This window comes from Lissotriton vulgaris, chromosome 3_2 (assembly GCF_964263255.1).
Source record: "Lissotriton vulgaris chromosome 3_2, aLisVul1.2, whole genome shotgun sequence".
In the NCBI taxonomy this organism is placed as follows: Eukaryota; Metazoa; Chordata; class Amphibia; order Caudata; family Salamandridae; genus Lissotriton; species Lissotriton vulgaris.
This window is the reverse complement of record NC_141690.1, coordinates 299,455,883-299,527,971: the sequence shown is the minus strand read 5'-3', so window position 1 is coordinate 299,527,971 and position 72,089 is coordinate 299,455,883.

Below are 72,089 nucleotides of genomic sequence, written 5' to 3'. Positions count from 1 at the left end.
GCTTGGTGGCAGTGCGCTCTACAAATACCTTGACATTTACATTTATTTACATTTACCTCATTGGGTAAATGTATAGTGCTTTTCCTACACTGCAGCTGCGTAAAGGGCCAGAAGATGTGTCTCCACTGACCATGTGTGCCTGTAACTTTGCCACAGCACCAAAAGGCGCTGAGGACCCTTGAGGGAGCTGCCCATCATAGTTGGGAAAGGGCGGGAAGGCGTTTGATAGTGCTAGTGAGTGGTGTGGGGCTTCTATGCATGTTCACATGCTTCTTGTGTACAAAGGGTCAGAGAGCGAGCAGGGCAGCAGGTGAGGAGAAAGCAGCCTCCTGGTCACAGGAACAGGGATTGCACTTGAGAAACTCAGGGATGCAAAGACCACCCTCAGGTATTACAGCTAATTTTCGACGGCAGATATGGGGTTAAAGCACACTTGCCCAGCCTCAACCGTGCTCACTAATGCTTTTGGGTTGATTAAAATGTTACTGAATTTGAGCTTCAACTCGGGCACCTGCTTTATTTATATCTGTAAGTGCTTCCTGTTTAGGTTTAATTTTTGTGACAGGAGCCTCGTGCCAGAATGAATCCTGTCCTCCATAGTTATCCACGAACATTCCACCATTTTGTGCAATACCTCTACTCAACTGCAGTACTTTCTACTGGCTAAACCAGTAAGTGCTACCTCGTTGGGTAAATGATAGTGCTTTTCCTACACTGCAGCTGCGTAAAGGGCCAGAAGATTTGTCTCCACTGACCATGTGTGCCTGTAACTTTGCCACCGTGCCAAAAGGCGCCGAGGTCCCTTAAGAGAGCTGTCCATCATAGTTGTGAAAGGGCGGGAAGAAGTTTGATACCGCTAGTGTGTGGTGCGGGGCTTCTATGCGTGTTCACATGCCTCTTGTGTATGAGGGTCAGAGAGCGAGCAGGGCAGCAGGTGAGGAGAAAGCAGCCTCCTGGTCCCAGGAACGGGGATTGCGCTCGAGAAACTCAGGGTTGCAAAGACCTCCCTCGGTTATTACAGCTAATTTTCGACGCAGATATGGGGTTAAAGCACACTTGCCCAGCCTCGACCGTGCTCAGTAATGTTTTGGGCGGATTAAAACGTTACTGAATTTGAGCTTCAACTAGGGCACCTGCTTTATTTATATCTGTAAGTGCTTCCTGTTGAGGTTTAATTTTTGTGACAGGAGCCTTGTGCCAGAATGAATCCTGCCCTCCATAGTTATCCACGAATATGCCACGTTTTGTGCAATACCTCTACTCAACTGGAGTACTTTCTAGTGGCTAATCCAGTAAGTGCTACCTCGTTGGGTAAATGATAGTGCTTTTCCTACACTGCAGCTGCGTAAAGGGCCAGAAGATTTGTCTCCACTGACTATGTGTGCCTGTAACTTTGCCACAGCGCCAAAAGGCTCTGAGGTCCCTTGAGTGAGCTGTCCATCATAGTTGTGAAAGGGCGGGAAGAAGTTTGATACCGCTAGTGTGTGGTGCGGGGCTTCTATGCGTGTTCACATGCCTCTTGTGTATGAGGGTCAGAGAGCGAGCAGGGCAGAAGGTGAGGAGAAAGCAGCCTCCTGGTCACAGGAACGGGGATTGCACTCGAGAAACTCAGGGATGCAAAGACCTCCCTCCGGTATTACAGCTAATTTTTGACGGCAGACATGGGGTTAAAGCACACTTGCCCAGCCTCGACAGTGCTCACTAATGTTTTGGGCTGATTAAAACGTTACTGAATTTGAGCTTCAACTCGGGCACCTGCTTTATTTATATCTGTAAGTGCTTCCTGTTGAGGTTTAATTTTTGTGAAAGGAGCCTTGTGCCAGAATGAATCCTGCCCTCCATAGTTATCCACGAATATGCCACCGTTTTGTGCAATACCTCTACTCGACTGGAGTACTTTCTAGTGGCTAATCCAGTAAGTGCTACCTCGTTGGATAAATGATAGTGCTTTTCCTACACTGCAGCTGCGTAGGGCCAGAAGATTTGTCTCCACTGACCATGTGTGCTTGTAACTTTGCCACAGCGCAAAAAGGCGGCAAGGTCCCTTGAGTGAGCTGTCCATCATAGTTGGGAAAGGGCGGGAAGACGTTTGATACCGCTAGTGTGTGGTGCGAAGCTTCTATGCGTTTCAACATGCCTCTTGTGTATAAAGGGTCAGAGAGCAAGCAGGGCAGCAGGTGAGGAGAAAGCAGCTTCCTGGTCACAGGAACTACATGGGGATTGCGCTCGAGAAACTCAGGGATGCAAAGACCACCCTCGGGCAGTACAGATATTTTTTGACTGCAGATATGGGGTTAAAGCAAACTTGCCCAGCCTCAACCGTGCTCACTAATGCTTTTGGGCTGATTAAAACGTTACTGAATTTGAGCTTCAACTCGGGCACCTGCTTTATTTATGTCTGTAAGTGCTTCCTGTTGTTTAATTTTTGTGACAGGAGCCTCGTGCTAAAATGAATCCTGCCCTGCATAGTTATCCACGAAGATGCCACCGTTTTGTGCAATACCTCTACTCAACTGGAGTACTTTCTACTGGCTGATCCAGTAAGTGCTACCTTGTTGGGTAAATGATAGTGCTTTTCCTATACTGCAGCTGAGTAGGGCCAGAAGATTTGTCTCCACTGACCATGTGTGCTTGTAACTTTGCCACAGCGCCAAAAGGCGCTGAGGTCCCTTGAGTGAGCTGCCCATCATAGTTGGGAAAGGGCGGGAAGACGTTTGATGCCGCTAGTGTGTGGTGCAGGACTTCTATGCGTGTCAACATGCCTCTTGTGTATAAAGGGTCAGAGAGTGAGCAGGGCAGCAGGTGAGGAGAAAGCAGCCACCTGGTCACAGGAACGGGAATTGCGCTCGAGAAACTCAGGGATGCAAAGACCTCCCTTGGGTATTACAGCTAATTTTCGATGCAGATATGGGGTTAAAGCACACTTGCCCAGCCTCGACCGTGCTCACTAATGTTTTGGGCTGATTAAAACGTTACTGAATTTGAGCTTCAACTCGGCACCTGCTTTATTTATATCTGTAAGTGCTTCCTGTTGAGGTTTAATTTTTGTGACAGGAGCCTCGTGCCAGAATGAATCCTGCCCTGCATAGTTATCCACGAAGTTGCCACCGTTTTGTGCAATACCTCTACTCAACTGGAGTACTTTCTACTGGCTAATCCAGTAAGTGCTACCTCGTTGGGTAAATGATAGTGCTTTTCCTACACTGCAGCTGCGTAGGGCCAGAAGATTTGTCTCCACTGACCATGTGTGCTTGTAACTTTGCCACAGCGCCAAAAGGCGCTGAGGTCCCTTGAGTGAGCTGCCCATCATAGTTGGGAAAGGGCGGGAAGACGTTTGATACCGCTAGTGTGTGGTGAGGGGCTTCTATGCATGTCAACATGCCTCTTGTGTATAAAGGGTCAGAGAGCGAGCAGGGCAGCAGGTGAGGAGAAAGCAGCCACCTGGTCACAGGAACGGGGATTGCGCTTGAGAACCTCAGGGATGCAAAGACCTCCCTCGGGTATTAAAGCTAATTTTTGACGCAGATATGGGGTTAAAGCACACTTGCCCAGCCTCGACCTTGCTCACTAATGTTTTGGGCTGATTAAAACGTTACTGAATTTGAGCTTCAACTCGGGCATATGCTTTATTTATATCGTAAGTGCTTCCTGTTGAGGTTTAATTTTTGTGACAGGAGCCTCGTGCCAGAATGAATCCTGCCCTGCATAGTTATCCACGAATTTGCCACCGTTTTGTGCAATACCTCTACTCAACTGGAGTACTTTCTACTGTCTAATCCAGTAAGTGCTACCTCGTTGGGTAAATGATAGTGCTTTTCCTACACTGCAGCTGCGTAGGGCCAGAAGATTTGTCTCCACTGACCATGTGTGCTTGTAACTTTGCCACAGCGCCAAAAGGCGCTGAGGTCCCTTGAGAGAGCTGCCCATCATAGTTGGGAAAGGGCGGGAAGACGTTTGATACCGCTAGTGTGTGGTGCAGGGCTTCTATACGTGTCAGCATGCCTCTTGTGTATAAAGGGTCAGAGAGCGAGCAGGGCAGCAGGTGAGGAGAAAGCAGCCACCTGGTCACAGGAACGGGAATTGCGCTTGAGAACCTCAGGGATGCAAAGACCTCCCTCGTATATTACAGATAATTTTCGACTGCAGATATGGGGTTAAAGCACACTTGTCCAGCCTCAACCGTGCTCACTAATGCTTTTGGGCTGATTAAAACGTTACTGAATTTGAGCTTCAACTCGGGCACCTGATTTATTTATATCTGTATGTGCTTCCTGTTGATGTTTAATTTTTGTGACAGGAGCCTCGTGCCAGAATGAATCCTGCCCTGCATAGTTATCCACGAAGATGCCACCGCTTTGTGCAATACCTATACTCAACTGGAGTACTTTCTACTGGCTAATCCAGTAAGTGCTACCTCGTTTGGTAAATGATAGTGCTTTTCCTACACTGCAGCTGCGTAGGGCCAGAATATTTGTCTCCACTGACCATGTGTGCTTGTAACTTTGCCACAGCGCCAAAAGGCGCAGAGGTCCCTTGAGTGAGCTGTCCATCATAGTTGGGAAAGGGCGGGAAGACGTTTGATACCGCTAGTGTGTGGTGCGGGGCTTCTATGCGTGTCAACATGCCTCTTTTGTATAAAGGGTCAGAGAGCAAGCAGGGCAGCAGGTGAGGAGAAAGCAGCTTCATGGTCATAGAAACTACACGGGGATTGCGCTTGAGAACCTCAGGGATGCAAAGACCTCCCTCCGGTATTACAGATAATTTTCGACGGTAGGTATGGGGTTAAAGCACACTTGTCCAAACTCAACCGTGCTCACTAATGCTTTTGGGCTGATTAAAACGTTACTGAATTTGAGCTTCAACTCGGGCACCTGCTTTATTTATATCTGTAAGTGCTTCCTGTTGAGGTTTAATTTTTGTGACGGGAGCCTTGTGTCAGAATGAATCCTGCACTGCATAGTTATCCACGAAGATGCCGCCATTTTGTGCAATACCTCCACTCAACTGGAGTACTTTCTACTGGCTAATCCAGTAAGTGCTACCTCGTTGGGTAAATTATAGTGCTTTTCCTACACTGCAGCTGCGTAAAGGGCCAGAAGATTTGTCTCCATTGACCATGTGTGCCTGTAACTTTGCCACAGTGCCAAAAGGCGGCAAGGTCCCTTGAGTGAGCTGTCCATCATAGTTGGGAAAGGGCGGGAAGACTTTTGATACCGCTAGTGTGTGGTGCGGGGCTTCTATGCATGTCAACATGCCTCTTGTGTATAAAGGGTCAGAGAGCGAGCAGGGCAGGAGGTGAGGAGAAAGCGGCCTCCTGGTCACAGGAATGGGGATTGCGCTAGAGAAACTCAGGGATGCAAAGACCTCCCTCGGGTATTATAGATAATTTCCGAAGGCAGATATGGGGTTAAAGCACACTTGCCCAGCCTCCATCGTGCTCACTAATGTTACAGTTAGATCTATTCGCAGACACAGTTAGATCTATTCGCAGAAGCAACAGCAAAAAATAGTCTGTTAAATAAAAGATCCTGGTATAACGCCGCATGCCGGGATTCAAAATGAGAACTCCTATCTGCAATTAAGGCCCATAGATGCCGCAAGATAATACAAGAGAAAAGACGGGTCTATAGGATAATGCTGGCAAATGCCAAGGCCGAATGGGACCAAAAGCACTGGGAAGATCTGTCTGAGGCACTAGCCAATAAAGACTCTGGCAAATTCTGGCGAGTGGTTAACCATGGGTCAGAGGACCTCCCCTCTGCTATTGAGCCCAACATTGCTCCTGCCCTATGGCAGGAACACTATCAATCCCTATACTCAATGGAGGGCACGCCGAAGACTAATCCTAATGGTATTGCTATGACTGGTCGGGCGGGTGACCAGTTCGTGTTAAAAGAGGTCCGTGCCGCAATTGAGGGGCTGGCAGGAGGAAAAGCACCGGGGTTGGATGGGGTCCCTGGAGACCTCTTTAAACAGGAAACAGAGATATGGGCACCGTATCTACTGCTGATATTTAATGCGGTGCTTGGGGGCATGGAGGTTCCAGATACTTTGCTGGGCGCAGAGGTGGTCCCTATATTTAAAAAGGGATCCCCTCTGCTCCCAGCCAACTATCGCCCAATAAGCCTCATTGACGTCTCGCAGAAGCTTTTTGGTGGATTATTACTGAATCGCTTGCAGAATTGGCTGGAAGAAACAGACACTCTCAGCCCGTACCAGGCTGGATTTAGGAGGGGTGTTTCCACAATCGACCAAGTATTTAGGTTAAATCTTATATACTGGAGGAGGGCACTTATCGAGGGCGGCACCCTAAACACAGTCTTTGTGGACCTACGTGCTGCCTTCGATCTAGTGCCAAGAGCAAAATTGTGGGAGGTAATGACAGAATTAGGCGTCCCAAAAGATATCCTTGCGATTTTAATTAAACTACACCACAACAATTTTGCAAGGGTCAGATGTGGGAGAAGTGGAAAACTGACTGAAAGATTCCCCGTTCGCAAAGGGGTGAGGCAGGGTTGTGTGCTTGCACCTACCCTGTTCTGCCTCTTTGTGAACGGGGTAATCTCACACCTGACCGGGATTGCCAACACCGACGCCCCAAAATTGACTGGCAGCAGGGTGCCCGCCATTATGTTTGCGGACGACACCCTGCTGCTATCTAAAACCCCGATGGGCATACAGAGGGTGCTCGATGGCTTCCAGGACTTTTGCACAGAAAGGGGCCTCGAAATCAACCCCCAAAAAACCAAATTCATGATTTTAAATCCCAAGTCCTCAAAGCGCCCAAATCCCCTACTCGGCTCTGTGCATCTAGAAAAGGTACACACTATAGAATATTTGGGGTTAACGCTAAATCAAAACTTGACGTGGGGGGCCCACCAGACAAAAGCCAATATGAGGTTTGCCCAGAAGGCGGGGGCATCATGAGAATTGCGTCAAAGTCAACTTTTCACCCTCTGTCCCCCGCTATCCAAATTTATAAAATGCAGGCTCGGGGTGGTGTTATCTATGGGGGGGAGTAGCGGGGCCACACGTCATCTTCTAACTTACAGGTGATGGAAAATAAATTCATAAGACAGCTTACTGCCCTACCATCAAGTACTCCACTCCTGCCCCTGAGACTGGACTTGGCACTGAGGCCCATTGGAGAGGAACTGGGGCTAAAGCCCATAACATTCTGGCGCCGCAAATGGAGCTGCCAGGACCTCACTTCCTATCGATCTGAGCTGCTGGAATTTTTAACTTTACCTAACGCTTCCAAGATACCTTGGCTAAATTACATTAAATCAACTTGTGAGACCCTCGGACTACCAGAACTGTGGTCACACCCAGAAAGCACAAGCACCAGGATTTCAAGGAAAGCACTCTCCGGAGTATATTATGAAAAAAGGCTTACCCAAGTCCTGGCCAGTGCTCGAGTGGGTTCTCTGACATATGCCTTTATTGTAACTAAAGACTTATACAATCTCGAAAGCGTTTTGGATGCAATGGCTCCCGTTCTAACAAGGAAACTCTTCTTACAATGGAGGTATGGGACTCTTCCCCTAAAGACTTTCACCAAAGCATGGGCGGGTCAGCCGTCTACTGAGTTATGCCCTGCTTGTGCTCATACCAAAGAGAGTGAAGTCCATGTTATTTTTTTTTGCCCAGCCTACCTCAAAAGCAGACGATACTGGCTGCTCCCACTTCTGAGAAACTTGGGATTCAGAACTTTCCTCCCAGCATTTAGAGTTTTAAAAACAGACTTATCCCCGTCAACGGTGTTTGCCCTGGCCAAATTTTTAACAGCAATGTGGCACGCCAGAACCCGACATGTAAAGATGGCAGGGGACCGTTGAAAATCTCTCGCTTTTTGGCATACTGTTACTCATGTTTTAACATTTTTTTAACAAATTTTTTAATGATGATTAACTGTTGTATATCTTTTATGATCAATCGATCGAAATAAAGATTTGAAATGGTAAGTGCTTCCTGTTGAGGTTTAATATTTGTGACAGGAGCCTTTTGTCAGAATGAATCCTGCCCTGCTAGTTATCCATGAAGATGCCGCCATTCTGTGCAATACCTCCACTCAACTGGAGTACTTTCTACTGGCTAATCCAATAAGTGCTACCTCGTTGGGTAAATGTATCGTGCTTTTCCTACACTGCAGCTGCGTAAAGGGCCAGAAGATTTGTCTCCACTGACCATGTGTGCCTGTAACTTTGCCACCGCGCCAAAAGGCGCTGAGGTCCCTTGTGTGAGCTGTCCATCATAGTTGGGAAAGGGAGGGAAGATGTTTGATACCGCTAGTGTGTCGTGCAGGGCTTCTATGCGCGTCAACATGCCTCTTGTGTATAAAGGGTCAGAGAGCGAGCAGGGCAGCAGGTGAGGAGAAAGCAGCCTCCTGGTCACAGCAACGGGGATTGCGCTCAAGAAACTCAAGGATGCAAAGACCTCCCTCGGGTATTACAGATAATTTTCGATGGCAGATATGGGGTTAAAGCACACTTGCCCATTCCCGACTGTGCTCACTAATGTTTTGGGCTGATTAAAACGTTACTGAATTTGAGCTTCAACTCGGGCACCTGCTTTATTTATGTCTGTGAGTACTTCCTGTTGAGGTTTAATTTTTGGCCCACAGGAAGCACTTACAGAGTTAAGGCAGGTGCCCGAGTTGAAGCTAACTTTGTAACCATTTTAGAATGACGCCAGCAAGCACGCTGGCAGCTTGCCGGCGCCATTCTAAAATGGTACAAAGTCAGCTTCAACTCGAGCACCTGCCTTAACTGTGCTTCTTGTGAGTAAAAAAAAAAACTTGCCCGCTTGTGAATTTGCGCATTTTTCAGCAATTTCGCGGATCGAGAAAATTGCTGAAAATTCGCAAATTTCGCGAGCGGAGCCGATTTTGCGTCCATACTTAATTGAGAGGGAGGCCTTTGCTGTGGTTTGGGCTCTGAAGAAGCTGAGGCCATACTTCTTGGGCACTCACTTCACTGTTCAGACTGACCATAAGCCCCTCATGTGGCTAAAACAGATGAAGGGTGAAAACCTGAAACTTTTGAGGTGGTCCATTTCCCTACAGGGCATGGACTACACAGCGGAACATATACCTGGGAGTAACCATGCCAATGCAAATGGACTCTCCTGATATTTCCACTTAGAACATGAAGGCTCACCTGGTCAAGGTTAGTTTAATGCCCCTGCATTCGGGGCGGTTTGTATAGTAGAGAAGGATCTGCTTACTGTGGTTACCCCCACTTTTTGCTGATGTTTCACTGTTTTTTTACTTATTTTAGTCTGGCTGGGGCCCTGCCATCCATGACCCCAGACTAGCTGCTTCCTCTCTAAACTGATTGCATGTACTATAGGTACAGTCCAGTTTGGTTACTGGGGTATGAAGTGAGTCCCTAGTATATGGTTGACTAGGTACTAAGGGCATAGGTACCCCAGAGGCCTTCCACAGGCTGCAGCATGTATTATGCCACCCCTGGGAAGCCTTCCAAAATGACACCACAGGCCTGCTGCTGCAGCCTGGGTAAGCTGGTGCATGCACCCCTTGCTAAGATATAGGTTACCGATATCTATCTTTAATCACAGACACATATATACCTATCAGTCACTCCTATGGCAGGCCTTAACAATCCTGAAGGCAGCGTGCTTGGTTTTGTGTGAGAGGGTGCCCATGCATGAGCAGAACCCCTCAGCAGCTTTCAGACCCTATTCTCTGAGTCTGTTCTGTGATGCAGCCAGACCGTATACTCTTAAGGGCATTATAACCTCGAGGTAAATGCTAACTTTGGAATGGCTGCATGGAAACCTGTCATGTTTGGTGTCAAACACTTTGGAATCCTACCTCCCCACCAGTCCTGGTGGCGGGGTAGAATTCCACCCTTCTAAAGGGAGAGACATGTACACACTGGTCTACCCAGTAATAGTTTAAAAGAGCCCTGGCATCACAAAATAGATGCTGCAGCCACTGACACGAGTCTAGCCTCCTGCTGCTGACCGAAACTCCGGCAGGGGAGACCTGGACAATAGGTTTTATGTCACAGGGAGGTGTAACCACCTCCCAGACAGACTTTAGTGTACTTTGGCTGGGTGGGGGCACTCTGAGAGTACCAGAAATTCTGCACTAGGGGCACACTTGGTGTCCCTGTGCATAATCCAGTTCAAACCGGTTGCAGGGGCGCTCACCTTCTGCTCAGGTGTGAAACTGGACAAAGGAGATGGGTGTAGCCACCCCTCTTTCCAGACCCTCCCATAGGTGGGTCCCCAGAGTATGCCCAACCCCTTTTCTTAGAATAAGTAAGGGAACCCTAGCAACAGGACTTTAGATTACACCTGGATGAAACTCTGAAACTGAATCCTGGAACTTCGATGCTCTACTAAAGATTAGAGGATGGAAGAGTCTCCCTTGGGGTCAAGTAGTGACTCCCCTGTTCAAACAGGCACCAACAAAGCATTTGCTGGTCTTCATCTCCGAATCTCCCGCCGGACTCTGTAGTAATTGCTGCCCAGGACGAGGATTTCCAGTCTTCTCGAAGGCCGCCACAAGTCCCCAGCAGAGCAGAGACCTGCAGCTTTCAAGAGTGACGTGGAACCAGGAACCCTGGACACCGTGCACATTTGCTAGTGCATTGACTTCCCGAGCTTTCCTGAAGTTGTGCTTTGAGTTACTTGTAACCCCATCCCGAGCACCCTCTGCACTGAAGGTTGTGGGCCTACACTCCAATAATGTTCTGTGAGCCCGCTTCTTGCATTTCCGCTCGAGGCTCCTTCGTGATCCCTCGTCTGTTGACTGGTGGGTCCACATTAAGGCCATTCTGATTGTACTTGGGCTTCCCTGATTGCTCCAGATGTTCCCTGACTCCCTGCCAAGTGGTGAGTCCCTCAGACCTTGCTGGTCTGCACCGAACCCTATCTCTGCTTTCTGCATGGGTTGCTGTTGACAATGCTTGTTGGGTCCAATCCAGGCAACGTCACCCCAGCACTCAACATCTTTCATGGGACAGCTCGAATCCAGCTTCTGGTTGTCATCGATCTCTCTAGGGCTTCCCTGGGTGAGGTAACTCGAGTACCGTGGGTGTTGGCTCTAGAAACCCTTAAGTCTCAAAGGGTTTGCTCCGAGTCCTCCGTGAAGTGTCCCTTTTCTGTAAATTTTCAACTGCGACTTCCACCTTAGAAGTTAATTGTAAACTGGGGCTGTGTTTAGACACTGCACGCGCTCCCTGTGGGTCCCCTGCGTCACTACCTCGGGTGGTTTCTTGTGGCCCAGTACTTCTACAGGCTCTAGGCCTTGTGTCTACTGAAGTTGTGGTTCTTATACCACTTTATTGATATATTGTTTGGTATGCCCCCAGGGCTCAACATATATTGTGCTAATTTACTATGTGCTATTGAGTTTACAGTATGTACTTTTGCCTCTAGCCTCTTAAAGAGACTAGTGGGATGTGTTTAGAATAAGTACATATATTTTATATATATACCTGGTGTGGTTCTCCTTTCATTTGGTCATTCACAAGATTATAGACTGGTAAAACAAGCTGCTTTACATTCCTTCAAGACTTAGCCTGAAGGCTGCTCTCCACAGCTACCACTAGTATAGCTTTCTATAAAGGTTGTCTTTAACCTACCATCAATAAGGGTCATTTGAACTGGTGCAAGGCGCCCACTAGAATAGTGGACAGCACAGTGAGCCATAAAATTAAGTCGGGTTCCCCTGCGGATCCACTTAAACCTGTTCAGCTTAGGAACATGCTGCCGTTGTGTCGTACCCCAGTGCTATCTCTTATTAACCTGTCTCTGGCCTCAGGTATTGTGCCCACTAGGTGGAAACAGGCTGTAGTCACACCCATCTTAAAGAAGGCTACCCTGGATCCTCTAAAACCTGAGAACTACCGCCCCATTTCTCTGTTGCCTTGGGCCACTAAAGTTGCTGAGGCCCATGTGAATGGTATCCTGGCAGACCATCTCGCCAGAGCGAACATCTTAGACCCCACCCAAAATGGGTTTCGTGCGGGCCACAGCACGGAGACTGCCCTACTTTCCATGGTCGAACACCTGCGCTCCGTGCTGGACACTGGTCGGACTGCGGCACTCCTGCTATTAGATCTGAGTGCCGCGTTCGACACGGTTTTGCACGGGATTCTTCTGCAGCGACTCGAGGAAGTGGGAGTCAGGGGGTCTGCTCTGTGCTGGTTTCGGTCTTTCCTCACAGATAGATCATTCCAGGTTGCTATTCCACCCGGCAAATCTAAATCATACCCGTTGACACTAGGGGTCCCACAGGGGTCATCTCTGAGTCCCACTTTATTCAATCTGTACGTAAGACCACTGGCTGCGGTCGTCAAGCGTTGGGGCCTGACAATGGTCTCGTATGCGGATGACACGCAGCTGGCGGTCACGTTGAGTGGGGACTCTGATGTGGAGGCCCTCAGGTTTCGCGACGGTGTAAGGGCTGTGGCTAATTGGATGAATCTGAACTGTCTCCAATTGAATACTAAGAAGACAGAGGTTATGGTGGTGGGAAAGCAGGTGGGGCTGTGGAATAAAACCTGGTGGCCTCCGGAACTGGGGCTGACCCCCTCTCCTGTAATGGAGATAAAAAACCTTGGGGTCTGGCTTGACCCGGCACTCAGTTTCACTTGCCATACCAAGAGGGTGGCAGCTTCTTGCTATGGCATAATTGGAGGACTTAGGCCAATACTTAAATTTTTTGATGCTCCCACCAGACAGCTAGTGGTTCAGGCATCAGTGTTATCCCGGCTGGATTATGCCAGTTCGCTTCTGGCGGGGATTAATCAGGCTGAACTCACTCGACTGCAGCGAGTGCAAAATGCTGCAGCCAGAGTGGTGGTAGGTTTGCCCAGGCGATGCCCGGTTTCCAAAACACTGCACTCGCTTCATTGGCTCCCTGTAAGCCAGAGGATTAAATTCAAGGTGCTCTGCCTGGCATTTAAAATCCTCAAAGGTACGTCTCCACAAATTCTGGCGAACCTTTTAACTCCTTATGTCCCCTCGCGATCCTTGAGATCCTTGGGCCAGAACCTGACGGTGGTTCCACGCTTCAGGTTGAGTAGAACTGGCGGTCGCTCTTTTCGAGTGTTGGCCGCGAAGTGGTGGAACTCCCTTCCTGCTGAGATCCGGGCAATAGATGATCTACTTCAGTTTAGGCGGGCCATTAAAACTTTTCTGTTTGTTTAACTCCCAATTGTTTCTTTTCTGTTATTGATGTTGTGTTGTGTTTACCTTCTCAGAGCGCCAGGACTCCCCTTCGCTGGGGCAGCTGTGCGCGGTACAAAAACAAATAACATAACATAACATAACATTACATATGCCAGGCCAACTTCACACATCCCACCCCCAAACAGCACAGGCCTGTTAAGATGGCTACCTACCTGTGAGTTTGGTTGTTGTACTACAATGACTGCCACATGCTTCTGGGTGGGTGGGGAATGCTCCATCTTGTTCAGGTGGGGTCAGGGGGCATGGTGGGAGTTGTAATGCAGATCTCCCACCCCCAAACAGCCCTCCCATGGAAGATGGCTACCTATCTGTAAGTTTGGTTGTTTTACTGCAATGTCTGCCACATGCTTCTGGGTGTGTGGGGCTTGCTTCATCCTGCTCAGGTGTGGGACAAGGGCATGGCGAGAGTTGTAGTGCAGGCCTCCCACCCCCAAACCCATCTCCCTATGAAGATGGCTACCTGTGTGTTAGGCAAGGGTGTACAATAAAATGGCTACAAACTGCTTCTGGATGGGTAGAGCGTGCTCTATCCTGCTCAGGGCTGGGACAGGGGGCATGGTGGGAGTTGTATTGCAGGCCTGCACCCCCAAACATCACAAGCCTGTGTGGGGGTGAGGGGCCTGCAATACAACTCTCAACATGCCCTGTGCCTCTCCCTCGCTTACACCACCCATATCCACCGAAGCAACAGCAGAGGACTTTCTTTCTCCCACCTCACTGTGATGTCCTGGAACAATCTCCACCTTCATCTCCGGGCCTCATCCACTCTGGTGGAATTCAGGCCAGGACTTAAGATCTGGCTGTTCAACTGAACCCTCCCAAGCAGAAGTGCTCTCAGCGCCTGGAGACACTCACGGGTGATTAACTATGCTTTATGAGTGCTGTTTTGATTTATTTGATCTGTTGTTGTTGTTTGCAGCCTTATCTTTAAATCTCTTCTTACTTAGTGGGCTCTTTTGATACATCTCGTTCACTTTAATAATTTTCTGAATCTAGTATTTTTGAGGGTCCCTCAGGATTTAGCCTGTGGCCCTTCTTTGTTTATTTTATTTCTTACTCCTCTTGCCTCACTGATCAGCTCTTTTGGTTTTTATAATTGACATGTGCATAAGATACTCTAATCATCTCTTTTAGAAATACCCTACGGACATTCTAGACACTTTTTAAATTCTTGTTTGGCAGTAGCATCCACCTGGATTGAGAACAAGTATATGAAGCAAAACAATGATAAGACTGAGGGGCTGATTTTAGGCCCCTGTGTCCATCTGGTCACAGGCGTTCATGCTAAGTGAGCAGGTGCATTAACACACAGAACCACAATTAGGATCTAACTTCTACGGCTACCAATGTTTCAGATTCACAAACTGCTTCGCCACTCGTGGTGGAGGCCCGCAGTCATGGGTGAGTCTCCGTTCTCTGGGCAAAATCTCTGTATTTAGAATCCTCATTGCAGGGATCCCGCCTTGAGTGCGGAGACTCTCCCAGGAGTGCAGAGTCTTCACCACGAGTGCGGAGACTCCCCCACGAGTGCGGAGACTCCCCCACGAGTGCAGGGTCTTCACCATGAGTGCGAGGCCCTGTGTGAGTCAGGCCCTCTCTGTTTTAATGTTTGAGTCTTAAAGGGTGGGCGGTAGTGGGGCATGCTGGGAAGGGTAGTTCAGGGGAACTTCAACTGTCACTGATTCTAACAAGTAACATATTGGACATCAATAGTTCTGATATTTCTCCTCACGTTGGTAGCGATGGATTATATTTATTCATGTCTCTGCTAATTTTTTATCCTTTCCATAATCAAAAAGGCTCTGTATGCCTATGATGCTTACTTTTACATACTACTGTACTGAGGAATTTACAAAAAAGACAAAATCTCAAGTGTTGCAAAAATCCTTCATCAGCATCACCATAAATGCCATTATGGCAATCACACAGGAACCTTCTAGCGGCATCAGCATATATTTCACCAAGTACAATCTCAGAATCTCTGCTTGTGGTCTTAGCTTGGAAGGAGCAGAACATCAGATAAGAACATCATATGCACGCAGGCGAGTCACACCAGCTGAAGAGGGACAAGAACCCAGTGTATCAATCATCTCAATAACAGCCAACGGTGCCCTATCCGATATAAAATACTACATGTTTTACAAATCATGTGTTATTCTGCAATATTATTAGTTATACAAATACCATGTTCTTCTGCATTGGTCTACTGGGAATGAATGTAACTCCTAATCCGTCTGTCCCTTTGCAAATATTCTGGAACACAGAGAGGCACACACACACACACACACACAACACACACACACATGTACATTCATGTATGTTACACACTGGAGATCTATATAAACAACTAGATTCTATCAATGTGTATAGGTAAATAATTTTAATTCTAGTGAAGACTGTTTAAATGTGAGACGAGGCCCTCTCTTGAGATGACATGATGAGGACACTATGTGCTTTTAAAATACCCCCCACACACTAAGAACCCCTTAGTGTCATGCTTCATCATGGGGGTCTTCCCGTCCCTCTACGGGGCGGGTGTGCTGCGACCTACAAACTACGTGGGAGCACTAGTTAGTGTGACGATAGGCTATGTGTGGTGCAGTGTAGGTGATATCAGTGAAGTGTAGGGACCTATATATGTGAAATGCAAAGTTAAAAAATCCCTGGCTAGTAGAAAAAATACACTTTATTAACTTCTCTGGCTGGGAACGTTAAAAAGGGGTTGTGTAGGTAGAGCAAATTGCTTGCTACCTGGTCGACATGTTTCGTAAGCAGTCCCCTGCTACTTACTCATCAGGACCTCTGATGGTCCCTACAGAAAAAAGGTACTCAATTTTGAATTTCTAAAGAATATATGCCTAAAGTCCTATAACTAAGTAGCAAAAATCGGCTACCTCGTTATGCTTCCGGGCTTGAGTGGGCCCAAGGGGAAGCGTGGAAAAATCTGAACTAATAGGTCTCTGTAAAGAGAAAGGAAAAAAGAAACAAACAAGAAACATGTAAAACAGTGCTACACGAGTCTTATCACATAGTTCTCAACGTCTATTTTTTCAAGCATCACACTATCATTGTGTCTCTTTACTTTTGGGAGCATCACACTAATATTGCGTGTCCTTATTAGGCATAAGCGTTTATGGTTTGCTTAATGCGTGAAGAAAAAATGGCGTATTGCACTTTTCTAGGTGATTATCTTACTCGTATAGGCACAATTTGTCATACGGTTTGTTTTTGAACCGCATTATATGTGGACGGGCTCATCTCAAAACGCACACACACATGTCTCAATGCACCCGAATCACACTCCCAAAGAAGGGGTACAGAAAACGGTTGCACTGATGGTTGTAATGCAATGGCTCAGGATTTTAAAAGGGATGGTATAGGGAAAATCATTCTTTGTCTTTCACTGGTTGGCTAAAAAAACAAGTTCATTTAAAAACGTGGTTATCACGTGTGACTGAATAACACAAGTATACATACTGATAAGACACATCTAGCGTGCCTCATGAGCTGGCAAACGAAGGGTGTTCCACGCGGTATACTGAAAAGAAAAACCGCATCCTTCAGTCATTCTACGATATTCGTAAGTTTCTTTACCTTAGTAGTGTACGCAACCAAAGTTTAAAGACTCGTGGTCAGAGTCTATTACTTACGTAACCGCTTCATAGAGCAATGCCTTAGTCCTACCCTTGTGCCGCTCCGAGGAATAAGGTGGCCGCATCGCTGCCATCTTTATGACCGAGTTACAAAACTGTTTAGTCATCCATAACTCGTGTAAGCTGCGTAGACTAGAACGCTCACCTAAGATGGCCGCCGTTTGTGGCATTACAGTGTGAAAAGAGACATATTTGTAGAGTCTTTCTACTATTATTGCGACAAATTCAAAATTTTAAGATTAATTGGTTTACTTTTTTTACAATGATGAGGGGGACCAATATTAATCGTTTTTAATGGTTCTCTTCCGTCTGTTGACTGAGTAAAACAAACTATTTCGTCATCCATAACTCGTTCAGGCGGTATAGACTAGAATGCTCATCCAGGATGGCCACCGTTAGTGGCATTACAGTGTGCAAAAAAGACGTATTTGTGGAGTCTTTCTACTAGTTTTGCGACAAAATTAAAAAAAATTGAAAATAAATGATTTATATATTTACAGTGATGAGAAAGACCAATATTAAGCATTTGCAATGGTAGGGTGGATCAAAGTTGAGAAAGACAAGTTGGTGCAGTCTTTCTACTATTATTGCGAAGACATTCTGAGAATAATTGGTTTACTTATTTACAGTGATGAGAGAGACCAATATTAGTAAAGTATACCAAAGTTGTTCACTGCGCTGCGTCCAAGTTTGAAAAGATTCATTGGCATATCCAATAGTGGGATAGAGCCGTTCTTACACACTCTGTGTAGTCTACCACAAGTTATTCATTTTTATAGTTGGTGAACCAAGGTTATTCACTGCGCCTAAGTTCTGGACAACTAGCGGGAAGGGCAGTTCCTATATGCACTATATCGTCTATGTGGGTCAAGACGAAGGCAAAGGTTACTTCGTGGTACATATATTCAGAGGCACAATGTCAGTGTGTTGGTGGTGATCAAAGGCAGGATCTTATACATTTGGTTGTTATTGATCTGGTAGGCAGTGCTCTGGGGGTGATATGCTTGTGGAATGCTTCTCATGGCGAGTGTATTGTACGTAACCCCAAGGTTTGTATAATAGCGGGCACACACTATAGTTGTCCCCATGGGATTTCGTCGTTCAGGCCAGTTTTGTTTGAGTTAATGCAGAACACCCATCTCTGTTCCTTCTCTAAGAGGCGTTCCTCATTGTCCACCGGTTCAATTATTGCCCAAGTAATGTCCTCAGGTTTATGACCGCTTTCTAAGAAGTGGGTGGTCAACTTGGTTTTGGCTTTTTTGCATTTTATCGTGCTCTTGTGTTCTCCTATTCTGGTCTTAATGGCCCTGCTGGTCATACCAACGTATTTACTATTATTGGGTGTCCTTATTAGGCATAAGCGTTCATGGTTTACTTAATGCGGGAAGAGAAAATAGGGTATTGCACTTTTCTAGGTGATTATCTTGCTTGTATAGGCACAATTTGTCATACGGTTTGTTTTTGAACCACATTAAATGTGGACGGGCTCATCTCAAAACGCACACACACATGTCTCAATGCCAGAAACCGGTCCTCGGAAGCTTGTTTCCGGTCCAGGGAAGGCATGGCTTAGCAGTTCGGGCTGGACTGTTCCCATGAGGCACAGGGTCAGACTGATTTGCATATAGCCATGTCTGATCTGGGGTGGCAGAGTGGGCTAAAGAACGGTGATGGATTAAACCCAGATCTTTTGACTGGGTGTGAGTGTTTGATTGGTTCAGATGCTCCGTCCATTACCACCCCCTTTTGTACCATTTTTGGCCGCCATAAGTGTGGCAGGGTATGCTCAGACGTGAGTCCCTTGCTCACTTTGCCACTGGATTCAAGCAAGCTGGGCTGAAGACGGCTGGAATGCCAGAAACCGGTCCTAGGAAGCTTGTTTCCGGTCCAGGGAAGGCATGGCTTAGCAGTTCGGGTTGGACTGTTCCCATGAGGCACAGGGTCGGACTGATTTGCATATAGCCATGTCTGAACTGGGGTTGCAGAGTGGGCTAAAGAACGGTGATAGATTGAACCCAGATATTTTGACTGGGTGTGAGTGTTTGATTGGTTCAGATGCTCCTTCCATTACCACCCCCTTTTGTACCGCTTTTGGCCGCCATAAGTGTGGCAGGGTATGCTCAGACGTGAGTCCCTTGCTCACTTTGCCACCGGATTCAAGCAAGCCGGGCTGAAGACGGCTGGAATGCCAGAAAACGGTCCTCAGAAGCTTGTTTCAGGTCCAGGGAAGGCATGGCTTAGCAGTTCGGGCTGGACTGTTCCCATGAGGCACAGGGTCAGACTGATTTGCATATAGCCATGTCTGAACTGGGGTGGCAGAGTGGGCTAAAGAAGGGTGATGGATTAAACCCAGATATTTTTACTGGGTGTGAGTGTTTGATTGGTTCAGATGCTCCGTCCATTACCACCCCCTTGTGTACCACTTTTGGCCGCCATAAGTGTGGCAGGGTATGCTCAGACGTGAGTCCCTTGCTCACTTTGCTACTGGATTCAAGCAAGCCGGGCTGAAGACGGCTTTAATGCCAGAAACCAGTCCTCGGAAGCTTGTTTCCGGTCCAGGGAAGGCATGGCTTAGCAGTTCAGGCTGGACTGTTCCCATGAGGCACAGGGTCAGACTGATTTGCATATAGCCATGTCTGAACTGGGGTGGCAGAGTGGGCTAAAGAACGGTGATGGATTATACCCAGATCTTTTGACTGGGTGTGAGTGTTTTATTGGTTCAGATGCTCCATCCATTACCACCCCCTTTTGTACCGCTTTTGGCCGCCATAAGTGTGGCAGGGTATGCTCAGACGTGAGTCCCTTGCTCACTTTGCCACTGGATTCAAGCAAGCCGGGCTGAAGACAGCTGGAATGCCAGAAACCGGTCCTCGGAAGCTTGTTTCCGGTCCAGGGAAGGCATGGCTTAGCAGTTCGGGCTGGACTGTTCCCATGAGGCACAGGGTCAGACTGATTTGCATATAGCCATGTCTGAACTGGGGTGGCAGAGTGTGCTAAAGAACGGTGATGGATTAAACCCAGATCTTTTGACTGGGTGTGAGTGTTTGATTGGTTCAGATGCTCCGTCCATTACCACCCCCTTTTGTACCGCTCGCAAAAGTAAAGACACGCAATGATAGTGTGATGATTGAAAAAATAGACGTTGAGAACTTTGTGATAAGACTCGTGTAGCACTGTTTTACATGTTTCTTGTTTGTTTCTTTTTTCCTTTCTCTTTACAGAGACATATTAGTTCAGATTTTTCCACGCTTCCCCTTGGGCCCACTCAAGCCCGGAAGCTTAACGAGGTAGCCGATTTTTGCTACTTAGTTATGACTTTAGGCATATATTCTTTAGAAATTCAAAGTTGAGTACTTTTTTTCTGTAGGGACCATCAGAGGTCCTGATGAGTAAGTAGCAGGGGACTGCTTACGAAACATGTCGACGAGGTAGCAAGCAATTGGCTCTACCCACACAACCCCTTTTTAACAATCCCAGCCAGAGAAGTTAATAAAGTGTATTTTTTCTACTAGCCAGGGATTTTTTAACTTTGCATTTCACATATATAGGTCCCTACACTTCACTGATATCACCTACACTGCACCACACATAGCCTATCGTCATACTAACTAGTGCTCCCACGTAGTTCGTAGGTCGCAGCACGCCCGCCCCGTAGAGGGACGGAAAGACCCCAATGATGAAGCATGACACTAAGGGGTTCTTAGTGTGTGGGGGGTATTTTAAAAGCACATAGTGCCCTCATCATGTCATCTCAAGAGAGAGCCTCATCTCACATTTAAACAGTCATCACTAGAATTAAAATTATTTACCTATACACATTGATAGAATCCAGTTGTTTATGTAGATCTGTAAGGAGGGTGATTCTATCATAACCTCTACACTTCCTCAACTGTTGTTTTGGACACACTGGAGATCTCCAGTCTATAGTCATGGTTCAGATGGTATTTTAAATGAAAAAGCATTTTTTGATTTGACTTTATTTTTTGGCTGAGTGTGTAGATTTATTTATATTAGACTTGGCAATCTACTTATTTGTCAACTAAGTATTGGCATGCCGGGTTTTGTGAATGTCTGTCAACAGGAATAATAAAGTTGCAAGGTGGGAGTGTAAACAACAAGCATTGGCCAAGCCAATAGAATTCACCTTTGTATCCTAATGGATTTGCTCATGTTTGTTACAATGCTATACAGCAGCAGTAGATGTTTTTGCCCATGCTGTGCAGGATAGTGGTACAAAACACATCATAGGAAAATGATGCAGTTTCTATTAATATATTGTGCTCTGATAGGGGCCTATTTTCAACAACTAGCGATATTTATCGCTAAATGAGCTTAGCAGTATTATTTTTATCGCCACACAGCGACGGATTTTATCGCAGATATAACGTGCTATTAGCAATGTTTATCTCAAATGTGATAAAATATCCAGCGATAGCGGCTCAATGCGCGAATATCGCTGGAAATCCAGCGATATTCAGGCATTAACGCCAATAGGGTCTTAACCTGAATATCGAACCCCAATTGGATATACAGGTTAAGAAGTGGTCTGAGCAGGCGTTAGTTTTTGGCGATATTCGCGCTTAGCTAACAGGTTGGGTACGCCCACTTTGCATGTCATTAGCGATAAATATCGCTGACATGCAAAGTGGGCCCCAAACCGCTCGCTATCACCTCAAAGCTGTCGCTAACTGATGTTAGCGACAGCTTGCTAATAGGGCGATAAAAATATTCGCGGGAAAAAGTCTTGCTAAAGCGGTGATAAGGCCCTTGATAATATGCCCCATAGTTCTTCTTGCTTGGCCACATTTTATCACTGTTTCGGGAACTTCTACTACAGATCCCAAAAGGATTCCAGAAGCTCACTTAGCACTCAAGTGATACTAACTACATAACCTAATCTAAGGTATGTTTGCATTGAATAAACTAAACAATGAAAGTGCTCCACAGTATGTAGCAATTGTCAAGGGAAGGATTCCCAAGATGTTTGCAGGGTAGGACAAGCAAAGTTGTGTGAAGATCCCATTATTAGCCCTCCACAAGTTTTTCAATATTCATCACATAGCCACATAGTTGTTCCACATTGATTTTCACCAATTGTGAAATTGGGGAATATGAAGATTACCTATTGAGATCTAAGGTAGACAAACTTCAAAAAGATCTGAAGACGTTTTCACGAGAAAAGGTTAACCCCTATATCACGGATGAGTACAACCAGAAGAAAGAAGAAGACATGAAGAAAGACACATTCAGGGAGAGCAAAAACGTATATACTACCAGTACTAGCAGTGATTACAGTGATTACGTGAGAAAACCACAGAGAAGTGGCAGAGGTAGAGGTTTCTGCAGTGGGCCCCTTCCCCCTTCAGCCCTATCTACCCTCACTTCCATAACCAGAACTTTGGGTGGCCAGCTATGTACCTCCAACAATTCCCTAGGATGGAAGAAGGTCAGATGACACAGTACCTGCAGATGCCAAATCCTTTTTAAGGAGAGGCCGAGGGAGAGGTAGGAGCAAGCAGAAGGGGTCCACAGGGGTGCAATGGGAAGACCAGATCAGAGGGTAACCAGGACCATGATGAGAGATCCCTCCCTGGGGACAAGCAGGGAGTGAGATCCCTTGTGATGAACTTGACTGACACTCCCCTTATGGGTCCCCAGGAAGCAACCCTTAAAAAGGGGTTGGGTTGTGTGCCCACCAACACCTTAGATATCTTTAAGATCCATCAAGATTTGTCTGTTTTTTCCGCAACATTAGACTCAATGAATTTTTGGAGACAGACTGGACAACACAGAACGCGGAGGGGATACCACCTTCCGCCCCAAGTCCAAATTTGTACCAGCTGCAGGGGCCCTCCCCTTGAAGTGTTGAAGCATATGAACATGCGGTCATCCATGACGTGGAAGCGCTGGTAGGAAAACAACACCACTTATAGGAACCTGTCCAAGGTGGTAAAGTAAGCCCTGAAAGAACTGAGCAACAATCCAGATATTGTCATCAAACCGGCGGACAAGGGAGGAGCCACTGTTGTCTGTTGTTTGGGTTAGTCGGAATCTATCCGTGTTTCCTGGGGTCCCAGATTTGGCAGATATGGGAACATGCAAGCACAGCTGAGCCTTCTCTGGACATCTCCTCTCAATAATGTTTGTATTCTTTCACGTCATGCCACAGCTGCAGCACTCCCAAGCACCTCTTACGAGGGCCAGGGAGAACATCTCCGTGCAGCGGCGTTAGACAGGGGTTCATTTTAGATAATGTCCCTTAAGTCTGAGTGAAACAAAAATAGTAGCGCTGTGTGGTTTAGTGTCTCTTCTACACTAAAATCCCAAAGGGAGGGGTCAAGCAGGTTCATAAACTGCCCGTGCAAAACATATACACTTAGGTGCCCAAACTGAGTGATTTACCATTATAAATCCACATTTCTGAATACAGCAGGTAGCTCGGGTACTATAGAGCACACAGTTTTGGCATGGGATATCGCACCCAACACGTTGGGCATCATTGATTTTTAAGTATCCCCTGCAGCAGTAACCAGCTATATGAGTAAACCGAGTAAAGGATCATTTAGGCATATTGTATGTCGTTTTTCCCCTTTAAAATACCTTTTATTCTGGCTTACATATTTGTCACCTTTCTTGCTGCAGAAAAAAAACATTCTCTAGTAAGTCATTTTCTTTTATCACCAGGGGAGAGGATCTGTTATTATGGCCAGAGCTGCCGACTTTGAACCTGGTACCGGCATCGGCTCAACATCTTGTGATTGTGGGCAAATTATTAAGGGGCTGATTTAGATCTCGGCAGACGGGTTACTCCTTCACAACGGTGATGGATATCCTGTCCAAAAAATATTGGGGCATATTAGCAAGGGCGATATCGCCACTTTAGCGGGACTTTTTCCCGCTAAAGCGGCAATATTTTTATCGCCCTATTAGCAAGCTGTCGCTAACAGCAGTTAGCGACAGCTTATAGGCTATAGCTATAGGTTTGGGGCCCGCTTTGCATGTCAGCAATATTTATCGCTATTGACATGCAAAGTGGGCATACCCAATCTGTTAGCGACTGAAAGCAGTGGCTAAAAAAACTATCGCCTATTAGCAAGGCAGGCGAAGCAATTTAAAAACTCGCGCTAAGCGTGAATCTCGCCAGAACCTAACACCTGCTCAGACCATGACTTAACCTGTATATCCAATGGGAGGTGGATATTCAGGTCAAGTCCCCATTAGCGATAATGCCTGAATATTGCCGGATTTTCATCAATATTCACGCATTGAGCCGCTATCGCCCGATATTTTATTGCTTCAGAGATCGATGTTGCTAATAGCACGTTATCTCTGCCATAATATCCGACGATAGGCGGCGATAAAAAAAAAATGCGTTAAGCACATTTAGCGATAATTATCACTATTTGTTGCTAATATGCCCCATAAATCCTACAGGATATAATGGGATCTATATTTCGGCGGACGGGATATCTGTAACCGTTGTGACAGAATAACCGGTCCACCAAGATCTAAAACAGGACCTAAATCTCCCGGTCCAAAAAAATAATAATGATGTGACTTTGTTGAATATGACGAGTGCTCAAGTAAAGCACCAATACCTGTGGGTCCAGTTTGCGCATTAAAAATAAAACAGAAGAACAAAAATGCAGTGTAAGCCGCATCCCAGATTGTCTACTAACATATGAGGTCCCTCAGAGAACATATATCAGGGGTATTCAAGGTTGCATAAGGGTTTTTTTTGCAACCATTGTGCAGGTATGTGTACAAAATGGCAAAACTCTGTGAAGGGTGTTGATTTTTACGCTTTGCCATATTTGTGTAAAAATCAATGTTCAACAACTAAGGGGCTATGTGGTGAATATTAGGAAACTTGTGGAGGGCTAATTATGGGCTCTTCACACAACTTTGCTTGTCCTACCCTGCAAATATCTTGGGAATCCTGTGATTGACAATTGCTACATACTATGGGCACTTTCATTGTTTAGTTTATTCAATGCAAACATACCTTAGATTAGGTTATGTAGTTAGTATCACTTGGGTGCTATGTGAGATGTTGGAATCCTATTGGGATCTGTAGTAGCAGTTCCCGAAACAGTGATGAAATGTGGGCCAAGCAAGAAGAAATATAAGAGCACAATATATTAATAGAAACTGCATCATTTTCCCATCATCTTGTTTGTATCACTATGCTGCACAGCATGGGCAAAACATATTTCTGCTGCTGTATAGCATTGTCACAAACATTAGCAAATCCAATCGGTTACAAAGACGAAACCTATTGACTTTGCCAATACTTGTTTTTTACACTCCTACCTTTCAACTTTTTTATTCCTGTGGACAGAACTTCACAAAACCCAGCATGCCAAAACCTAGTTGACAAATAAGTAGATTGCCAAGTCTCATATAAATAAATCTACACACTGAGCCAAAAAATAAAGACAAATCAAAAAATGCTTTTTCAATTAAAATACCATCTGAACCATGACTATAGAGTGGAGAGCTCCATTGTGTAACATACATGAATGTACATGTGTCTGTGTGTGTGTTGTGTGTGTGTGTGTGTGTGCCTCTCTGTGTTCCAGAATATTTGCAAAGGGACAGAAGGAATAGGAGTGAAAGTATTTCCCAGTAGACCGATGCAGAAGAACATGGTATTTGTATAACTAATAATATTGCAGAATAACACATGATTTGTACAACACGTAGTATGTTACATCAGATAGGGCAGCTTTGGCCATTATTGAGATGACGGATACACTGAGGGGCAGATTTATAATAACTGGCACATCCCTGCATATCAGCAGGGATGCACCAGTTATTGTGCGTCACGGCTCTGTCACCATGGATGCCCCGCATTTACAAAGCATTGCACCATGGGGCACAAATGGACAGATGCGTGTAGCATCTGCTGCCGTAAAGGCGGTGCATTGCAGGAGTTGTGTCGCAAGCGCGACGCAGCTCCAGCAAGGCTCGGGGGTGCCCTTTCTTTAAAATGCTGCGTCAATCCTTACGTCTGCTTCAAGAAGGCGCAGGATTTTGGCGCAGCATGGCCTTAAAAGTGGCTGAGTGAAATCTTGTAGATTTCACTAAGTCACTTTTAGGAGGCGTTCCTGCACCGGAACGTCCCCCTCCTGTGCGCAGGAACGCCTACATGTGGCGCAGGGCTTTACAACGTGACGCATCTCCCTGATGCGTCACGTTGTAAATACCACGCAGCATGGCGCTGGCTTTGCGCATCCGCTGCATCAGAAAAGTGACGCAACGGCGGCGTAAAAGAGGCGCAAGGGGCTTGTAAATCTGCCCCTGAGTTCTTGGCCCTCTTCGGCTGGTGTGACTCGCCTGCGTGCACATGATGTTCGTGTCTGATTTTCTGCTCCTTCCAAGCTAAGGCCACAAGCAGAGATTCTGAGATTGTAAATGGTGAAATGTATGCTGATGCCGCTAGTAGGTTCCTGTGTGATTGCCATCAGGGCATTTATGGTGATGCTGATGAAGGATTTTTGCAACACTTGAGATTTTGTCTTTTTTGTAAATTCCTCAGTACAGTAGTATGTACAAGTAAGCATCATAGGCATACAGCGCCTTTTTGATTATGGAGCAGAGACATCAATAAATATAACCCATCTCTACCAACGTGAGGAGAAATATCAGAACTATTCATGTCCAATATGCTACTTGTTAGAATCAGTGACAGTTGAAGTTCCCCTGAACTACCCTTTCCAGCATGCCCCACTGCCGCCCACCCTTTAAGACTCACAGGTGAAAACAGGGAGGGCCTGACTCACAAAGGGCCTCCATACCCATGGTGAAGACCCTGCACTCGTGGGGGAGTCTCCGCACTCATGGTGAAGACCCTGCACTTCTGGGGGAGTCTCTGCACTCGTGCGGGAGTCTCCCCACTCATTGGGGAGTCTCCACACTTGTAGGGGAGTCTCCGCACTCAAGGCGGGATCCCTGCAATGAGGATTCTCATTACAGAGATATCGCCCGGAGAACGGAGACACGCGCTCGACTGCGGGCCTCCACCACGACTGCGGAGGCCCTTTGTGAATCAGGCCCACAGTGTCTAAAACTGCATGTAAACAACACAGGTAGCCGTATAAGCTAGATCCTAACTGTAGTTCTGTGGGTTAATGCACCTGCTCACTTAGCATGAACGCATATGACCAGATGGACTCAGGGGCCTAAAATCAGCCCCTCAGTCTTATCGTTGTTTTGCTTCATGTACTTGTTCTCCATCCAGATGGAGGCTACTGCCAAACAAGAATTAAAAAAGTGTCTAGAATGTCCATAGGGTATTTATAAAAGAGATGATTAGAGTATCTTATGCACATGTCAATTATAAAAACCAAAAGAGCTGATCAGTGAGGCAAGAGGAGTAAAATATAAATTAAACAAAGTAGGGCCACAGGCTAAACCCTGAGGGACCCTCAAAAATACTAGAATCAGAAAATTATTAAAGTGGAGGAGATCTATCACAAGAGCCCACTAAGTAAGAAGAGATTTAAAGATAAGGCTGCAAACGACAACAGCACTTCAAATCAAATCAATCAAAACAGAACTTAAAGAGCATAGTTAATCACCCGTGAGGGTCTCCAGGCGCTGAGACCACTTATGCTTGGGAGCGTTCAGTTGAACAGCCAGGTCGTAAGTCCTGGCCTGAATTCCACCAGAGTGGATGAGGCCCTGAGGTGAAGGCGGTGATTGTTCCAGGACATCACAGCGAGGTGGGAGAAAGAAAGTCCTCTGCTGTTGCTTCTGGGGATCCGGGTGGTGTGAGCGAGGGAGGGGCAGGCGGATTGCAGGTGCCTGGAGGGTTGGTGGAAGCTGATCCTTGGTTGTGTAGGATGTGTAGGTGTGGATCAGCCTCTTGCATCTCTTCTGAGTGGGGAGCCAGCGGGGCTCCTGGAGGTGGGAGATGATGTACTTTAACTTTTGGCGGCCGAGGGCCAGTCTGGCCGCTGAGTCCTGTTTGGTCTGCAGTCTCTTCACGTGGTGCAAGGTGATTCCCATGTACAGTGCGTTGCCATATTCCAGCCGGCTGGTGGCCAGGGCTTGAGTGAGTGTCCTAGTATGGAAAAGCCACCAGGCGTCGTTTCACATAGAGGTCTTGTGCCTGAAGATCAGCACTTCCATTTTGGTGATGACAGAGGCGATCCATTTGAACAGTCTATGTGTACTGATACCTATTCCGATCCCCTTCAATTTATGAGGGGACAATTCACTGCACTGCGCCCAAGTTCACGTTAAAAAAGGCCCATCTTCCTTGACAGATACACAGAACAACAAGTATTAGTTGTCTGACCCATCTAGGTCAATAACAAGGATCCACACCCTCAGTGTTGGACCAAATTCTACTTAGAAAAAATGTGCGAGAAACAAGTGACACCTCACGGAAACACCACCAACGGGGTAACTGGTATGTAATTTCCAGACAAGCCCCTGTCTCATCATCGGTAGTCACTTGATTGTCAAAGAAAGAAAAAGGAAAGTGTCCAAAACAAACAACCAAAAACATGTAACGAACAGTGGAAAGCAGAAAACATCTGCTAGTGACAAACACACAACATAAATAAGCGCATAAAACACAGCATCCAGTTCCCTTAACCAACTTTATTCGTAGGGAAATGAGTGTATGCTGTACATATAAAAAGGCTGGTAGCTATTGTAAATGTAAATGTAAATGTAAGGGACATTTCTACCGCGCAACTTTTACTCCAGGGAGTATCTTGGCGCTCACACAACTCAGATGGAGGAGTTGGGGGGAAAAAAAGAGTGTCCTAAGTTCTACACACACATTACACTAAGGTCCTACAAGTGGCATCAGGCAAAGAGAAAATCCAGGTTTTTAGTGCCTTCCTAAAAGGGGCTTCCTGTGAGAATGACCGCAAAAAGAGAGGGAGTTTGTTCCAGGCTTTAGTTCCCAATACAAAAAGGGATTTGCCACCCTTTGTGGCCAGCTTGAAATGGGGGGGAGTAAGTAGGTTCTGGTATGCATATCTCAAACAGCGCGTTGGATGATTTCTTTTGAACCCGTTGCGTAAATAGGTTGGGCCACGTTGGTAAAAAGCCCTAAAAGTAATTAAGAGAAGTTTAAACAAAATTCTTTTACCTATTGGCAGCCAATGAAGGGTGTTTAGTGCTGCTGAGGCTGATGACTTACGGGGCAGACGCAGTACAAGGCGGGCTGCCACATTTTGGACCATTTGTAATTTGTGGAGAACAGTTTTGTTTGCTCCAACATATAGTCCATTACAGTAGTCCAGCCTAGAACTTATTAAGGCAACTGCGACTGTTTTCCTCGCCGGTAGCGGAAGAAGATCAAAGAACTTCCTTAGTGCTTTGATGATCTGAAAGCACATGCCTGCTACTGCCACGGCCTGGGGTTTAAAAGATAGTTGGTTGTCGAATTTGATGCCCAAATTACGGGCAGATGCAATTGTATTGGGGGGCACTTCAGCATCTGCTGGCCAGCATACTGTTGGGGAGAAAAGGTTGTTATTCCCTATAGGTAGAATTTCAGTTTTTCCGGCGTTGCATTTTAAATGGTTGTTCGTCATCCATTTAAAAGTTGCTGCAAGACAGTCCTTAAGATCTTCCTCGGCGCCTGGCCGCTCCCTGTCCAACACCAATATCAGTTGGGTGTCGTCAGTGTATGAGATAGAACTGATCTTGAATGACGCGATCAGTTTAATCAAGGGCACCATATATAGATTAAAAAGAACAGCGCTCAAACTAGAGCCCTGAGGAACCCCTGAGCTGACGTCTTTAGCCTCAGACTGATATGGGCCTAGCACTGTTATTTGGCGTCTGTTGGTAAGGAAGTCCCTACACCATGCCAAAACCTGTCCTCCTACCCCTGCGGCAGCCAATCGGTCCATTAAGATGTTATGTGAAACCGTATCGAAGGCTGCCGACAGATCAAGTAGGATAAGGACAGCCTTCTTTCCCTGATCCATTGCTGCCCTTAATGTTTCAGCAGTAAAGAGTAGGGCTGATTCGGTAGAATGTTCTGACCGAAATCCTGACTGATTAGGATGGAGAACGTTATTCTTCTCCATAAAGTTGGTTAGTTGGCTATTAACAAACTTTTCAGTCAGTTTGAATAGAATGGGTAACAGGGAAATCGGGCGCAGGTTGGAGAGGGTAGTAGGATCGGCAAGGGCCTTTTTTGGAGAGGCTTAACAGCGGCAAGTTTCCAATCGTTAGGGATACTTGCCGTAGATAGAGAGGAATTAATAATCCTGTTGATCATTGGATTAACCATCTCTATTAAAAGATGCAACACCGGAGGGGGACAGGAATCGAAAGGGGATCCCGATTTGCTGGCTAAAATCGCTTTAGCAGTTTCCTCCAAGGATACTGGGGCGAAGTCATCAAAGCAGGGGGAAGATATCGTCTCCACTAACGCTTCAACATCCATCGTTGCAGTAGCTACTGATTGGAAGGTCTTTGTAATGGCCAGGATTTTGTTATCAAAATAATCAGATATCGCGTTACATAGATCCTGTGATGGAGGAATCTCTTGCGATAGAGCTGAAGGATTCATGAAATCCTTGACAATCTTAAAGATTGCTTTTTGTTCATGTCCTGCCGTGGATATGGCCTGTAGATAGTGAATTTTTTTTGCGGATTAACAGCCTGATTCATGTAGGCAATAGCGCTCGCAAAAGGGCCAGATTCTGAGAATCTGGCCCTTTGCGAGTGCGATTTTTGCATTTGGTATTCATGATACCAAATGCAAAAATCGCTATTTAAGAAGTCGCAAATATGCGAGGAATAGCATTTAAGGAATCTCTATTAGAGATTCCTCAAATGCTATTCATGACACATCCTGAAATTGCGATTTAGCACTTTTGGAGCCGCTATTTACCGAGAGGTCAGACCTGTCGGTAAATAGCAGAAACTCAGAAAAATGCTTTTAAACGCATTTTTCTAAGTTGCATGTTGCACACACACATGTCCTTTGGACATGTGTGTGCGTAACACCTGTCCAAATGTGCATTTTAGGGGTGCTACAGGGCGTCCTTTGGACACCCCTGGCACCCTTTCAGTCGCTATCTCATTTGCGAGTAGCAAATTGCTACTCGCAAATAAGGGATACTCCCCATTCATTCCTATGGGCCTCTTGGCCCATAGGAATGAATGGGGAGTATTTGCGAGTAGCAAATTGCTACTCGCAAATAAAGAACATGTAGGAATCGCTATTTTATTAGCAATTCCTACATGAATGCCGTTTTGCGTGTCCTCAATAGCGAGTCGCTATGATTCGCTATTAGGGACACGCAAAACGGATTGTACATGAATCAGGCTGTTTATTCCTGCATGATACTTCCGACTTGCTGCTATGTAGATGTTACGTGCAGCGGTGTCGTAATTTCGACGCCACCTCCGTTCCAGAGTTTTAACTTCACCTAGTTCAAGCTTTAAGGTTGTTGAAAACCATGGGGCGTTCTTTTTAGTCTTCCTGGGTTTAAGATTCTCATTTCTGGATGCTTTTAGCAGAGTTCCCGCTCCAGCAATCCAGTCGCAAAAGGTCTGATTGTCTGTCGAAGTAAGATCGACCAGGACTGGTATGCTATCTTTAAGTTTCTCAATAACATCAGGTCTGCTGGCTAATGACTTCCAGTCTGGGATAATTTTAGTGTTAATATTATTATTACCCTTTGAAGGATTTATAGCTATTCATGCATACCATTACCTATTGCCAATGCTGACATGTTTCACTGCCACATCAATTTAGACAGTTTCATCAGGGCTGCACTATATGCTGCCACTCCACTCTTGGACACTTGTTCTGTGCTAACTGCCAAGGAACCAGGCGCATAAAAACAGTTAAAAGCATGTAAACACACCTATGGGTAGCCGTATATCTGGTGCCATATGTAAACATTGTTACTCAGTGCCAGCCTTGTTGCTCATACCGGCCGCCCAGGGGTTGAAAGGGATGCAGGAGTAGTCCAAACGTGAGTTCTCGCCTTCACTTAGCATTTAGCATTCTGTGCTGCCATGGTGCCTGGTGTATGAAGTGTTTGTGGGTGCAGGGCTGGGTGTGGTGTTGAGGTGTTAGGTGTGTTGTGTGGTGGGGTATTGTTGGTGCTGGTCTAATGGTGGTTGTGATGCTGGTAGTGGTGGTGGTGGTGTGTGTGCTGTGTTCTTTTGCCTCTCCTGTCAAATGTGGTGTTTGTCCTTCTCTTCTGGAGTGTTGCAAAGGATTGTGGTCAGTGAAGGGGCTGATTTTATGCTCAACTGTGTGGGAGTGTTTAAATGGTATTTTGATGTCAGGTGTGTTGTGGGTGTAGGCCAATGGATTTGTATTATTTTTTGGGGATCTGTTTTTTAATTGTTATGTGTTTTGTGTATTTGTGGGGCATGGCTACTTTACTTTGTGCCAGTTTTGGCATCTGTGCGGTGTTTTGGCACCGACCGCCATGTTTTTCATGTTTGATCCGCTGCGGTAGCTGTGCTGCAGCTTTTCCGCTGTCTCTCCCATTCACTCCTGTTTGCGACCACGGCAGTCGGAAACACTGGATCGTTCCACGGGACCATCGGGAATATACTAATTTCCCGTGCGGTGCCTTCGCTTTGCTTGCGGCGGGTTGTGAATTTTCCACTGCGTTTCCGACCACCACGGTCGTTTTTGGGATGTCTCCGCCCGCGTCGAGCGGTTTTTGTTAGCCCGCTACCGCCGCGGTCGGTCTTTTTTGCAGGATAATCCTAATTTGACCGCCGGTTCATCAGCGGTACTGGCGGGCGGTTATTTCCCGCCTCCATGGCAGTCGGGGTGGTTTACCACCCGCTATCCTAATGGGGCCCCTAGTCTCCACTCTCTTCTACCATTGGTCTGTCTGAGTATCATTACACTCTGCGTCCATCGATGACAGAGACCTGCATGGGATAAGTGTTCAGTTTTCATCTCCTCCCTCTCTTCCCCCCTCCCTGCCTCACTGCTGCTTCTGAGAGCAGCCGCCACTGGTGCTCCACTTTGTTCTACCATTGGTCTATCAGAGTATCACTACACTCTGCGTCCATCGATGACAGGGACCGGCATGGGATGATGGTTCAGTCTGAATCTGATCGTTTCTTTACCAATTCTGATTGGGTCTTTTTCATACTGTGATTGGTGACTCACCACTTGTGAGTTTCGCCGACCCACGCATTGAGAACCAAACTATTAATGGGATGAGGTGGGATGGATGGATTTAATGTGAATCTTCTTTGAATACTGGAATACCAAATGTTCTCTTCTGTGAGGGTGGTCTGAACCATGGCCAGGTGTCTAGTGTTTGGAAAGCTTCAGTGCTCTCAGCTTTGATAAGTAACAGGAGGCTATCCTAGATACATCTGACTCACTTGATGGCTTCAGCTGCATGATTTTGGCTCCAGTAAGTGCACAAGGTATGGCCATATGACTGTGTTCAGATCAGTGGAATTATTGTTGTCTTCCATATGCGATGGAAGACATTGCCCATTATCTATTACTTTAGTAGGAGGGATGTCACAATGAAGTTAAAATACTTATTCTCACACACATTTAATTATTCAGATAATGTAGGCCATGTCACAAGAGATTAGTACAGGCTTCTATCACACTTTCCAGATGACACTAAAGGTAGGTCCATGAATGGAGGAGTATCCCTTAATTCTGTTATTCAGGACATACTCTCAGGTCAAGCACATCCCACCACCCACCCCGAGACATCACACTCAGAAGGGAGCAGGGAGATGAAGCATGTCACACATTGTGGGTGAAAGGTCAATGTCCTTTGAACAGCTGATTCATCATAGAACTGTGTATACTTGTCGTTTGTGTCTTGCATGGTGGTGAAGTTGTAATGTTTCTTAGTGTGACTCTGCGGATTAGTAAATATAGCTGATATCATTATGCTGCTACTATGAAAGATGTACTTTGGTATTGTACATGTTGATGAAAGAATGGTGGTGGTGGGGGTAGCAGATCACATACCACATAAACACTCTTATTTCCTCTGTATTGTATTGTATAGTAGACTTGTATAGCGCTCCGTCACCTAACGGGTATACTGGCGCTAAGCTTACCCTGCAGACGCAATGCTTGGCTGCAGCCATACGAGCTGAAGAAGACTGAGGCTACGACTGGACTATACTAGTTCCTGGGAAAAAGCCACGTTTTTAGCTTCTTTCTAAAGTGTTGGAAATCCTCAGTTTGTCTGAGGTCCATTGGTAATTTATTACACAGATGGGAGGCTACAGAGCTGAATGATCTGCCCCCAATCGGTGTATTTTTAAATCTGGCTGTACACACCGGTTTTGCAGATGATGAGCACAGATTTCTAGCTGGAAAATACCAATTGAATTTGCTCTGCAGTGGACTAGGTCCCACTATATGTATTGCCCTGTGAACAATAGAGAGTGCTTTAAATTGTACTCTTTGCCAAATTGGTAATCAATAGAGGTCCTTCAGCGATAAAGACGCAGAGGACCTACACTGTCTTTTTAATGCTAGCTTGGCTGCTATTGTTTGAATCCTCTGCAGTTTATTAATCAGAGACATTGGTGCTCCAAGTAGTAGGGAATTGCAGTAATCCAACCTGTTCATAATGACACTCCTCACCACCTGTGACCTAGCGGAGGATGGTAATAGCAGAAGTATCTTACGTAAGGCTCTGATCGTGGTGGATACAAACAGAGATCAATACGATCGATTATCGAGGAGCTAAACTAGATTGAGTGTGATCTCTACAAGCATATACCTCCCGAACTACCTGTATAACACAGCAAAGTGAAATAGTTTAACAGGCATAACCTCGTACATCTGAAATTGTTGTAATCCATCCTGCTAATCCCGCATTAAGTACCCTGTATTTTTAATTCTATTCTGGAAGATTCACTTTTCGACTCCTTGACTGCATCCTGAAAATTTCCGCTCCAATACTAACAAGGTCGATATACAAAAGAACATAGAGAGATTTACCAACTCCTGTGAGGAAACGAAAATATGAAAGCATACATACGGTAGTAGCAGAAATCTCACCTGCCATAGACTGCTTGGGTTGTTTCATATTGTAAACACTTAGTAGCAACCACTGTGCCGGAGTCCTGACGAAGGCCTATGCTAAAATGCACGTAGTTTGTAAACAAGCAGCCAGTCTCTGAATATCCGTACTTACATTTATGGTTTTAAATACTGACTAATTGATACTAGACATTGTTGAGATGTTTTCAACTGCAATAATGAATGATTACAGGTATTGTTGAGGTGTTTATGACTGTAAACAATGAATTGAGATATATGACCACTGTTGTTTTTTGATAACATAATTGAGAATACAAAAAAGTATCTTTTAGAGAAAAAAACTTTTTATATTGGAACATATATTTTTGTAATTAAAAAAAAGACAATATAAAAAATATTGAAAAAATAAATCAGGTAAATATATCACGTTGTTACAAGTTGTTTTTACAGTAATGCTATGAATGTGAATGTCTGGAATTGATGTGCCTGCTCTATTAGAAATCTACCGTGCCCATGTGTTTCATTTCCCATAGTAGTGATTTACCTGTCAGGGTACGTTCATCCTAGATTCAGGGGCCCCGTTCTTTTCCCAAAATATCTGATCAGAGATACGCATGTGCCAACTATTCTATTTACGTTTGAGTCTAACTGTAGGCTACTATCGAATAATACCCCCAGATTATGCACCGTCTTAGATGGAGTCAGTGGGTTGTCTGTTGGAGTAGGCCAGAAGTCTGCTGGGAGTGGGCGAGAAACTTTATTTGCCGTCCAACGTACAATGTCAGTTTTATCTCCATTAAATTGTAGTGAATTGTCCTTGAGCCAGTTTGTCGTTCTTAACATGCACTCATGGAATCTTTCCAAAGATACTGCTTGAGACCCTCCTAATGAGAAGACAAGCTGCGTATCGTCCACATAGTTCACCTCTTCAATTCCATAGGATTTGATAATAGAGATAAGTGGACGCAGTTAGATGTTAAATAAAATAGGGCTTATTGATGATCGCTGTGGGACTCCGTGCTGTATGAAATGATTTCTGGATACAAAGGGTGGAATAGCCACTGCCTGCTGGCTATCTGACAGGTATGACTGAAACCAGTTGAGCACCATGCCCTCGATTATTAATTCCCTAAGCCTTTTAAGTAGAATGTTATGATAAATTGTATCAAATGTGGCCGACATATCAAGTAGTACTAATATGACCGCGTGGCCGGTCGCAGCACGCATTCTTAACTCATCTTGGACTGTCACTCAGTGGCGTGTACAGGCTGAAACCCAAACTGAACCACATCTAATCGATGATTTTCTTCCAAAAATTGTGAGAGAGCTCAGCTGACTAACCACTCTATAATCTTTACTGGCTAAGGCAGCACAGAGATAGGTCTATAAATTAATGGACAAAGAGGATCAAGTGTTTCTTTTTTCAATAAGGGAGTCACCACAGCCTTCTTTCAGCAACCAGAGACCATACCGCTACTCAGTGACTGACAGCACATTTGGTGAAGCTGGGGACATAGCTCTATGTTAAATTCTTTCCACAGCCTATACGGAAGTGGGTCCAGTGGAGATCCATAGAAGACGCTTAATGCTATTTTACCAAACTTCTCCTTTGTAGGGATCAGAAACTGATCCAACGTCGCCTGCTTAGCTTTATATACTTCCTGCTTCCTTATGGTCGCTGATTCAGATGAGCCATTTCCATTGTTCATCCCTGTTTCCCTGTTAGGTTCCAGGACATCAATAATTTTGTTAATTTCCTCCTCAAAGAACACTGCAAGGCCATCACACAACTCTTGTGTAGCTACAATCTTGTTTTTCACACATTCAGGTTTGGATAATTCCTTCACTATATTAAATATGGTTCTAACCTATTAGGTGCCTGTCAGATAATTCTCTCATAGTACTCGGCTTTAGCCTTAGCAATTGTTCCTTTATACGTATTCATCGTTAATTTGAAGGTTATTTTGTGCTTTTCCTCATGGAGTTTCCTCCATTTCCTCTCTGCCTGCTTGCATTCTTTCCTTTGTGCCTTTAGTTCCTCATTATACCATGGGGCTGATGGTTTCTCCCTGTTTTTTAAACATTTTTCACTGGTACTTGTTGGTCAAATGTATGAATAATCTAGTTTCAGAATTTAAAGTTTACTAGTGTCAAAAGGGCTCTTTGCAGTGCAATACCGGGAATTGTTTAATTTTCAACAACACAGCCCATTCCCCTCCTTGTCGTGTGTTATCCACATTAGAGATTCTTTTACTCATTTTAGGAGGTGTTAACAGGAATTGCACAAAAAAATGATCAGTCCAACACAGCAGCAATATTTCCCCCACCTCTACCTCCGTGTGCTTTGCAAAAATTAGGTCTAAGACGTGGCCTCCCTGATGTGTTGGTTGTTGCACCAGTTGTTGCATGTTTATATTCCCATATGCTTGTAGTAGTTCTCTCTGGGCCGGGCCAAGATTCCTGTTTTCCCAGAGATTAAAATCACCCAAAATAATCCTTCTGGAAAGGGTAAGTGCCATATTATATACGGTGTCAATTAGAGCTTAGTAGTGAGGGCTCAATCCTCCAGGGGGTCTATAACACACTATGCCAGAAAAAAGTTGACCTTTGGCATCTTTGAGGCGAATCAAAACATTTCAATGCCCTCCACTTCATCAACAATTATAGGGGCAAAGTTCCATTTCTCCTTATATACCACTCCCACCCCTCCTCCTCTCACGCTTAGCCTGGGTTTATGGAATGCTTAACTCGGGGACGGGCTAGCCCCAACTCGACTTCCGAGTCAGATCGTGTCCATGATTCAGTTACAAACACTGCATCCAGATCATGGCCTTCCAGCAGCGTTTATATTTGATGTTTTATTAGGGATTTGGGATTAATTAGGCCACATTTCAGACTGTCTGATGTCACATTCAGCAGAGGGTCCCTGCCTTCTCTCGGCTCCTCACCTTTATGGCCCACGCCACCTTTCTCACCTATAGTAAGTAGTTGCTACATCGAGTAATGCAGGCTAACATTCCCATTTGGGCGGTGTTCCTGTCCGGCAGCATGACTGGCCCTGTGCGCGGACGGTGCGTGGACGGGCGAGGACGGGCACAGACGGGATTGCCTTTGACGTGCCTTTGGTGCGCGCTTGAATTCCCACTCCTTAAAAGGGGGGAGCATTTTCAGGGAAGCCAACTAAAATGCTGACCAAGATGGGGTGTGCTCGTTGCCCTGCTCTAACAGGCGGAGTACACCGGCTCACCTTGGACAGTTAAAGTACGAGTGCAGGGCTAAGAGTAAATGTGAAGCAAGTAAAAAGATTTCTAAACACAGGTCATTTTTAAAAACACTTTAACAACTAATGTTCAATTTCGATTTCAAGTACGCGCTGAAACTGCGTTGCTAAATCATGCTATCACTTTCAGACCGCAATCAGGAACGCGCATCTGGTAAACTGAACCTCTCCTAGCAAGTTTTATGTTGCAGGCACCGCTCACCTTCTGAACCTTAAATGTGTGTCCCTTCTAGTATTTGACATGTATTTAAGGCTTTACAGTCTGAAAGCGGGGAATCTGTGAGGAACACAAGAGCAAAGAAGAAGCATTACATATGCAATATTTAATGTGTGCAGTGGCTGCTGGAAGCCAGTCTTCTTTCACCACATTCCCTTATTTTAATGTGAACTCATCTTTTCAGTCAAGAAAGTTTGCAGTACCATGGCCTACCATGTGGGGGTGCTTTGCTAGTTGTCTGCCCCCATCTAGACAGACTTCTCTTCTTCAGTGTTGTAATATATACTCATATGTTTTTATTTGTACCAGTTTATAATCACTGCATGTAGCATGTCAGACTGCACTACAGTCTAATCAATTTAATAACACAGCGCACATATGTGAGTTTTGCAAGCCTTGTGAAATGTAATTGTTGGGACTGTAGGCGGCAGTAGCAGGTATTGTACTAATTGCTGCGACCACTCGCAAGCCAGCTCGCTTATTTATACACTGATTTGTGAGTGAGAGGGCAGTCAGGGGGTCGTGTGCTTCTATTATTGGCAGCTGGGAGGCGCTCCAGACACATTACCCATACAGAGTGAATAGGTGAAGATATAGAAGTGCCAAGGAGTTGTAATCGGAACATGAGAATATCTTGAGGAATTAGCAATATAGGAGAGGCAAGGGTTGGAACATGAAAAAGCACAACTAAAAAAAGGTATGCCTTTTGTAATTCCCTAAAGTAACACCCACATCTACTCCAGTAATACTACAGTAAATTCTGAAGTAAAAAAAGTGTAGAAAAAAAGCATATAGCTGTAAACATTGCGACCACTTAGACAGATAACATGTTAGAGCTACAAACTGATGCACAAGCAGAATATTACTAAAATGTAAATTTTTTATGAATAATATAAAAACTCATAAACTATTGTGTATTTACACTTCTTGATACATACGTAAAGACACATCATTTCATATTGAATGTCCAAAACAAACAAGCACACTCAGAGACACACAATGACACACAAGACTTGTGTCTGGCTCACAACGTCTTCCAGCACGATGGGAGAAGCACAGCTCAGAGTCTGTCTCTGTTTATACGCCCCCAGTGGGACTGTTTTCCATGTGTGTATTTATTTACTGAGGTGATAGTGGATTTCCTATTTTTGTAATTTGCAGTTCAAAATGGCATAGTCAAAAATGACAGCTGAGGCAATGTAGATTAGATTTTATGTAAAGTGCCCTGGGAGCACAACAGGCATTTGCGCAAGCTTTGCGTGCCCCAGGGCACTGCGTTATTATAGAAGGGGCTGCAGACGCTTGGCAGACCCTTCTGTAATATCATAAATGCAGGCGCACATAAAGCGTCAGCACGATCTGCGGGGGGTCTTCCATTATTTGCATGAGGTGTCAGGCAAAAGGGAATCCGGTCCGTGTTTTTGCAGTTGTTCGGCGGTTTATGGAGCAGCACGAGAGAGGAGAGGCGGCGAGGGAGCGGCTGCGGAGAACAGCGGCTTGCAGCAATCTACAGTATCACCTACCCCCTTACCTCCCAACTCCATTGCCTCGTTGCTCCATAGCTGTGGTCCTGTGACCCCGCGGCTCCACGCCTGAGACAGGCGGTCTCTGTCCGTCTCTTTCGGTCTGTTCTCCGGAGTCCGGTCTGCTCCTCCGTTCTGCCCCTCTGCTTCGTGGCCGGCCAGCAGGGGAGTCGGAGTTGAGCAGAGCCGAGCAGGATCATGTATGTATGTATGTATGTGTGTTCTTATATAGCGCTTGACTTACCCTTGGGCATCTCGGCACTTGCATTGGGAACCCGTCCTGGCTTTTCCCTGTGAGATAACCCGTACAGGGCATCTCCAAGGTGAAAGCCAGGCATCCCGCCGCGGGGGGCCGTAGTGGAGATTAAGCAAGCTATTACCCAGAGTTGCAGAGTGTGAACCCGTGATTCGAGTAGGCACCAGAGTGAGAATTATCGAGTCCGTGGACACTTGGTCTCAGACCCTGCCACGTCGGGAATTGAACCCTGGTCCCGGGTCTGACCTCTACTCCAGGGTATGCCTCCTCTAACCAGTGAGCCACACTTCTCCACTGAAGCTCTCCACTTCTTCACTGAAGCCATCATGGAGCTCTCGGTCCGGCTCGGCAGTTGAGGCAGAAGAGGAGTAAGAGTCAAGAGCGGTGTCAGAAACGGAGTCGAGCGGTGTATCCTGGGTAAGCCGCTCCTGTGCTCCTCCGCTCCTCCGTTCAGCCGCAGCTAGCTGTCCATCGCTGCCAACCATTGACTCAACTATCGAGGGGGAGGGGAGCCGGAGAGTTGTGTAGTGAGAGCAGGGCAGGAAGGCTGAAGACAGAAGGTGAGAGGTGCCCCTTCTGTCCTCCCACCCTTAGGGTAAAGTTTGAAATTGAAAACCGGTGAGGTTGGACGTGACTGGGGTGTCCCCCCTAAAAAAAAGGACTGCGAAAGATCCACAAAAGGTGGCGAAAAGGGGGGCAATCATCAACAGGGACCAGACAAAGGGTGCGGGGGCACAGTCCCCCCCCCCCCATACCTATCCGCCAACCCCGCCCTGCCCTTCCTCTCATCTTGCAGGAGGGGAAAACAACCACAGCCAGGGTCATCAGCCTCATCATACATCATATTTAATCAAATCAGACCAGTGTAAATTGAACAAATCGAACAATTCGAACAGCAGCTAACTGAATAACCCAATAAAAAACAAACAACTATAAAGGGAAAAAAGTAACGATCAGCTGTCATTAATCATAACATCATAATAATTATCATTAATTTAGGAAACAAGGAGAATCAACAAATCGAACAAATCAAATAACTAAGTTACAACCAAGAAACAACCAAGGAACGAAGGAAAACTGTTGTTAAAACACTTTGGATTAAAGGGACACACGCAAAGAACGAATAATGAAAAAATTAGAAAAAATTAGAAAAAACAAGGTAAAATCAGGAAATATAATTCACACCATTTGTTCTGGCCTCTAGATAAACCGGATGTTCAAGAATCCTCTAAGGTCTACCGGAGGGTCACCTGGTATTGGCAAACCTCTTCAAATTATCAACACAGTGACTACCTTGTAAAAACAAACAAACATTTAATAATATCAAACTCCAACATAATAAAACTACAGTAAAAATCAAGGGCACAAATTAATTTAACTTGACTGCCGCAATCCACCAAACCACTAATCTGGACTACCACTCAAAACATCCAATAGGTATTTCTAGGATCAATTGGGAAGACCCGGGATGAGGTTAGGACGAACAAGGAAAACTCCATCAAAACCACCTAAAAAAGGCGCAAAGAAAATGGACTCCTGTGATCTACTGGCTGAACCCCCGGCGGCATCCTTGCCTCTCCAAACATCAGTAAAACAAAGGACAGCATCCGATCCAGGGTCTGCATATCTCCATCCATCTGCTGAAGATCAATTATCTGGCTCCAAAGAACAACTTAAACCAACAAAATTTAAAGCCTCCCTAAGGGACTACTTTAGGACCATAGTCCCAGCTACAGCAAGGAAGAACCCTACACGCATTCAGGATAAACAACAGGCACTTCCCCCTCTGCAGGTAGCCTCCGAGCTATGGCCACACCAAATTACGGTTCAGCCAACGATCTGTCGTAAATATTTAATTTACCGTCTTAATTTCTATGCAGGTAAGTACTTAATCAATAATAACTCAATCGGAAAGAAAAAAACAGAGTCCGTGGTGTTAGAGTTCTTAGGGGTTTTATTCCTTAAAAAGGAATCGTTCCGGAACTGGATATCCTGTTCCTGCAACCACAAGGGGTTCAGGAAGGGATAGAGCCATATTTTATTGACAATACATAGCTTATATACTTAATTCACATCATAGAAAGCAATATAGTAGGCGTAACAGCTGAGAGAAGACAAGATAACAGCATCCACGTGTTACTAGTACGTAATCAGAAGGCGTGGACTAGGTCGTGAACTAGAGGTGTGCGCTAGAAACGTCACAGGTAGGTGTCATAAGTGGGTGGCACAAAACAGGAATGTTGCAATGTCAGCAGAAATCGGAGGCTTGGATGCGCGCGCAGCTGCATGACGTGTGATTGACGTGAAACTGGAGGGTGCAGGGGACTTGACATTTACACTAGCGGAAAGAGACAGAAGTCTGGCATGTCAGATCAACTCGTACTTCTATCATATCTGATATCTGATGTTTGGGAACCATATTATCTGAACGGAAAAGGTCTCTGGGGCAGAAGCTATTCTATACTGACTGTGAGTGCGTGTATAAGCGCCTAAGTGTCTGCATGAGAAGCGTGGGGGCATGGGCCTTCCATGGGAGCATGGTAACAGAGGCTATGAATTACTTGCACGGAGACAGGCCGGCCCTTCTGCTCTGCAGCTGGGGGGATGTTTACTTAAACTAGTAGGCAGGAATGTATTTTCGAGGAGCGGAACAGATAATTCGAAGGTTGTAGTCAGTCTTGGCAGGCAGCAGGCTGAGCTAAGCGCGGTGGGCCGCGCTGGAAGTAAGTCAGAGTTCACGGGTACAGAGACAGCCTGGGCTGAGGCTTTCAGAGTCAGAAGCCAGAAAAAGGCTCGATGGCAGAAATTCAGGGCCTACTTTGCCAGAGCTGAAAAACGTGTGAAGTACACTACAAAAAGACGTTGGCATAGCATACATAGGAACGGACTATTCAACCCATTCAGGGTGGGTCTGAAAGAGGACAGGTTAACGTTGGACGCAAATGTATTTGCGTCTTCATAGCTGGCACAGGAGGGAAGTTACATGCACTTTAAGCTGGTACATGGAGACGGTGGGGTACACGATAGGGAACACAACTTGACCATAAAATTTATATTTCCTCATTCCCTCCTTGTTCCCTACGGACCCTTCATGATATATCGATCCTCATGAATCGATCAGTTTGTTCTTGTAACATCATTTGCTCTTCTTTCTTTCTTTCACGTCTTGAAAGAAAACTGGAATGTTCAATGCATGATGTGGCACACAGTCCACAAATCGCTGGCCCACACTGTAGGCACAGGCAGCAACTGAATACGAGGACTAGGCCAATGCCTAGGAAGGATAGGATCTTCCATCCCCAAGCGGTTAACGTTGTCCAGAACCAACCGGACCAAGTCCAGGTGCCTGGATTCTGATGTATCAGATTGGCAATTTTATGAAGACGTGTAATAGCTTTGTATACAGATGGCGCGTTTTCTGGAATGAAAACACAGCAACTTGACCCGATGACCTTACAGGCTCCACCTCTATCTGCCAAGATGACGTCAATAACAAGACGATTCTGAAGGACAACAACCCGCATGGCGGACTGCTCTTCGGTTAAGTTACCTAGGGCGGAGGCAGTTTCATTCACTACTGCTTCAAGTGTTCTAGTTAATCTGCGTATTAGTTTACTATTTTGGACGGGGCCTAAAAAGAAAAAGAATCCTTTATTAAAATCGGTGTATTGTTCCCATGCCGTTTCTGTGTAGGCGACAAGCGGGAGATCTCTTCGGAGTCTATTCTTTACTAGATTTGTATTTCTGTGATAATCAGGAGGGGCTAGAAAAACAGGTGGCAGAAGGAATGCAATATAACAGGTACCATCACAATCTGGAGGTAAGCGTATGTATGCGGTATGACCACAAACAAAATAAGAATGACGGGTAGCTTTAAAGGACGATTTACCTTGATCACTGAATTCGACCACAGTAGTACATTTACTATGACCCAAGTGTACTGAACCTTTCTTCCTGACACATAATTCACCAGTGACTGGTAATACTGACATAGCGGGCAGAACTGGTGCAGCTTCGGATTCAACAGTAAGAATCATAAGGTTAATTGTGTAATTACCTAATCCATATACTTCATTTTCTAGATCAGTTCCTATTCTAGTGGGGAGTCCCTTCTTATCAGGGTAACAGACATCGAGCAGAACTAAGTTCAAGTTTCCCCAAACCCAGCTCCCTTTGAAAACAGCAATATCAGGATCTAAGGAATTAATTATTTTAAACCATGCACCACAGGAGCCATTGTGAGTGAACGGGTACGGAAAGAGGGGCAGAGCTCCCTCGTATTTCTGGTAGGGAGGGAGTCGGCCACATATCCAGCAGTTTGTAGCATTATTAGTCTGATGGGAGTGATGTAACATACTAATGAATGTGTTGTTGCGCAGCGCGAGTCTGTAAGAAAGTTCATGTGGAGGTAACTCACTAAAAGAATGTTCAGCAGACACATTGTAAGCCGATTGTTCACGCTTGAAAATAGGGTAATAGATAGGAAGTAGTATACTTGCAACAATAATCAGAAGACTTAGAAAAAACATAATTAATAATGTCACTATACAGTGACTACGCAGTGATTTGCAATATGTACGTTTCTTGAGTTGTCTCTCTCTCTCTCTATCTCGATCTAGGGGATACATGTCAGAAACTATTTAACCGATTCACCTAGGGGAGGACTTAAACAATTAAACTGTCTGACTTGCTAGATCGGAGTTTTAGTTTATACTCCTCTTGGGGAGTTTTTTCTCGTTCGGAAACTTTAAAGTCACTAGGCCCAATGCAGTCTTTGGAAGGGGTGGACGAGTCTGGGTCTGGTTTCAGTTCGTTGCATTGTTTAATATGGCTCGTGTGGATCCACCCCTTTCTGCCTTCCACTTTTACTGCGGTCCTTGTAGTAAGAAGGACGGTCTTCGGCGCTTTCCAGCGGGGCTCCAGCGGACTTTTCCTGTCGAAGTTCCTAATTAAGACCAGGTCCCCAGGACGGACATCATGCGGCTTTACATCAGTGTTGTCAGGAAAGGCTGCGGCAACCTGTGAACGACATGATTGGAGTGCAGACATCAAGGAGGCAAGGTAATCTGTCAACATGTTACAATCAACATCAGTAATCTTCTTAGGAATGGGCGTCCCCCACATATTCGGTGGTCTACCAAAGACCACTTCGTACGGGGATAGTCCTGATCTCGAGTGGGCAACCATTCTCATGTAGAACAGTGCAACTGGCAGGGCGACTATCCAGTCGACCCCTTTCTCTTGACATATTTTACCAAGGCGGGTCTTTAATGTCTGGTTATGCCTCTCTACAAGGCCTGCGGCTTCGGGATGTCGGACACAATGGAATTTCCACTGATATCCTAGCAGCAAGGAAACTTGTTTCATTAATTCGGATGAGAATAACTGTCCGTTATCTGAGTACACGACACGAGGCAAGCCGTACCGTGGGAAGAATTCTCGAACCAGCTGCTTGGCAGTGGTCGGAGCAGTGTAATCTGGGACTGGATATGCTTCGGTCCAACGGGAAAGTGCACAAACAATTACGAGGACGTATTTGAATCCCCGACAACGGTCCATCTGGATATAATCCATCTGGAGGACTTCAAAAGGGTGATCGGGAGGATGAAATCCACCTTGCTCTACAGGGACGCTTTTACCTGGATTGAACTGACAACAGATCATGCAAGTACGCACTTTCTGTTTTGCTGCTGCTCGTAAGTGTTTATTGCTCCAAAGATTTTGTAAACTGTCTAACATCGCTTTCTCTCCTAGATGTGCTGGACTATGTGCTGTATTGATTATGACTTGAACCATAGAGTCAGGGAGAAACCATGTAGATTTTCCCTTCGTCATCCAACCTTGATCTGTCTGGATCCCTCCTAGTTCAGTCCATTTCTTTATTTCATCTGGGGTAGCATGTGTCTGAATATCTATTACATCTAGTGTGGGATCCCTGACTGTCATACAATTTGTCGGTCCTATTGTCTTTGTCATGTCAGTTGTCTGAGTGTGCGTCAATGCTGTATGTTTTGCTGTCTGGTCTGCCAGGTCGTTACCCTGGGAAACAGAATCTGTAACTTTAGTATGTGCTTTACATTTCATGACGGATATGCCTGAAGGCAGATGTATTGCTTCTAACAGTGCTTGAATGAGGGGACCGTGTTGAATCTTGGCACCATGAGAGGTCAAAAAACCTCGTTCTTGCCATAACATTCCGAAGTCGTGTACAACTCCAAACGCATAACGGGAATCAGTGTATATGTTGACATTTCTGTTCTTGGCTAGTATACAGGCTCGGGTCAGAGCAAAAAGCTCTGCCGCTTGAGCGGACAGTGTGTCAATACGATGTGTTTCTTTAACTTCGGTTTCAGTGGTCACTGCATACGCGGCCACTAATTCTCCTGTACTTGTTCTCATACATGAACCATCCACATAAAGTGTCAGGTCTGGATTTGTCAATGGAACATCTGTTAAGTCTCGTCGAGGCTTCGTTACTGCATTAATGATCTCTATACAATCATGCGGGGCTGGATCTGTCATAATTGAAGGTAACAATGTTGCGGGGTTCAGAATGCTGCAGCGTCTGATTTCTATGTGTGGCTGGAATAGCGTTAATTCGTAACCTGTCAGTCGTGCTATAGTCAAGTGCTGAGTCTGGGTTCTGTTTAAAAGAACCTCTACAGAATGTGGAACTTGTACTGTTAATTGATGGCCTAAAACAATTGAATCGCTCTGTCTGATTGCTAATGCTGTTGCTGCTACTGACTTTAAGCACGCAGGGAGTGCCTGGGCTACTGAATCCAATGTACTTGAAAAATAAGCGCAAGGCTTATGTGAACCTGCTTGGTCTTGAGTGAGGACAGACAATGCTGTGCCATCACGTTCTGTAACAAAAAGTGTAAACGGTTTACTGTAACATGGTGTCGCTAAAACTGGTGCTCGACATAATGCTTTCTTTAATTCTTCAAAGGCTTGTGTGTGTTCCTGAGTCCAAGGGAGGACAGTCGAAGTCGCTGCCTCCTGTGTTGTTAACTGAATGAGTGGTTTAGCTAGAAATGCATACTGGGGAATCCATTGTCTGCAGTACGAGGTGAGGCCTATGAAGGCCCGCACTTCCTTTTGTGTCTGGGGTTGTGGCATATTTACAATTAACTGAATGCGATCGGGAGTGAGCTGTCTCCCCACTTTGGACAGCAAGTGACCCAAGTACACAACTTGCTGAACACAGAATTGTAGCTTCGAAGGATACACCTTGTGTCCCTTGTCGGCCAGAAAATGTAATACTGTCAGTGATGCTTGTTCACATTCGGGCTCACCTCGTGCGGTGATCAGCAGATCATCGACGTATTGCAGTAAAGCGGTGTTAACTGGCATTTGAATACAATCTAGTTGTCTTTTCAGTGCTTGACTATAGATGCTGGGGCTTTCTGTGAATCCTTGAGGTGCGCGGGAAAATTTGAAACTTCGTCCATTTAAACTGAATCCGAAGAGGTATTGGCTCTCTGGATCAATGGGTACACTAAAGAAAGCGTTCTTGAGATCAATTACAGTAAAGAACGTTGCTTCAGAATCAATAGCAGTCAATAGGGAAGAGATATCGGGGACCACAGGGTACTGTGGTACAATGCATTTATTCAGTTCTCGTAGATCAATCACCAGCCGATATACTGGCGGTGCATTGGGATCAGTACGTTTAAGAATTGGAATGATGGGTGAATTACAGATATTGGAGTCGGTCTCTACGACCACTCCTTGGGCAATGAGCTCTTCAATGATTTCCAGTAAAGCCACTACAGCATCAGGTGGTAACTTGTATTGTCTGATTCGGGGTAAGACAACTCCTGTCTTGAGTGTAACACGGTATGGTGTGATATGCATACAACCTACATCAGTTGGGCCTTTTGCCCACAAGTGATCTGGTACATTTCTCAATCTGACATCAAACTCTCGTAATACATAATGACCCTTGAAATCCCGCAGAAAGAGTCTAACTCCTTCCGGGGAACAGCATATTATGGCTCCTAGAGCCTTCAATGTCTTTATTCCTAACAGATTTTCTGGACATGATTTCGTAAGTAACAAGTCTGTAACTCGTGATAACGGACCCACAGCCAGGGGGACTGGTTCAAATACTTCATTTACAATGGGCTGTCCTGAAAAACCAAGGGAAACATTCTGTGAGCCTGAGAGGGGTGCCCCTGGGACTTCGTCATGGCTTATTGTGGTGTGGCTTGCCCCTGTGTCAATTAAAAACTTTCTGTCTTTTCCCAATACTTGACTGTGTACATAAGGACCTTCTTGATCTACAGGAATTTCAATAAGAGGCAAACCCAACTCCCTCTCTAGGCTGTTTCATGCGTATCGTTGGTAATCGGGGTAAGCAGCTTGGGCATACTGGTACATCTGTTGGGAAACTTGTTGAGTCGCGGCAATGGGCTGTGGCTGTGATGCCGCTACTGTCTGTGCTGTATGAGATGAAGCATGCATAGGCTGCGTGTTGTGCATGGGCTGTACGTTCTGTGAGGTCTGTTGCTGGGCCTGATCTTGTCTTGGTGGATGGGGTCTCTCTTTAGTTTTACCTGTTGATATGTTATGTTTCAGAACTGGACATTCATGTACGTAGTGACCTGGCTGCTTGCAATAGTTTCATGTCCCTTTAACGGGAGCTGCGGTGTGACCTGTCTGGGTCGTACCCTTTCTTTGACCGTCGGCTGGAACTGATTGGGCTACTAACATTTTCATTTTCGTGTCTTTCATACGTTTCTGTTCATGATCTTGTTCTTCTCTAATTCTGTTCTGATGGTATTGTAACATCTGTAACATCTGTGATGGCGTATTTGCTTGCCATGTACTCTCGACCTTGTATACACGGTTTTTAACTGCTAACAGGGAATTCTCGACTAACTTTGATACAAAAAGATGCGGGTACGACTCGCTACTTGGTTTAAGACCACTATTAATAATGAAACATTTCTCAAATCTTGAATAGAAGTCACTAGTATCTTCGTCGGGTTTCTGTTTACATGCTGAGATTGCATCCCAGTCTTCCTTTCTAGTTGTCAATAATCTTGGCAGAACCTGTACTATCAAACCTGGTAATGCTTTAGTTTTCTCCCCAAGGCCTACCCCTGGGACACGTTTGTTCTCTTCGTCTTCTATTTCTGCCCATACAATCTTTTTCTCTCCCACCTCCCATTCCTTTTCCTTGAGTTTCTCGTAGATGCCCGTGGGCAGCAGTACCTTTAACATTTTCATGATATCTTCATATGTGTAATCCCCCATTAGTAACATGTCTTTAAGCTCTCTGTGAAAACCTGCAGGGTCTTTATCATGGCACGGTACTAGTTTCTTCATTTCTAACAGTTCTAACTTGGTCAGAGGCGTGTGTACATACACACGTTTCAAGGTATGATCGGTACCCATAACTGGATGTACTTCTCGTAAGGGGTTCTGACTTTCAATGCCATGCAGACGCTCCATATGATACATTTTTCTTTCTGGGGGCGGGGCGGGAACATATTCGGAGCTTACGAAAGTGTTATATCTATGTCGTTGTTCTAGAATTATTTGTATTAACTTGGTACTTAGACCTCTCCATCTATCCATGAGTAGTGCTTCTAATGTATCGTGTAAGGGACCTGGATCAGAATGTTGGTTTCTGTATAACGTGAGGAGGTGCTGAATCATGTATACACCTGCTAATTTCTGCTCGTCTGGGGAAAGGTTCAGGAATGTCTGCGCTACGGTGTCATCATTGTATATATCCGGATTGTCAGTCCATAATACGGCTGACCGGGCTAGTTCTTGTTCATCCATAGAATTGAGTACATGGTACCCCATTCGTTCTCGAAGCCTTTTATCAGTCTCCTTGAACTGATGTTCAGGAGAATTCGGGTTGGTTAAGCCGGAGAGAAAAACTCTCTTGCTTTCTGGACGAATGCCTTTCCTAAGGTAAGTTCCCTTACCTACATACGCTATAGTATCTGTAGTCTTTTCTGGTTCTTCAAGTTCTTCTTCCCCCTCGGAGGAAGCCTTTTCTTTCTCTTTTTCGTGTATTTCTATCACTGCTTTTCTTATTTTCTTGTACATACTGGCTATGCAAGTCCCCTTATCATGTTTTCCTTCAGATATATTTTGGCCCCACTTGTTGAGTCTATCTAATTCATCCTGTTCTGTTTCAGGCCTGTCTCGTTCTCTTATTAGGCAATTTATGAAAAAACGTAGTATATATGCTTGAGTGTCAACTTTCTGATGCTCCATGGCATCCTTAATACTGTCAGGGTCTTTCCCAGTCTGAACAAAGTGATATATTCTATCTAGGCGCTCCTTCATTCCTGCAAATAACAGCAGGTAATCAGTAGCAGATCGTAACCGTAGTGATGCCATCATCATTCTATCGTCTTTGCCGGGTACTGGATCATATCTGCAAACTGCAAGTGGTTCTTTGAGTAGGTCAAGACGGGGTGATTTGAACGTGAAAGGACTCTGTATATCCCTAAGGTGTAATCTGTGTGTTAATGGCGGGGTCCGAAGACCCCCCATCGCACCTCCTGAGGCGGAAGCTTGGACATTATCTCTCTGTGGAGTCTGTATTTGTACTTGAATTTGTCTTTTAGTAGGGTCAGGTAGAAGCGGTTTCGGTAGATCAACTTTAGGTGCGGGAAGTGGTGGAGGTGGAGGAATGGTCGGTCGAACGGGGAAACCTGGTTGCAGTTGTGGCGGAATTTGGTCGGGAGGCGGGTTGACACCCTTGTCACCGTCAGTAGGCGGGACGCGAACAGGCAGATTGGTGTAAGCGGGAGCTACATCCTCTAGATAGGAATTCAGGAATATGTCTTTAGTGGTCCTATGAGTTACTTTAGTTGGAACCAATGGTGGCGGCAGATTTTTCGGTATTTCTGAAGTGGCCTCAGGCGAACCCTCGGCCGCGAGATACATGCCATTTACGAGATTGTTTCGTGCACAGTCTATTTGCTCTGATTTTACTCGGATCCCTTCAGTAACTAATTCATTTTCTTGGGCTTGATCTGATTCTTTAAGTCTGTCTTCTCTACGTAGTGCTTTTTCAGCACTCTTATGTGATTCCTTACGCCAAAACTCTATGGCGTCTTTCTGAGATTGTCTGGCTTTCTTTTTCCATAATGCTTCCTCTACCTTCATGATGCACTCGGCATCCCATGTTCCGGTAACAGGCCATCTGTGTCTCTCGTCTAGATGCTTAGTATAATCGGCCCATAAATCTAGATACAATATGGCATCTAAGCCATGCTTATGGTACATAAAATTTCCAGGAGTGTCCCTAGGGGGAATAGGAATTTCTTCCTCTAGTATCCCTTTCCTAGTTCCTATCTGCTTTAACTTGTTGAAAAACGGCATCTTGTTTACTTAGTACTGAATGCTCAATCCTTGCTACTTAATACTGAATACAGCTATTTATACAAGAACACAATAATGCACATTAAAACAGTCACACTCATACCACAATATTAATCACATGAAAAGACATTTGAGACATATATGACTACCCCCTATACCGGATGCACTGCTAAACAGCACAGATACACTGTCAGAGACAATGCAAAAACTTGAATAACTGATGTACTGCTAAACAGTACAGATACACTGTCTAAAACAGTGCAGACCGGACTTGTGTACCCAAACCCGTCTAGATACGTCCCAGCAATGGTACTCACCGGGAAGCACGGAAAACAGAAGGCCTCGGAAAACTCGACTGGACTGGACCGGACTCGACTCGACTCGACACGTGGATACTTCGGAAAACTGGTGGGCCTCTTGACACCTCGGACCTTGCTTCTTTCGGCTAGGCTCTGGTCGGGATCCTCCGCACTCCTCACCACCTCGTCTGGGTGCTGATCGCAGTCTTCGTCACCTCCGTGGGCCAGAGGGAGATACAGGAAATCCTGCCGGTACGTGTAGTTTCCTTCTAACTGATGGCAGGGGACAGAGCTTGCAACGCACCAACCGGCGCGTGGGGTGGGGGAGGGGTCCCTATTCGGGCGCCAAAATGTCGTAAATATTTAATTTACCGTCTTAATTTCTATGCAGGTAAGTACTTAATCAATAATAACTCAATCGGAAAGAAAAAAACAGAGTCCGTGGTGTTAGAGTTCTTAGGGGTTTTATTCCTTAAAAAGGAATCGTTCCGGAACTGGATATCATGTTCCTGCAACCACAAGGGGTTCAGGAAGGGATAGAGCCATATTTTATTGACAATACATAGCTTATATACTTAATTCACATCATAGAAAGCAATATAGTAGGCGTAACAGCTGAGAGAAGACAAGATAACAGCATCCACGTGTTACTAGTACGTAATCAGAAGGCGTGGACTAGGCGTGAACTAGAGGTGTGCGCTAGAAACGTCACAGGTAGGTGTCATAAGTGGGTGGCACAAAACAGGAATGTTGCAATGTCAGCAGAAATCGGAGGCTTGGATGCGCGCGCAGCTGCATGACGTGTGATTGACGTGAAACTGGAGGGTGCAGGGGACTTGACATTTACACTAGCGGAAAGAGACAGAAGTCTGGCATGTCAGATCAACTCGTACTTCTATCATATCTAATATCTGATGTTTGGGAACCATATTATCTGAACGGAAAAGGTCTCTGGGGCAGAAGCTATTCTATACTGACTGTGAGTGCGTGTATAAGCGCCTAAGTGTCTGCATGAGAAGCGTGGGGGCATGGGCCTTCCATGGGAGCATGGTAACAGAGGCTATGAATTACTTGCACGGAGACAGGCCGGCCCTTCTGCTCTGCAGCTGGGGGGATGTTTACTTAAACTAGTAGGCAGGAATGTATTTTCGAGGAGCGGAACAGATAATTCGAAGGTTGTAGTCAGTCTTGGCAGGCAGCAGGCTGAGCTAAGCGCGGTGGGCCGCGCTGGAAGTAAGTCAGAGTTCACGGGTACAGAGACAGCCTGGGCTGAGGCTTTCAGAGTCAGAAGCCAGAAAAAGGCTCGATGGCAGAAATTCAGGGCCTACTTTGCCAGAGCTGAAAAACGTGTGAAGTACACTACAAAAAGACGTTGGCATAGCATACATAGGAACGGACTATTCAACCCATTCAGGGTGGGTCTGAAAGAGGACATGTTAACGTTGGACGCAAATGTATTTGCGTCTTCATAGCTGGCACAGGAGGGAAGTTACATGCACTTTAAGCTGGTACATGGAGACGGTGGGGTACACGATAGGGAACACAACTTGACCATAACATTTATATTTCCTCAGATCCACAGTGTTGAGGGAGGGCATTTCGACCTAGGGCAATCTAATATTTTATTATCAACAACAGAATCCTTCTGTAAAAGCTGCCTAGAAGACCTGGATCCCAGCCAACCTCAACAGGCTCCCCTCCAACCCTCAGCCCATGAACTCTGCTAGAACAAGCTTCATTCAATGGATCATCTCACAGCAATGTCGATCCACCAACTTTTCAACCACTATTAATGTTAAGCTTATTTTCCCCATCTGTACTTTACCCTTCAATCGATTCTAAATTGTATAAGCCACAAAAGAGTCCAAAAGCCTCATTATCACAGGCCGGGGCCCAACCACAAGCATTTTTTAGTATACCAGCTCTGTGAGAAGTAGATTACTCTCTGGACAAGGAAAATCAAGGGGAAGAGACCGATCAAAAGGTCACCCGAGAAGGGTCAAACATCAACAAAATTAATAACTCACTGGACTTATTGTTCTTCAATACCGAATCAAAAGAGCCCAAAGGCAGGACAGTACTCCCTCGGCTAACCTTAATAATCTATGGGCCCAATTATTACAAACCTTTCAAATAACGTCAGCGGCACTAACATATCACTCAGATAAGATGGATATGCAGGTCCACCTGCTAAACACTCTCAGGGTGTACACTGCTGGGATCGACCAAAAACTGGAGGCGCTCAACGATCCTATCAAAAAAACTCAAGCCCAAACTCAACTGGTGCAATCAGTGTGCTGCTGCTCCCCTATAATCGATTCCCTCTCATCTTTGCCCCAATTCCTTTCAGCCGTCCTAACGGAAATAAAGAAACCCTCAGAGTCCAAGTTGCCAGTTTCCTCAACTCAGGCTTCAAGCCAAGCACATGAGTCACCCTGCCCGAAAGTCCACTCCAGTCCAACTTCACCAACCACCATAGAATCAGCAGTAGCTAAACTACCCTCCTTCGAACCATCTAGAAACCATAATTTACATCGATTGTCGAAAAGGGAAAAGAAAAAATAACGAAAAAGCCGTAATCATCAATTAAAAATTGGCATAACAAACTCAATTATAAGTAACTCTCCTAGGAGCGACACAGCACCTCCAGGAAACGTTCCACTGGCCGCATCGGCATTATTTTTGAAAGGAGATCCGACAAACCCACAATTATTATTGAATTAGTTGTCCACTCAGGCAGAACCCTCAACTGGGACCCCTTAGCTGTCAGCGCTACCTCAAGTTCTGGGAAATTCTCTCCTGCCATCCACACAAGTAAATTCTAGTTCCATACAATCATTTTCCAAGCTCCCAGTATCGAAAGCAGAGCAACATTGTCCAGCAACTATTCTCATGCCATCCCAGGAAACTAGTTTCCCTCATCTTCTTATTGTCGAGGAGAACAACCTATGTACACAGAGCACAGTTATAGAATCAGGTCGTGAGCACGACACCAACGTAGCAAGCAGTCGCAAATCGGTGTCCACTGTCCACTAACAAAAGTCGTCTCCAAAAATCCTTAAATACCAACTATAAAGAATTGCCCCTTTTATCATTCACCATACCCACATATTCAAGAAAGCACCTCGAGGAAAAACAAAAACAAAAACAGCCAGTAATGGTCAATGAGCCCAGTGAGTCCCAAAGCAGCAACGAGAGCACCAAACTGCTGCTTATCCCAGAATTTACTTCAAGGGGCCCTCATGACATCCTTAACCAAGGGAATATATTGAAACTCTTCAAATCCCTATCAGATCTAAATCATCTACAATCGAGAGATATAATCGCTATCAAATTTGTTCCATTCACCGGATCCAATACGGGCGAAGCTACACAAGTAACACTGGTATCACCGGCAATCCGGGATTTGGTCTTGACAAAAACCGACCAATTTAAAACCTGGGGTATAACAATATCAATACCAAGTGTCCCTTGTTACCCCTCAATATTTGACCACATATTCAGTATTGAGGTCCGCAAGAGGCAGTTCTCCAACTGGAACCACTGACCAAGCAATTGACCAATGAAATCTTGGTGACACAGACTGACTATGGCTGCCGGGGATTCTATCCAGTAACCAGACTGATTGAACCCCCATTACCATAGTCTGACGATATGCTCCTGGAACATCAATGGATTTGGCCTGGACAAACAATCTCCCGCCATCCTGGATTTTTTAAAAGAACACGACATCCTCCTTCTACAGGAGACATGGGCAGGAGAAAGCATCCCAATAATGGGCTATCTGGAGTTTATGACTCCTGCTACCAGGCAGTCCAAGTTCGGTAGACCAAGTGGCGGTCTCTCGAGCTATGTATCGACAAAATTATCCAATTGTATTGAACAGATTAAATTTGAGGAGGATTGGCTCTCTGGAATAATCTTGGGAAGTTCACTCATGGACCCTCAGCTGCTCATTCTCAATGTTTAAATTTCCCCCTGCACTACTAAGAAAAAATCCAAAATGGACAGCCTGATCAATTCCATCTGCGATCTAATAGGCAAGTATGGCAGTACACCAAGTATAATTTCAGGTGATTTCAACACTCATTATTTCTGCAATCTTCCCGACAATCCAGGACCCGACCTCCCTAGAACATTTTGCATCCCAGTCAATTCCTGTTGGAAATAAATCATCACCATTGGGTGAATATGTGGTAATGCAATTTTACAGCTTAGGTTTTACCTTACTGAATGGGCGCTTTCTTCTGACATCCCTCCTGCATGGACCCGGTCAGATGGTAGATCCCTTTCGTTTTTGGACTTTACTCTAGGAAGCAGAGAAATACTGCCCTGGATCAAGAACTATCAAATTGCTCCACAAGGAGAGAGCGACCACCGGGCACAAATAATAACACTTTCCACCAGCAACCCATATCACCAAGAACTGGCCCACACCCACTTAGGCAGCCACACAGAGGACCTAAAGCGGATAAAGTGGTCAGATTCCTCAGCCCCATCCCTGACGGCAAAAAGCAGAGCCTTATTACAAAATTCTTTAGAGCTAAATACTCATGTTGTCAGTGGCTGGACCTCTCCTACAAATCTCCTTCTCAATGAACTTCCAATAAGGAGGGGCCAGTGAAACAAAATTTCTCAATTCTACATCTCAAAAGCCACAAGGAAATTAAGAACTGAGAGGAATCGAGCACTCCGCCAATTAAGAAAGATCCCCAGCAACAAAACCTAATTCAATCATTATAAGCAAGCTCAAGCTGCCTTCAGAACTGCCACACAAAAGGAGAAACTAGCGGCCTCGGATCAATTCTGGCTGAAGCTGATCCACGAAAGTAAAAATCCTAACCCGAAGCAGTTCTGGTCTCTTGTAAATAGGAGTAAACAAAGTGCAAGTGGATATGGTAGCGCAAACATCAGCGAAGCAGTTTGGAGTAAGTTTTTATCTCTTCACTTCAGAGACACCAACACAAGCAGGACCGACTCTGCCCTGGCAACCCCTTGAGATTTATTCCGGGTCTGGAGAGCTTGAGGCGGGCTTGGCCTGTAGTCATTCCATCTGAAGATCAGATACACAAGGAACCAATGAGACGGAGCGATACTTTACTAGAGTCCACGGTGCCGCCGGATGCCTTAAAAAAAAAGATCTCAAGCTTCATATGGAAAGCCAGAGCCAACGGAGCCCCCGGCCCGAACGGCCTCCCTCAAGCCATGTTTAAATCTGATATTAGCCTATGGTCAGAATACTTGACTCCTTTATTTCTCTACTGCAGTCTAAACAACACGGTCCCAGAATCCTGGCGAGGTGCAGGCATTCACCAAATCTTCAAAGGCAGGAAGAGAAATGAGCCAAAAAATTACCGAATGGTAGCGCTTCTTGATGTGGAGTTTAAGTACTTTGCTAATATTCTATTGGAGGAACTACAGGCTTGGACCGAATTAACCGGACGCCTTCCCTTCAACCAGATGGGCTTTGTGGCTAATACCGGTACCTCAACCAACTTGCTAACGCTAACCGTCTTGATGGAAAAAGCAACCTGCCAACATATCCAGCTGCACTGCTGCCTTGTAGACTTCAAAGCAGCCTTCGACCGTGTGCCTAGGGGCCTGTTATGGCAGAAACTAAAATCATGGGGCATTCCACAGCCTCTTCTTCAGGCAATAATTCAACTCCACACGGAAACGTGGATAAGAATCAAGCTAGGCGAAGGCTGCCATGTCTCCAGGAAGATCCAAACCGAAACAGGAGTCAAACAAGGGTGTGCATTGGCCCGACTTCTTTTCAACTTGTTTATATCCGACCTCTCTCCAGTTCTCGACAGTGTAAACTGCCACCCTCCCCAACTCGACGGTTCATGCATCACCAACTTGCTTTACGCAGATGATCTGGTGCTTTTAAGCCACACAAAAGTGGGTCTCCAGAGACTACTGGATAAATTGCTAGCCTATACGACAAGAAACCATCTAGAGCTTAACTGTAAATAACTAAAACCATCTCTTTTGGGAAGCAAAAAAGGTCAACAGAAAGGTGGTACTTCAACAAAACAAAGCTAGGTTCAACCCCGAGCTACAAATACCAGGGCATCTTTCTGGATAGAAGAGGCTCCTTTATTAAGCACAAAGAAGCATTAAAAATCAAAGCTCTGTCGTTAGACATGGCTGCTGCAAAGTTGGCAAACAGTTATTAGGTCCCAGTTTAACACCCATGCTGAAAGTAATGAAAGCCAAAGTAATCAACTCCCTGACGTATGGCCATGAGATCACCAAAGGCACAACCAGTATATTAATAAACAAGTTAAGAACAACGTTTCTTTAAAGAGCCTTTGGGTTGCCAAAATCTGCCTCGCCAGCTCAAGTGAGACTTGAATTGGATCTCCAACAACAGCATGGAGTGGAGGCAGGTGCATTCATTAAACTCTGTCATAGACTGCGCCTTGCCCAGGAGGATTCCTTGGAGGCCCGACTTTGGCAGGATATACAGCAAAAACAGACCAGCCACAAGTATCGGCAACTCCTGGACTACAGCCTACAGTTACTAGGCGCAAAAGACCTCTGGGATATTAATCCATCTCTTCCGGTGCTAAAGTCCGCCATGAAAAAATCCATTAGATTGTGGTCCTTTCACTCGGACAGGGTGATACTCTCAAAGAGGAGGCACGCCTGGGCTGTAATTGGCAAGTTTAAAGTGGGTGTTCAGCCGCTCTACTTGTCAAGCACATACGCACTTTATTGGAAACGCAGCCCTGAGGATGGGAGAATGGCCCTTTCTGATGAACCTCCCGGAATGGCGGCGGCCGTGTACTAGCACGGAATGCAGATTGTGTGGCTACCATTCAGAATCAATGGAACATATTGTCTGTGCATGCCCTGCACTGCTCACAGCCAGACGGTCACTGTTGCGAGGCCAGTGTATCATGTTGGGAGTTCGATCTTGCCGCCAAGCATTAATGGCCGCTCTCGACCCTGACAATACCAAACTAAACATTGGGCTTGCGGAATTTGTCCATAAAGCGTTAAAACTCCTTGAAGCCACTCTCCCACCCAAAGTCTCCTCAGCATAGCAGAGCGGTTGAGTTAAGAGACACAATATCCAAATCAGAGACTACAAGAAACCTAGATTTATGTACTGTATCAGAACATTATCAGATCTTATCGGCCCTCAAATGTTAAACTATTTCAAACTAATTGTTTTAAAGTTTTTATCACAGTTATTTTTATCAATCTTTGTAATGTCGTAAATTGTAAAAAAAAAATTAACCAATCAATAAAGAAATTATTATTATTATTATATTGCATGAGGTTTGCCCCATGCAAATGAGGGAATCCCTTTGATTCTGCGTCCACAGCATATTACAGAGGTGTGTGAAGAGGCAAAGAAATCCTCAGGATTTGAAAAGAGAGTGCACCATCTAAAAAGTTAAGCACTGTCAGTGTGCCCCCCTGATGGCAGCCCTCTGGAGGCAGGAGAGAGGGTGCCATGAACCCACCTGCAAGGGGCTCTCTAACCCTTCAAAGGTGCAGGCGGGTTGGCCCCTGAACAGTGAAAACTCTGAGCTGCTGTAAAGCAGAAGCTCCTTTTTTCACAGGATTGCGCTTGCCCCCCCAGCAGCCACGTTTGCGGCAGCCCTGGGGGCAGCACATTTGGATCACTTACATAATATTGATGCCAACAATATCAAAACACAAAAATATCAGAAAATAAATATTGATAATCAAACTATCGACTGCCCACACTGAATTAGTAAAACACCAAATATCAACAACACAAACATCGTTGTTCAAAATAGCCATTTTTACCAATACTTAAAACACTAATATTGTAATCAAAAATATATTTACCTTTAAAGAAACACAAAGAGCCTCACCATGGTTTCAAAACCAACAGCCTCATTACAATGGAGGCTGTGGGTTTCGAAATGGGCCGGTCATTCTGGCTGGCTTCCGATGGGCTGAGTCGGAACGGCACATAATGCCTATGGACAGCCGTCACATAATCCCAATTGCTGGGCTTTCCGACATGGAAAGCCTGTAATAAAGTGACGCTGGGGGCCCAGAGCAGGTCCCCCTTCTGCCAGGAGCCTCCAGTTGGGGCCCCCCTGTTCTTCACTGCTCTATCAAACTATATATCACACATGAAGTAAAAATAAAACATAAATTAGCATTTGCCACAGAAAGACATAGTTCATTAAACAAATTCAAACTAAAACTCAGCCACACAATAAAATCAAATAGCCCTTTTCACGAGTTTGGTGGTCCTGTGGTCCAAGCATGGAGAGCTTGGGGGTCTGAGTGCATTTTATGATTTGGGCAGATTGCCTTTGCAAAGACTGCAGCTGAACCACCAACTTCGCCAGCCAACTGCCAGGTTTGCAGTCGGGAAAGGCAGCCTTCAGGGGATCAGCACTGCCTTCCGTATTACGAGTTGCATTTTCCACGAGTTGACCGTGGCAGTCCAACCTCCTGCTTCAAGGTGGCAGACACAAAAGATTTGGGGTGCATACACACTCTTTTCCTGTTCTTTCAGTCAGAGTCTGACATGGATTCTATTCTTCTAGGCCCCTTTTCAGATCAGGATCTTCACCACAAGGAAAATGACCTCATTTGTGAGGACTTAACCATATACACATTGCCAGGACTGCCCACATATGGGATGGACCAAGGCAATGGTAGACTGTATTTTTTCACATGTATCACGCACGTGTGCATCTGATACACATGCATTGAAATACACACACAGGCATCAATATATTTGGTAAAAATACTCACCACCACTGCAAGATGTCAGCATCCAGACTGCCGGCACTGTGGTCAACTCATAATACGGCAGTCTTTGAAATGCCAGTGCTGTGGGCTACTGGGGGGGATGGACGCGGTTTTCGGACAATCAGACTGTCAAACTCATATTAAGGCCCAAAGTATGAACAACTTTAACCAATAAAGTCAAACACAATTAAATCAACACTATAAAAGGCAAACTAATTTAAACTACTAAATACTTCAGAAGTGACAAACCCTGTCAGAACAGGAAACTCTGCCAGATTCCTTAACCAGAAGATTGAAGAAGAAATGTATACATCTCAAAAACTACCTAACAAAGTAAATAAAACTTATAGTTAAACTAAAATGAACTTATCAATAAATGTAAAATTGTAAAATAGCAATTAATTATAAATCCCTCTCCAACTTTTTCTCTTTACATGGACTTCCTAGAAGAAAACTGCACGACGTGGAAAAGTAATAAACTGCCAGAAAATGTGTGCGATCTGAGCATACGTTTTTGGGGAGTTTGGTGTCGCTACCTTGGAGTACACCACTCCAGTCCAATAAGGCTGGAAATGGGCAGGAAATCCATCGCAGATAAGGCTAAATTACACCCCTTGTTATTCTGGAGGAGAATTAGGACTACCCCTGCACTACTTCTATATGCCAATGCTCTTGAGGAAGTTATCTTTTCGGATTTGAAAAACAAGTCCAGCTGGAAAAGTAATGTGAAGCAACTACTGATTGACATTGGGTCGCACGGCATTTGGGATAATGCAGATCCTCTTTTGCTTCCTCCCAAAGACCAAGGGCCAGATGTAGGTAGGCCGATTTTCGGCCGTTACCGACCGGTATTGGCCATTTGGGATGTAGGGGACAGAAAAACATCCGAATCGGTAATTTTACCGAATCGGTAAAGTTACAGAATCGGAAATCATACAGAATCGGAAAATATACAGAATCAGTAAATTTCCCGAATCGGTAAAGTTACTGAATCGGTAAATTTACCGAATCAGAAAATATACCGAATCGGTAAATTTACCGAATCGGAAACATTACCAAATCGGTAAAATTACCGAATCGGAAAATAAGAAGTGGTAAAAATGAGTATTTGAGATGTAGGGAACCTCAGAAATACCGAATTTGACTGAAATTCGGTATTTAAGAGTCAGTATTTACATGGATTCAAATCAGGTGGTAAACAGATGCAAGGTATAAAAAAGGCCCCAAAATGCAACATTTTCACCAGAATGGCAGCATTCTATGTCATTGCGAGGCGGCTACGGCTACAGGCTGAAGGTGAGAGGGTATGGAGGAGGGAGGAGCAGGTGTACAGGCAGAGGATCACTCTATTCCAGCTAACTGAGCCAGAGATCCTACAGAGGTACAGGCTGGCTCCCCAAACCGTCCTGGACCTAATCAGGGACCTTCACCCACTATTGGAACATCCAACCACAAGGGCACACGCCATCCCACCCCATGTGCAGGCGCTGTGCAGCCTACACCTGCTTGCATCTGGAAGTTACCAGAGTGTGGTTGCTGCGGTAGGTGGGGTGTCCCAGAGCTGTCTGTCATGTTTTTCCAAAAAATTCCTTGATGCCATGTTGCAGAGAATGTATTTATACATCAGCTTCCCTGCAACGCATGCAGAACTGCTGAGGACAAAGACAGACTTTTATCAGATGGCGCATTTCCCAAACATAATTGGCTGTATTGATGGTACCCACATACCAATATGCCCACCAGCTGCCACAGAGTACATTTATCGGAACCGGAAGTCCACCCAAACCATAAATGTACAGGTGATCTGTGATTCCAACTACATGATCAATGACCTAGTAGCCAAATTCCCCGGGAGCACCCACGACTCCTACATCTTCCACAACAGTGGGATCTACGCACGCCTGACAGCGGGGGAATTTGGAGAAGGATACTTGCTAGGTAACACACTGTGTGAAACTCCCTTGATACATAATACAGGTGGATGTGTATGTGTGCATGTCAGTAATGTGTTTTTCTCTCACTATTAGGGGACAGTGCATATGCCCTCCGGTCCTTTATCCTCACTCCCTACCTCAACCTTACAACACCAAGTCAGAGGAGGTATACCAGGGACCACAAAACAACCCAAAACATTATGGAGCGCACATTTGGCATGTGGAAGAGCAGGTTTTGGTGCCTCCATAAGAGTGGAGGTGCCCGCCAATACACACCAATCACCTGCTGCAAAATGATAGCAGCCTGTGCAATGCTGCACAACCTTGCGGTCAAGAAGGGCACAGCAGTGGATCTCTCAGATTATGAGGACCATGGCGATGAGGAAGCAGTGCCTGAACCACACGCATCTGGAGTTGCAACACCAACTGATGGCAGACACAGGCAGGATGAGATAACACGCAACTACTTTTAAGTAAGTAAAGAGACACAGACAGGTGGAGTATGCACCAAATGTAGTTTAATTTTGTAATGAGGTAGGTAATGAAAGCACAACTGTGAAACTGAAAGTATTTAACTGCAATGATGTCAGTCCTGGTTCACCTCAACATGAACTGTAAAAGTCATTTCCTTCCTTGCTTCCCTGTAGGTTGCTCACCCTGCTCACTGTCTTGCTGGCCTGTGGCCTCAGCATGGTGTCTGCTCCTCCTAGTTTTAGGGACAAGGGTGCTTCCTATGCTGCTCCTGCTAGTGCTCTCTTCACTTACAGGCTTATCCAGAGCAGCTGTATGTGCTGTTTGGGCATTTAACAGCGCCTCAAGAGCGAGCACTGGTCATCCTGCCCATGCCCCTAGTGACCTCCTTGGTGTTTTGGGTCATAGCCTCCTGCATGTTACTGCTTCTCCTGCATAACAGGGATGTGGCAGTGGCCAGGCGTTTGATGGATTTATTTTGGCCATGAGCACGCTGCCTTTCCTTGCGCTTTGCCTCGAAATCAGTGTCTATTTTGGTGCATAGCAGCTGCACAGAGTGGCTAATTCCGCTCATCCCAGCTACCATCTGTTTGTTGACCTGTACCAGCTCACTGATGCCCTTTCCTATTTCTCCTATGTTGCTGTTCAGGGACCTCATTTGTCGTTGGCATGCCTGGATGGCTCTTCCCTGCATCCTCTGTATTCTCACCATGCTCCCCTCCAGGCCACGGAATACACTTGGACCCTCAACTGTTGCATCTGCTGGCCTCTCTTGGCCTCTCTTGGACTCTGCGGGGTCTCGCACCACAATGGCCCACCCCTGCACTGGAGTGCATTGTACCAGAGGTGACATCTGTAAGCAAGTTGTGTGATTCCTCCCCCTCCATGTCAGCTGCTGCTGACTCCATTTCTAGGAGTGGGGCCACAACATGCCTCCTGCTTGGTTGTGATGCAGGTGTGGTATCATGCTGTGATTCTGGCATTTCTGGGGATGACAGCAACAGAGGGGATTGAGATCTGCCAGGGGACGCCAGGAAATCATGAGGCATTTCTGTGTCTTGTGCTGGATGATGGCTACTTGAAGCACCTGTGTCCTGTGGTACGTTGTGGGTAGTTGGACCTGCTTCCTGACTCTCCTCCCTCTCTGGTGGTGACTTCAGTCTCCTGCGAACGCCTGCGAGATGTTTCACCTGTGGACATATGAGCGTACATTAGCTAAGCGCTACTGTCTCACAGTCATCTATACTACTATTATAAAGAGAGAACTTGCACCTTTTGGCCAGGTAAACTCGGGAACCACAGCGCCAATCTACACACCCGATACATCTATGAAAATGCCAGGGTGTGTAGATGGACATAGGCTATATAAATTTTTTAAAAAAAGTAAATTAAAAAAATTAAGTTTGTAAACAAAGTAGTCCCCTGAAAGTAGCGCCGGCCGGGACCTAGCGCTGGCCGCTACGCGACGTGCGTGATGACGAAGGAGGAAGGCGGTGCAGTGACGAGTGGCTGTGCAGTGAGGAGCGGCGGCACAGGTAAGGAAAGGGAAAGTGAGACTGTGTGATGCAAATGTCGGAGCGCGAGTGAGTCGGGGCGGGAGGGGGGCGCGAGTGAGTCAGGGCGGGAGGGGGGCACGAGTGAGTCGGGGCGGGAGGGGGGCGCGAGTGAGTCAGGGCGGGAGGGGGGCGCGAGTGAGTCAGGGCGGGAGGGGGGCGCGAGTGAGTCGGGCGGGAGGGGGCACGAGTGAGTCAGGCAGGAGGGGGGCGTGAGTGAGTCGGGGCGGGAGGGAGTCGGTGCGGGAGGGGGTCGGGGCGGGAGCGGGTGTACTGCCCCCAGCCGCTTTCTGCCCCAGGCAACGCTGGGGCGGGCTGCTAGTTACAAATAAATATGTATCACAATGGCTATTTTCTCTATGCAGTCATTTCCTTCACTAGGTGGTTGTTGTGCTTTATGACATGTTTTTACATTTCCTGACTAGATATCTGAAGTGAGCCCACACAACCACAATCATAGGGTTAGATGATATTTATTGACCATTAGTCACAGGAGCTGCTAGGAACTGCCAAACCAGAGTCCCAAGCACAGTTTCAAAAGCACAGCATTCTATTACCATAGTAATGAACATGACACAGTATAGTTCCATGTGCAATAGACATTGAAGATGGTTTCCAGAATACTACAACATTTCCCTTCTTTCACAAAACCCATCCCACAACATATACATGTGAATAAAAAGAAATCCTCCTGCAGTAACAAACACAATTAAAGAACAGAAATAGAGATAAGAGAAAACATCATGCGATAAAAGAAACGTGCAAACCCAAAAAGAAAAATGAAATAGATAAACACAATAATAGCATACAAAGAATTGCAATAATACATAAAAGAGCATGCATATTTTTGTTCTAAACAAACACAGCCATTTAGTTCAGACTAAATTCAAATTAAGCGGACTACAAATCCATACGTTTTGGAGATACCCGAATCCTACTACCCCTCCTAGGAGGAACATAAATCAGCTTTGAATCTGTTCTCCTTGTTTGTTCACCCTCAGATGTTTCCCCTCTACCATCTAAACTCATCTGTTGTACAACCTTCTTAGGCACCTTGTACACACGAGCAAGATTCCACCAATTCTTGCCATTGACTCTCACAGCAAATTTAGTGACAGCATCAACTTGGAGTGGTTTACCAAATTTAGACAACCCCTTTGGAATGTTATGTGGTGACTTGATTCTAACCCAATCACCAATCTTAATCTGAGACAAAAACTCTTTGTGATTTGTGATTTGATGACTATCACTGTCCTCAACTTTTTGTTTTATACTCCCATTCAAAACAGATTGATCTGTCGAAACACCCTCCTGTGTTGACTTACATTGCATAAGAGAACCCCATTTCCTCATCCAAGCCGGACACATTTGAAATGAAGCTTCCCTTCCTCTTAAAAGCTTGAATGGACTAAAACCTGTAACTGCACTTGGAGTTGTTCTATGTGCCCATAACATACTCTGGACAGCCTCCTTAATATTAAAGTTAGATGACACTGCCCATTGTATACATTCCACCAAAATTCGGTTGTTCCTCTCAATAAAACCATTTGCTTGAGGATGATAAAGAGCCACCCTCTTGTGGACAATCCCTGATTGGTTCAAAAAGTCAGACATCTCTTTTGAGGTAAACTGAACCCCATTATCCGATACACTCTCTTTAGGAAACCCTTCCCTTGCAAATAGACTTTGACAGAATTTGATTACCTCAAATGAATTGGGATCTGACATGAAGTGAACCTCCCACCACTTGCTGAAGTAATCTGCCACTACCAATGCAAATTTACACTTATTAGGTAAAATATTGAATGGACCCACAAAATCCACTGCTAACTTCAACCATGGACCATCCGGCAATACCACATGTTGAATAGGAGGAGAAACAATCTTGATAACTTTATCACTTGAATTGCAAATTAAGCAATCTTCCACAACAGAAGTGATTTCTTTGTCCATAGAGGGCCACCAATAAAAATTTCGTATCCTCTTCTTTGTATTGGTCTGCCCCAAATGTCCATCATGTCCAAAATTTATTATGACAGATCTTAATTTCTCAGGTGGTACAAATTTCTCCTCCCTCATGATCATGCTGCCCCCCTCCACAGTTAAATCATCACCAATTTTTGCAAAAGGATGTAATTCTTTTTCTAGCAAATTCTCTTTAGGCCAACCATTGACAACATAATGTTTTACTCTCTTCAAAACAATATCCTGCTCCTTAGCAGCAAACCATTCATTTTCACAGAAACAACCATCCAAACAAGCATCCACAGCAGCAATCAAACAGTCTTCTTCTATGTCTTCTTGAAAATCATTCTTAGTCATGGGAACAGGAAATCTTGATAAAAAATCTGCACGAGTATTCTTCCCACCAGGTATGTGCGCAACCTGAAAACTATACTAAAGAAGTTTGCTACTAAGCCTTGCTATACGGAGTGTATGATCTTTTACGACCTTCCCTTGGAGAATGGGGACCAAAGGTTTGTGATCTGTCAGAAGGTTAAAGTTCCTGCCCCACACAAAACATTTAAATCTCTCAATGGCCCAACAACATGCCAACAATTCTCTCTCAATCACAGAGTAATTCTTCTCACTTGGTCTTAGAGCTCGTGACGCAAAACCAACAGTGAACTCCTTCCCTTCTTTCTCTTGAGAAATCATTCCACCTAAACCATACAAACTCGCATCAACTGACACAGTACATTTGATGCTTGGATCAAAAGGTGTTAAAATATTGCATGATCCTAATTCTTTTTTTAAATTTTGAAATTCTGCTTCACAAGTGTCACCCCACTTAAAAATCACTCTTTTCTTTAGCAAATCTCTCTTGTGAACTGTCTTCATCGAAAAATTGGGAATACATTTTGAATAAAATTCACACATTCCCAGGAAAGAAGAGACCATATCTTTCGTGGTTGGACAAGGGGCATCTACAATGGCTTGTATCACACCTTCCCTAGGAACAATACCTGCCCCCGAGATTTGATGGCCCAAATACTCAATTGACTGCACACCAAAAATACATTTCAACATATTTGCCACAATGCCATTCTCCTCAAGTTTCTCCAAAACTTTAGACACATTCCGATCATGTTGTACCTTAGTCTTACCAGCAATCAATATGTCATCTTGGTAAACAACAGTCTCCCGCAAACCTAGTAACACCCTCTCCATGACACGTTGAAATACTGAGGCCGCACTGGCCAAACAAAAGGCATTCTCCTAAACTGAAAAGACCCAATGGGAGAAACAAATGCAGTGATGTGTCTACAAGATGGATCCAATTGCACCTGGTGATACGCCAAAGCCAAATCAATCTTTGTAAAGTATCTAGCCCCCGCAAACTTCGAAAGGATGTCATCTATACTTGGCAGAGGATGTGAGTCTATCCAAATTTCATTATTCACACTGCGAAGATCAATGCAAACCCTCAAGCTACCATTCGGTTTGCGTCTGACGACCAGAGGGGACAACCAAAGAGAAGACTCTATGGGTTCAATTGCCCCAGACTCAACCATTTTCCTGAGTTCATTAGCCAAGTCATCTCTGACACTATGGGGTACAGATCGTAGTTTATGCTTCACAGGGACAGCACCCTCTTTCAATCTGATTAAATGTTTGAAACCTAAAATGCAACCTAACCCATCCCCAAACACTTTTGGGAACCTATCAAACCAAGAACTAGACACGTCCTCTTCATCACAATCCTCAACCACTGAAACCTGCTCACTAGTACCCGGTCTAAGCTCCATTTTGAATAGCCCTTGATGATACCAGCCAAGGATATTAAGTCCTTTCTTGGCAACATAGACTTTGCCCTGAATAGTTCTTGCCCTAAACACCAAAGTAGCCTCAAAGAAACCCATCAACTCTATACGCCTTCCCTCATATGACACTGGTCTCCTGTCAGGTGGAAAAAGTGATCTTCCCTTCCATGTCTTTTCCAACAATTCGTCAGTAATCATTGTAATTCGTGCCCCTGAATCAACTAACAGATCTAAAGGTTTTCCATCCACCAAAACTTCCACAATGGGGTCTTCACAATCATCAGACTCATCCTTCACCACTACAACCAAGTCAGATAAGGAGCTCACCACTTCTTCTTCACTTTCATCATCATTGTCTTTTCCCCATAAACCATATTAACACTGCTCTTTGAGTTGCAAACCTTTGCAAAATGTCCTTGTTTACCACACTTATGGCAAGAAGCATTCCTAGCCGGGCACATTTTTGCATTAGGAAAATGTTCAGCGAACCCACACTTTATACATACACTCTTTTGTTTGTATCTAGTCTGAACATATTTTTTACCTTTTGGCTCATTAAACCCCTTTTGTTCTACTTTTACAGGCACTTTAACCTGACTTTTACTACTTTTTTGGTTTTCTGACTCTTTAACTACATTAACAGAGTCTTTCTCTGGTTTCAACTCACGCTTTGATTTCTGTGAAAGTTCAATACTCTTTACAATAGAAATTGTCTCATCTAATGATGGATTTTTTAGAGTTAATAATTTCTCTTGTACTTTACCAGAATTAGTGTGAACCACAATTTGGTCTCTAATCAACTGTTCAGTGAATTGTTCAAATTCACACTCTGACACTAGAATTCTCAATGCCGCAACATAAGTTATTATGCTTTCACTTTCCTCCTGTTTCCGTGTGAAAAACTTATGCCTTGCGACAACTAAACTACTTTCAACACCAAATTGTTTCTGTAAACTTCTCACCACTTTCTCAAATTCATCCAGTTCTTCCCCATTTTCCCCCACCTGCGTTATAGGTAGGTGTTCTAACACCGCTTGCCCTTGAAACCCCAGATTATGTTCAAGAATAAAACATTTTCTTTGAGCACTAAATCTACTCCCTCCAATTGCTCCTAAGTACTTCTCAAAAGCCCTATACCATACCTTCCATTTGACAGGAGGATCGCCTGGGAGTTGCAAAAATGGGGGAGGAGCCTGTACATTCTGCATTTTCACTAGGTAAAAACAAAATTTTCACTACTCACTTATTTGAGTAACTGCACTAAAATAGAGCGATTGCCAGGTGAAAGAAAAAATGTCCTTTCTCTATCAAATTGTACAGATTCACAAAATAAATGAATGTAAACTTTGACTAAAGCAAAAAAACTACTCCAAAAGATTGCTAAAGATGCAGAAGATGATATGTTTGTAAGATTCACCTCCTGAACCAAAAGAAAATATAGATTAAACCTAAACACCTAAATGTCAATGTGCCACTGAACCACTAGATGGCACTGTTATCCATATAACAACTTGCTTTACTAGAACTTGTTCGAGAAAAGAGTGATGATGACTCAAAATGCGAAACAAAAGAAACAAGGTAAAGCCCTGCAAAGCAAAGCCACTCGTTGTTTTGTTGTAGATTGCCTTGCGAGGTAAAACCACACGTTCTCTTGCTGTAGAATACAAATTGGGCCTAATAAATCATGAAAACAGTCCGTCTTCCAAACACCCTTCAAAGGTTCTCTCTTGAATAAAAAACACTCGGGAAAGCGTTACTTCCGCCAGACTTGTGGAGATGAAAATCCCCTGACGGTGAAAAACGATATGTGGCTTTGAAAGGCAATTCACTACGCAAAGTACTCACGAGGCATTAGCAACTGTTGTTTTCCTAAAATATGAAGGAACATCCAAAAGCGTAAGGCGTGCACCAATTTCGCCGTCTCCCTCCGCTTTAGTTATCGCCGTTGCCTGGTAACAGTTGAAAGTAACAATGCCAACTGACGTTCTCAATCTGCACTGACGTTTTACAGAGGCGCCGTCCCCCTCTGAACTTACATTCTTGTGTGACGTGTTACGAAGTGGGAACAATCACCAATACCTCCACAACGTTCTCAGACATCATCATATGCAGAAATCCTCCGGAGCATGCAGAAGATCTCCCGTTGAAAAACCGTTGGCCCACTGTGCTTAGATACACGGCTTGTCAGGTAGAAAAAACAGTGTTTTCTTCGCTCAAACACCATAAATCTTCCCGACAGTCTTCTCCTCGAAAACAGTGTGCTTAGGAATGCGTCCGACTTTCTCTTAATTTTCCCTTCGACCAGCACCTGTTAAAAGCTGAAGCACAACCTGTACAACTGTTTCTTTTGCTTTTCTGTTGAAGTAACAGCAGGGCCTTTCCTTATGTCTTTTTCCACAGCCCAAAAAAAACTCGTTTTACTCACAGTTTGTCTTGACTATAAATCCAGATGGATTAACTGTTTGACTGCAGCAGTCGTTTTGAAATTCACAACACCAGCAAAACAGCAGAAAAGTGAATTTCTTTGACTTTCAATACTCCAACAGATGTAGAAAACACGTTCCCTTTAGCTCCTTACTACACGCTGAGATCACTGATCCCATCAGCGCCAGAATTGAAATTTTCCATTATTTCAAAATACAGCTTCCATTTCCAAACCTGAGTCCCAAGCACAGTTTCAAAAGCACAGCATTCTATTACCATAGTAATGAACATGACACAGTATAGTTCCATGTGCAATAGACATTGAAGATGGTTTCCAGAATACTACAATATCGCATCATGCATTGCTCCTGTATAGTGCTAGCAGTACTGGACTGGGGTTCACTTGCCCACAAAGGGTACAGGTAAGGAAGATGGTATGGGGGGTGCTGTGCATTTGTCTTACCTTTTTTGCTTGCAGCTCTGGCTGAGCTGTCTACTTCTCCCAGTCCACAGACGCTGTCTGGATCAATGGTTGAGGCCACCATCTCCTCCAGGTCAGTAAGGGGGGGTGCTGGGTTCTTGCCTCAACCAGTTTTTGATGCCTGCTTGTGATGTTCTGCCATTTTCTTTTTGGTTTGGCTCCTCAGGTCATAAAATCGTTTTTCAGGTCCTCTGTGTCTCTGCTGGTCACCCCAACAGCATTAACTTTGTCCAAAATGTCCTGCCAGATTTTTCTTTTGGCAGATTCTGCCACAGTGAGGGACTGCCTGCCAAACAGTTTGTGGTGCACCCTCACCACCTCCTCCACAAGGACCTGCAACTCCATGCTGCTGAATTTGAGTTTCCTCCTCCTCTCATGCTGCTCTTTTTCCTTGCTGCTTTCCATTTTACACTTTTAAAAGTGCACGAAACCCTTTCTGCTGCTCAGCTCTGCTCCAACTGCCTTTCCAGAAGCTTCTAATTAGTTGCAGCTGCCTGTGTAGCCACTTCCTGGGAGGGAGGGGGAGGGTGGTAGCACCTGATTGGCTGCCTACTTCAGTTTCACTTTTTTTAGCTTTCCGACTCTGTATTTACCGAATCGGTATTTACCGATTCGGTATTTACCGAATCGGTATTCTCAATGCATTCCTATGGGCCAAAAGGCCCATAGGAGTGCATGGGGAGTACCGATTGGGTAACTACAGAATCGGTAAATACCGATTCGGTAAATACGGAATCGGTAAATACCGATTCGGTATTTTTCGATTGTCCGATACCGAATTTTACCGATTTAGTATTTTTTACCGAATTTTTATCTCCATACCATTTACCGATTCTAAAATACCGATTCGGTAAAATTCGGTATTTTAGAAACGGTAAAATCAGATTACCTACATCT